The 72,089-nt window shown below is 37.5% G+C and overlaps 1 protein-coding gene across 1 annotated transcript; it reads right to left on the minus strand.

Annotated features, from left to right (window-relative positions):
* Nucleotides 1–12,626: 12,626 nt before the first annotated feature.
* On the minus strand, nucleotides 12,627–55,005 carry si:ch211-216b21.2 (heparan sulfate glucosamine 3-O-sulfotransferase 3A1). Its single transcript, XM_067429435.1, has 2 exons — nucleotides 54,062–55,005; nucleotides 12,627–13,824 (listed from the first exon to the last, which is right to left on the minus strand). The coding sequence occupies exons 1-2, from the start codon at nucleotides 54,646–54,648 to the stop codon at nucleotides 13,203–13,205; spliced, it is 1,209 nt and encodes a 402-aa protein (XP_067285536.1). The 5' UTR covers nucleotides 54,649–55,005; the 3' UTR covers nucleotides 12,627–13,202.
* Between the last annotated feature and the right edge of the window lie 17,084 nt (nucleotides 55,006–72,089).

Raw genomic sequence — 72,089 nt, forward strand, 5'->3', positions numbered from 1 at the left:
CTCGTTTTGCCTGGTTAGTCCTCAAAGGGAAGTCTAGAGATTTTAACGGCTTGCTGCTGCTGCTTTTTTTTTTTGGCCCGAAATTTGATTTCCATGGTGTCCTGGAGAGGACACCATTTGAAACCAGGAAATAAAGATCTTTTAATATGGGCCATATAACCTGCTCTGGCATGAAGAGATATAACCGTGATTGAAGCGGCTGAAATAATCATAGTTTCAGACATCCCACAGGCTCCACAAGAAACAAGGAAGGTCCATTTTTTTTCCGTTTTTGTCCAACTGACATTGCTGGCTTAACATTTTTAGCAAATTAAGAAATGTGTTGATGCATTGCCTGTTCTTTACCATTATTCATCTTTAAAATCTACTCAAACAACGTGCTGAGTGACTTAACACAACCCTGTTTCTCTTATCAATGTCTTGTTTGGCCTTCATCCTGGATTGCCGTTCCCCAGACAGCCCTGGGACGAAGTCAAACTCCTATTCTGAACCACTGCCTGAGAAAGTCCAGAGAGAGGGCTTCATCAAAACACAAACTTGACCTCTCACCTCTGTTTCTTCTGTGAGAACCTGTGCGTCTGTCTGGTGACCTAATGCCAAGAGTAAGTCACCCTGGACTACTGTATCCTTGTGATGATAGGTGAGCTCACCTTACCTCTAAATCTCAAGAGGGGCCTCATTTGTACTTTGTTGGCATTTGTTTCTGCTCCAGTGACTCATTTGTCACGGTGGTCCCGTGTGCTGTGGTGTACAGTATTGGGGGCAGGATTTGGGATGTAAGTGCGGTCAGAATGCTAAACTTGGAAGATGGAGAGCCAAAGGCCCAGCGGGCGTGTCAGACTTCCGCTGTTGAAAGAAGCCATGGTGTGTTGCTCATTATGAGAAGCCGTATTTCAGTAATGTGGGCTAGAGAGAGGCTTAAACAAATACAGGCTTTCTGTAACCTGGAGGTTAGAAGTGACGGCGTGCCTGCTCCGTGCTAAACGTCAAAGTAATTGATTCAAAACATTTCTCTAAATGAGAAATAACACATCCAGTCAACATTGCTGACTGCCTTTATTTGCATTTCCATAAAAGTATAATACAGTAACTTTCCATATGTTGATCATATTTATTTACATATATATTTTGTATATGTGTATATTTATTTATTTATTTATTTGGAAGTGGATATTGATTACATAGACATATTTTAAGGTTGTTCTCACCAGGTTCCTAATTTAAAAATACATGTTAAATGTGTTTAATTGAAAAATTTATATTTAAAAATAAGAAATGGTGTATATATATATATATATAATACCATTCTTAATCAGTAGGGTTTAATATGGAGTTGGCCCACCCTTTGCAGCTATAACAGCTTCAGCTATTCTGGGAAGGCTTTCCACAAGGTTTAGGAGTGTGTTTATTGTAGTTTTTGACCATTCTTCTAGAAGTGCATTTGTGAGGTCAGGAACTGATGTTGGACGAGGAGGCCTGGGTCACAGTCTCCGCTCTAATTCATCCCAAAGGTGTTCTATCGGGTTGAGGTCAGGACTCCACAGATCCTCCACACCAAACTCACTCATCCATGGGCCTGTACCATGAAGCTGGTTTAGCTGGCTAGCCTGATTTGTTTAAGCTTAGTTTGTGCCAATCCTGGGTTTTAGGTACCATTAAAGTGGTTTGGCTTTTAGCTGTGTTCATCGCCATAGTAACTTATGCTCTACGGCTAACCTGCTCCAGGGCAGGTTATGTTCTGGATTAGAGATCTCAAACTGAAATTGGGCCAATCAGCTGTGAGAAAAGTGACACACCTCTGATGCAGTAAAGCCACTCCCCCTGTTTCTGCTCCAAATTAAAGGTCATTACATAGCAAATGGTTTTAAAGACTAAAGCGTCTTGCTTTTAACAATGCTTATTTATAATAATATTAATTTTGAATGATTTACTTATAATTTATGTAATTATTATACCTTAAATCAATTACACATTTATCATTTTAGTTAATCAATCATTAATAGGCACTTTGTTAAAATTAATACATAAGTCATATAAATAACATCACCTGCATAAAGTCATATGGACAAAGTTTTAAAATCAATAAATAAAAATAGCCTATAAAAAAAAGATGCTCACTGAGCTTAAATGTTTTATTTTCTCTATATCAACTAAACTAACTTCATAACTTTTACTTGCATTGACGTATACAATTTTTTCTTAAAGTTGTCCTCTTTCATAAACAGCTTTTCTTCTTGCTGTGTATTTTTTTTATTTTTTATTCTTAATATTTTTCAATCATGCAATATTCTGCAGAAGAGAGAAATTAATCTCACTGATTGTCTCGCGAGAAGTGAATCTCAGTTCCACAGCGTGTGATTGGCTGTTCACTGCTGATGTCACAGCTAAACTCCTGAAGTCAGGATCAAAGCCTGAGTTGACAAAGAAAGCTGATGATCAGCATCATGGGACCAACAAAGCCTTAATACAATGGTTTGGTTTTGTCAACTCGAAACTAATCCTTTAACCCTGAGTTTGTTAAACTACCATCATGGTACAGGCCCCATGTCTTTATGGATCTTGCTTTGTGCACTGGTGTGTGTTCATGTTGGAACAGGAAGGGGCCATCCCCAAACTATATGGAATTGTCTAAAATTCCCAACCCCTGGAAAACAAACCCACACCATAATCCCCCCCCCCCTTCCACCAAACTTTACACTTGGCACAATAAAGTCAGTCAAGTACCGTTCTCCTGGCAACAACTAAACTTTGAGTTGTCCATTGGATTGTCAGACAGAAAAGCGTGATTGGTCATTCAAGAGAACATATCTCCGCTCTAGAGTCCAGTGGCAGCGTGCTTTACTCCACTGCATCCAATGCTTTGCATCGCTCTTGCTGATGTAAGGCTTGGATGCAGCTGCTCAGCCATGGAAACCCATTCAGTGAAGCTCTTTACACACTGTTCTTGAGCTAATCTTAAGGCCCCACAAAGTTTGCAAAGTCTGTAGCTACTGACTGCAGAAAGTTGCAGACTTCTGCGCGTTGTGCGCCTCAGTATGCGCTGAACTCACTCTGTGATTTCATGTGTTGTTGTTCCAAATTGCTTCCACTTTGTTATAATACCACTAACAGTTGATTGTGGAATACTTAGTAATGAGGAAAATTCATGAATGGACTTATTTGGCAAACCTATCACGGTACAACGCTTGAATTCACTGAGCTCCTGAGAGCAACTCATTCTTTCACAAATGTTTGTAGAAGCGTCTGCATGCCTAGGTGCTTCATCTTATGTGACCATGGAAGTGATTGGAACATCTGAATTCAATGATTTGGAGGTGTGTCCCAATACTTTTGGCACTATAGTGTATGTAGAGTTATGCCTCCTTAACATTTTCGCTTTTTTCAGTTTTGTGATGTCTGTTGAAAAGAAGCAACCTGAGAAAAAAAAATATTACTACTATTTTTATTAATATTAATGATAATATAAATAATAATAATAATAACTTGGAACAATGTGCACAGGTAAGTTATAGACAATGTACATTTAATTAAATACGGTCAGTTTTGATTTCATGTTGACTGTAGAAATGGATACTGGTGGCTCGATTCCAAATTCTCAAATGGTATCAGCTGATAAAACGTGAAGCACAGAGCAATTACTGTACAGCCTGTGCTAGTGATGCTTGTCATTCATCAGCTCCTCTCGGCCGAATCCCAGCATTGCTGCTAATTAAAAGGGCTTCATTGTGTTGATCCGATCCCCCTTTTCACCTCACCTTAGATCAGGTGACACCAACAAGGGAGAAAGGGAATAAGAGATTAGCAATGCAAAACAAAGCTCTCTAGCATGTCCTCAGGGTGCTCCTGGTTTGCCACCTGGACTCTGTTATCTGACCCTAGTACACACACATAGATGCCAACACACTTACCTGGATCATATTGCATATCACCCTCAACCAAAGAAGGATGACAGTAAATGTTTGTTTTGTTTGATTTCGTGTGCACATAATTAACCATGCAGTGCTGTGTGCAAAGTTCTCAGATGAAGCAGACCTATAAAAATTAGCTTAACATGCTATTTTATATACAGTGCATTAGTTAAGTGCTACAACAACATAGACTTTGTTTACCAAGAGGTCAGTCACCTGAGCAAATACAGCCATGTAATTGATGTCTTTTTTGGATTTTTCAAATTGCCAGCCAGTTTGTCTGTATTTAGGGTTTCCTAATAAATTCCATAAATAAGTACAGTATGTCATTTAACTCATGTATATGTCTCAGGAGAATGTGCTTAAAGCAAAACAATGGCACATTTCATGTCATACTAAAGCCACACATGGAATGTCTGTGTGAACTTGTCTGGCTCAACCATTGGCTCAGACGTAATATAACCTGTTTACACTGTCGTCACGGTTTAAGATGCATTAATCATACAGCGAGACCTTGAGAAAACCCACTCCTGTGGAGAAATAACAAACTTTCATATTTCTAAGGCTGTAACTGGGTCTTATAGACTTGCAGTTCATAGCAGCACATTTGTCACGGCTGGAGAAACAAAAAATAAATGAGGAAGTTATTGCATGGCACATTAAAAAGAAAAAGCGAGATTGCTTAGGAGACTCTCAATAATTTAGGGGCATTCAGACGACACCGCTTTCAACTACAAATGCAAAGCGTTTTTGCCCATTCATTTGCATGAAAACTGAAAATGCTAACTTTTCAAAGTGCACATTTTGTAAAAAATGATACTGTTATCGTCTTTGTGTAAACTGCAAAAAAGGCTAATTTGTGAAATCGATGTGCATCTTATTTGTTTCTCACCACTCTAGAAAAACGCGTGCGCAGGCGTGCAGTGTTTCTTTTTAAAGTGACATCGCCAACTACTGGCCTGGCGTGCATAATACAGCATTTTAGTCATTTTCCAGTGTGAACGGGAATCGTTTTGACAACGTTGTCGTCTGTATGTTAAACTTTTCAAGTACATTTCTTTTTTTAGTACATTATTGTAAATTGTAGCCTAAGTATCAGTTTTGTGTTTCTTCTTAAATTCCTTTAAATATATACTGAAACAAATAAGATTGTTGAAAGTATAAATCTAAAAATTAATTTCAGTAGCATAGCTCAGATAATTTCGGCTTTATAATATTTGATGAGAAATTGAGTTCATATTAAGATATGTGGCCATTATTAATAATAATAATAATAATAATAATATATATATATATATATATATATATATATATATATATATATATATATATATATATATATATATATGTATATATATATATATATATATATATATATATATATATATATATATATATATATATATATATATATATATATATATATATTATATAAACATTACTCCAATTGACATTTTTCTAGTGACTGATATATATATATATATATACTGCATTATGATATAAAAATTGTATATAAAACCCTCATGTCCTATACATCATGCTAACGTTACAACGCATATTGAAGAATTCAGAACAGCTTGGCTACATATTATTTCTGTTGTTTCTTCCTATTGTTTAAAATGAGGTCATTGTGTTTTGTGCTGCTATGATCATTTGAAAGGTCTCATTTGTGCCTTATCTTTTCTGTAGGATGTAATGGGAGTAGGAAACTCATGCTGTGATGGAGTAGGGTGGCAAGTAAATATAAATAGTTGGATGTCCTGATTCCCATTGGGCTTAATAGACATTGTTCTCTTTCTTTCCTACTCTATTTCATTCACTCTGACACTCTCAGAAATTTTCCAATGGTCTCTTTCACCTTCTCTTAGGAGGTTAATTGCTGCCCTTTGGCTTTTTCGTGCCCCAGTAGAATTTATGTACTCTCCACGATTTCCATTTTAACCACATGCAACCTTCCTGTGCACAGCTTGATTTATCCAGCAGCACCCTGGCAGAATGTCTCGACACACCAGCACACAGAACCCAATAAATCCAGAGTAGACTTCATTTCCAGACCGTTCTTCAGCTCTTCAATGAGTGTGGTCCTTTGTGATGTTGACTGGGATGGCAAACAAGCACACTATTTAGGTGGCACCCTGTCCATCACCGCCGTCACCTCTTGATCCAGCGGCCCGTGTGGTGTGCTGGGGCCATGAATAATTCCCGCTCAAGCCGCTGACTTTGCCCCCCGTCTGTTTGCATGTCATCTCTTAGCATGGCACTTTGGCACTCGGATGGCGTTAATTATTTATAATCTTCATCATCGCATGCCTTGCTTGACTGAGCTGTGTTGTTCAAGTGTGTGTGAGTGTGCATTTCTAAGTGTGCGCGTGTGTTTTCATGTGCGGTTTCATCTGTGAGCGTGTGTGTGTGTGCGTGTGTTTGAATACAATGTGCTCTATGTGTTTTTTATGTGTTGTTTTTAGGTTCTGCCCTTCATAATGAGGATGGGGTAAACACTGAGCTTTTCATTAATTTATAAGCATACTGAATGGACAAACTTGTTTATTACTTATTCAGAGGCGTTTATTGCGGGCCACCAAAAAACAAGACGGTCCCACTCGTCTCACGCTGCGCTTCCTTACTGTCCCTATCACAAGGACAAGCCATTTATCAGCATGTATATTTGATGGAGTATCTGCCTGAGTGTTATGTGTGCGACAGTTTCAATAGGCTGATACGGTTTCATCATGTTCACATGTGTAAGACCTCCCGCTACATGTGATAAAAGTTGATTATTGCAATACATCAGTGTCACAGTTTTCACTAGAAATTGGTTTTAAAAGTGCACGTGGTCACCTTTTTGATAACATTTCTTGCATGATTTATTGTAAATCCAGCAAAAGTGATTTTTCTTTAACTTAATAACTTAACATCAAGTAAAAATGAAGTGAAAATTTGCCCATAAAACAAAAACAAAATTGTGAACAATTTTTAAGTGTTATTATTAAGAAAGTAAAATATATATATATATATATATATATATATATATATATATATATATATATATATATATATATATATATATATATATATATATATATATATATATATATATATATATATATATATATATATATATATATATATATATATATATATTTTATAATTTATAAATATATAAAACTATATATATAATACTATATACACTGTGTATATATATATATATATATATATATATATATATATATATATATATATATATATATATACACTGTATATGTATATATATATATATATATATATATATATATATATATATACACTGTATATGTATGTATGCGTGTAAATGTGGGTGTGGGTGTGTTGTGTGTGTGTGTGTGTTGTAAACGCCAAACCCTAAATCACATCGTGCATAGAGTCGGTGGGCGGGGCTTAACATAGTGACGGCAGAGTTGTGCTTGCGTGCCATTGACAGTAAAAGAAATGGACAGAGTGTTCCCATAGACTTCAACGGCGAAAAGTGAAGTCAATTAGAAGCACTCACTTCCTGATGGCTGAGTGAACTGCGCAGGCTCAGACTAAGCTTGACGACGTAGATGTGACGTAAGCTACCTGTCTGACAGTTGTAGGTCTTCTAGTAGTTGTGGAAAGTGAAATCTGAATCACGTTGTTTAAATGTTTTGTCCCGTTGCTTTTGGCTAACTATGGGCTTCTCCCCATTCTTCTCCCTTGACTTTATCAGACTTTGTCTCCACGTCCCCCCGACTGTCTCAAAGACAGTAAAAGATTGCTTCTGAGCGTCTCCTCCTGTCTATACGTTAATCTCTCTACTGTGCGATAGAGTCGCGAACAGCTTCTACGGGGCGATAGTGTAAGATACAAGGTAAGGGAGCCTTTTATGCATTGTCGTGTTTCTTTATAAATAAAAAATGTACAAATGGAGTCTTTAAACGCCTCAGATGTAAAGTTATTCATTGTCAAAGTGACGCAAAAATGAATGGGAGCCCTATGGGTGGAACGCTTTCCGAGTGCTAGATTATCCCCTTGTTGCGTGCGACTAGTAAACACAGAAGCTGGCGAACGGCGGTCTTTTGAAATTCGAATCAGCTTTGACCACGAACCTGGAAGTCTTCGAGTTAAGCTTTTCTCTGAGAAAAGAACAAACAGCACTGGAGTCGTGTTGGGTTTAGTCTGTGTTAAGAGTTTAGAAAAAGTGTCTGAAGTAAGGATAAGCGCTTGTTAGCGACTGAAACATAATAATAATAAAAAATTTGCACTTTCATTCCATATATTATATATATACACTATATATCCATATATTCAGAGTTTTATTTAATTCCATATTCAGTTTCATTTCATATATTCAAGTTTTAATCCATATTTCAGAGTTTCATTCTATATATTCAAACTCTTATATCATATATTCAAGTTCCATTACATATATTCCGAGTTTCATTCCATATAATCAAATTTCATATTATAAATACAATATTTTCCTGAATGGCATGCCCTAATAAATCTGATTATGGAAATAAAATTAGATTGATGGACCTACGGAGCAAATAAGAACCTCTGTAAGCCAGAAGCAGCTCTTCAGACGCCTTTGAAAGATTTTCTCCAACTCCCTGTCGCTCTTGGAGACTGTTACCTTGTTTTTCTGGGCATTTGGTGGAAATCTTTATTAATATTTTTCCAAAGAAAAAAGAAAAGAAAAAAAAAGCGGCTAATTTCTTTGAGAGTTAAGATCAATATTACGTTTTTTTAAAGAGGTGCTTCTGTTTTCCTTCAGAACAGATGTGTTAATCTTTAAAGTGTTATAACGGGACAGTCGCCTGCTTTCAAATTGGCCAATGTTGTCCATTTTCTTTCCAGACTGGCACTTGAAAAGAAATCGCTCTGTAAACAACATATTTCCAGTCAGAGTGACAGCTGTTCATAAAGTACCCCTTAATCAGATCTTAAAAGAAACGGTCTGTTTCATGACAGGGACAAATGAGTCTATTAAATGCAGATTTTGATATGTTTACCCAGGGCGTTTGGCCTTGAGCTCTGCCTCATTTGAAAATCACTTGCTCTTTGTCTGTACTGTACATTCACACGAAGATGAAACAAAACCGTTTAAAAGCCCATCCGAGAAGCGCCGCTGAAAAGCTCTTTTATTAATACAGGCTTTAGGCTGTGCTTTTGAATCATGTTTGCTCAGATGATTATGAAGATTAAGCGTCGTTTTCTGAGATCCAGCGAAAACAAAGTGCAGATCCCCCTGATGGCCAACCGCATGGCCAACTCCCTGTGTGTGTGTGTGCAATATAATTTAGAAAAGTTGCATGTGTGAGTTGTAGAGACCACCATCACTTTACAGGATCAAAAGTGACCACTGATCCCCTCCACATTCTCATTTACATCGCATGACCTTTTTAATGAACCGTGCACGCAACATCTGTACTGGACGCCTTTAGCGGTCTCAAATACCTCTTTCTTATTTTCCTATCCTAAACCTTGTGCTCTTTTTAAATGTGGAGCTTTTTGATGAAAATAAAACTAAATGCAGCTCTGATATACAGTACATGAACATGAGAAACAACTGCAAAACTTGAAAAATAAATGATATATCAAGATTTACGGTGACGTTACACAGTATGGAGCACATCATGTAAAATGCATTATCATTCAAACACTATTTAGAATTTGTTTCTTTATCAGTACTTAGTTTTTATTTTTTATTTTAGTTGAAGTTTTAGTAATTTTCTTGTGTTGTGATTTTAATTTTTTTTTAAATTTTGTTTTAGCTTTAGTTTTTTTTATTAAACTATGAAAATGAGAAATATTTTCTTGATGTGTGTGTGTGTGTGTGTGTACGTACACACATAATATATATATATATGTGTGTGTGTATATATATATATATATATATATATATATATATATATATATATATATATATATATATATATATATATATATATATATATATATATATATATATATATATGTATATATATGTGTGTGTGTATGTGTGTGTAATATATATTGTTTGAACAGTTTTAATACTGCTATCTATCCCATCTTATTGCAGAACATATCGTCTTGTTAAGGCAGGATGAGTGTGTTATCAGGACTAACAAGAGATTGAAAGGGGGTAATTGTGACACACAGGTGTCTTCACCCTCCCAGTGTTGAGTTGGCACAGGCCCTCGCTGACAGCTGGGGACAGGTATAGTCTTGTGTGTGTGTGTGTGTGTGTGTGTGTGTGTGTGTGTGTGTGTGTGTGTGTGTGTGTGTGTGTGTGTGTGTGTGTGTGTGTGTGAGTGTGTGTGCGTGTCTGTGGCCTTCATAGAGCCTCAGTGTTCCACTGTCTTTTGTAAAGCAGTTTCGATGGTGAAATAGATCAGTTCCTGTGTCATGACCAGCTTTAAGTAGAAGATTTTCAAATGCAGAATTTAAAAAACTGAACTAAGCCTGAAATGATCTACAAAAAAGTGTGATTAGAAGTCTGTGATTGGGAATTGTTTTGACCTGATTACAGAAATGTTGACTTATGAAAAATCAGTAAGTGACTATTTTGAGAGTATTTTGAGAAACTTTTACATCATGCAAAGCCTTGTAGATTTACAGTGATATATGATTATTTTGACATATGGATTATTGCATGTGTTTAAGCACTTGTGGGCTCATTAGTAAGTTCTCAATCCTGAAATTCGACAGCTTTATATAGATGTCCTTGATTAGGATTGTGATGTGGTTGAGCTGAACAGCTGGAACAGAGTCTGTAAGAAACCCAACCTGTGGAATTTAATTTTGATGCGAGTCAGGTTAACACACTGCTTAAGTTCATAATGAACACTGTCAGATTCCAGCCTGGCTGCAGAGTCTCTTTTTAAACAAACGCATGGAGTGGATCGACGGGACTCTGGGGAGCACGGAGGCCAGCAATGAAAACGAAAACAAATGAAAGCCAAGGAATGAGGGATTGGTGGAGAGCTGGTGGCTGTCAAGAGCCTTAAAGCAGAGATACATTTGCAAGTGATAAACTGAGAGAGCGAGCAAAAGATAAAGGTTGGGTTCAAATCCCAATTCCTCCTCAAGAGGTTTATGTGGTTGCCAGTGCAAGTGGACCATCCAAATATCCATTTTGTCCATGTCTTGCCGTCTCCGTTTACAGTGGTGCTCGACAAACGGTCGTTAACCAGCCAAATTAGAAAAGCAAACTCCCGAAAGGCTTATGCACAATCCAGAAAATAATAAATCCACAATGAGGAACATCTTCTGGGGGCTTCGAAGCATCCTGCAACTGCCTGGCGTGGACAGAGATAAGCTAAGACAATGAGGCTGGATGGAGCAGGACAGATAGGACTGCAGCCAGTGGAGGATGAGGGCTGCTCTCTGCTGCCATGGTCTTGAGCCTTTCTGGAGCCACAAAACACTCTGCATTTTGATTAGTTTTTTTGTAATTACATTTATGCATTAACTAAGAACTGAGTGTCATAATTGTAGGCTTACACCTGTATTTAGGTACTTATTGATGTAAGATAGCAAATCACAAATGCCATTTAAAAAAATGTTTTTATTAAAAGTGTGCTTTATAAAATTCATTATTCAAATTAAATAAACATAACTATAAATGCATAATATCACTGATAATATTGCAAAGGGAAAAAAATGTATTCACTCCCCCTGTGAAAGGTGTAATTTCTGCACCGCTAAAATAAAAAAATGCAAAAAATAAGGACACCAACCCCAAACCTTTTGAGGAATCCAACCTATGAATGGCTTTTTTTTAAAGGTGGTGTTTTAAAGCATTTTAACATTGAAAAATTACACAACTCTCCTTTAAATTGAGTATCATCCTAATCACCCTCATGACCCTTTTCCAACTGGTCAGCCCTGGAGGATCTTAGAGCTTAGTCCTAAGTCGATTCAGATGACCAGTTGGAAAAGGGCCATTGAGCTCCAGGGCCTTAACGGCTGATGCCTAAGCCCACTTGGGGTCACTCTGGTCGGTCAGAGGTTTAAATATGACTGGGATGAGTCACTGGAACTGAGGCATTGAAACACTATTGAGTGTCTTAGAGGCACGGCTGCTTTGTAACAGTGTATTTCTCTCACACATATGCCACACACATGACATCTAGTCAAATCACAGTTTGGACAAACATTTGTTTGTGGAGCGAAAAAAAAAAAAAAAAAAACTGGGGGAAATGCCATTGTTTACCACATTGGCAGGCCTATTATTGTCTTTGATCCATTGACACAATAAATATTTTTGAGATAAAAATGTTTCATAACTCAAATATTTTTCAGTGTATATATATATATATATATATATATATATATATATATATATATATATATATATATATATATATATATATATATATATATATATATATATATATATATATATATATATATATATATATATATATATATATATATATATATATAAATAAAAAAAGCAATCTCAACAAACTGGATGGTAAACATTTAAAAGTGCACAGACCACATCAAAAGTTTTAGAATAGGCATTGTGTTATATGGTTCAAAATACAAAATAAATATCCCACCCTCCACATGCAAAAAAAAAAAGAAAAGAAAAAAGAAAAGAAATGAAAAAAGGAGGTGTTTAGTGAAGATTATTTAAAAATATTTAAACTATATATATATATATATATATATATATATATATAAATGTAAAAAAAAATACACAATTTTTTTTTTAATACTTTCTTCCAAATAATTGCAAAGGTATATACGCAGCTATTGTTTTTCTACATTAAATATGGCAGAAGGACTAATCTGATCTCCAACTCCAGACACAGTGGATAATTCACAGTTCAACGTCCAAAATGCATAGTTCTAGATGGATCTCTTCAGCTTTCAGCTGTCACTTACTCTTTTGGTACAGTATGTGGTTATTGAAATGACAAATATGGCAAAAACCTGATGGTTAATAAATAGATAAATAAATGTCCACACTATTTATCAACAAAGGCAATGTTTAACCCTCTTTTTTGTATGTAAGGATGTAAGGGGTCAAAATGTCACATTTGAATCTGGAATCCGAAATTGAATAGAATCTGGAACAGCAATAGTAGTGTGAGGACATTTACTCTTGTTTTTTACATTTGTGTTCAACTTGAGTTGGATGTGGACTTTTCTCCATACTTTTGCTCCAAGTTCTCCACAGTTAGATTGGACTAATTTTGGGCTATTTTAAATTATTCTGAGAGAAGAACTGTTATCATAGTTCTGCTGCTGGTGAGGTCACAGTAAGATTCTTCCAACATTCACTGTCTATCTGATGGTCTACTGTTAGTCATCCCATCCAAATTTCCTGCCAGTCATCTGGTAGAACTTCATGTTGAACGGCCTGTAGAAGTCTCGAAGTCTCTGCACGACCTCAGGGTCAATGTTTGGGTGAGTCCGCCCTTTGGTTTTACCCAGGCAATGTGGCTTGCTGCTGCCCTCCGCCTTTTTTAGACAAGGGAAACCCTTGGTCTGGTTGAAGTAGAAGTGTTTGTCTGTGATGATCCTCTTGAGCCCCAAGAAGTCCTGCACGCGCCCCAACTCTCCGGCCGGGTCGCTGATCAGCCGCTCTCCGCTCACGAACAGGATCTGGCTCATGGGGAAGAACTGCAGCCAGTTGTCCAGGTGTTTGGCGTAGATGCCGATCTGAATGGCGCTCCACGAGGTGTCGATCAACCCTGTAGTCCTGTTTTTGAATGTCAGGCTCTCAAAAGTAGGAATGTCTGGCTTCTTGGACAGTGTCTGTGTGTAGTCAGAGATGGCTCGTGTGACGGGGTCCCGGACCACCACGATCAGCTTGGTGCCGCGAGACATGGAGTAGATCCGGGCCGGAGCCTCGTGGGTCACGAAGTAGCTTGGAGTTTTCTCCATGGTGATCTGGCCCTCCAGGGTCTTCGGCATCAGGTCTCTGTAAAGAAACAGAGATAAATTGATGTAACTTGAGTAACAGTTTTGCTTAAAACTAGGGGTGTGACGAGATCTCTTGGTGAGGTGAAAAGCTGTCTCGCGTCATATTGTCATGATGGAGTGTGGGGGTGAAGTTAGGCTTCATCTTAGGATAGGCTGCATAGTTAACCATATCTTAGCTCAGTATTATGCTTGAAGAAAAATCCGGTCTCTTTGCACTTTGAAAATTGAGATAGTACTTTGATTATGGTTGCACTTATGGTTTGCAATTGATCTATGATCAGTTAGGAGTTTAGTTAGGAGGTCAAGAGTTGTAGAAACTCATAAATCATGTGCAGTTCTAAAGTCTGAAGAGACAGTCATACAGGAGAGAAGCCAGTCAGTTGAGTTTGTGCTTGAGTTTTGTTGTCTTTAACTGCATATGATAATTCTTATTCAGAGAGTAGAACTGAAACGACATTCATTCAAGTCGATTAGTTAAAACATTTCAAAATGCATCTGCAGACAATTTTTCTCGTCATGCATTGAGGATTTCTTAAAAATACTATGTAAAAATCTTGTCTCATCTTGTGAACCCAATCTCGTGTCTCGTCTTGTGAGTGTGTCATCACACACCTAACAACCAATATATACACTACTGGTCAAAACATAGCAGTGTATACATATTTATATATTGTCATGATTTATGACCATTTCACAACTTTTGTCAGTTGTTCAAGTGGTAAACTGTATCTAAATCTTTGTTCTCTCCTTTCCAAACAGCATTTAACACTCAGAGTTGATCTCAAAGTTGACCTCTGCTAATTTCTGAGAGAATAACTGCTTTTCTCAGAGGCTCTTAGTGCTAGACCATCAGGCACTGACCTGAACATCACATGATCCTATAGACCCTGTTTTCTATCATATTGGTTTCTTTTCCTTTGTAGCACATTTACTGACAAGCCGAATAATTGGCCAAAACTGCAAGACAGCTTATCTGACAAAAAATGTTTCTGCTCATGCTGGCTTTTAAGATAGTCCACTCTTAAGAAAAATGACAATTTATTTTGTTTTCATTACAAGCCAGCAGAGGCATGTGATTTTCTCGTGTGCTATGCATTCTAGCCCTTTCGGAACTTGAAGAGGAAGAAAAGAGTCTAATCTGTTTGTCCATGCCGCTCTCACTCTCTCTTCCCCACGGCTCTCTAGTGCCTTCAGGACACTGACCTGAACCAAAGAGGATAAAAGCAGTGGATTAATGATTTACAGCACTTCACTCTGCCATTTAGAGCCTCATAAGGCCCGTTCGCTTCAAATTCAGCCCAAGTGCAGAATGCCGCCCTCAATTATTTATCTCCCTTCACTAGGGGCTTTAGGCCCTGACAAAATGGCCTCCCTCAACCCCGATGGCAGTTTATGTGCTGTAATGGCATTAGTGGACCGGGGGTCAGCGGCTTTAGATAGCCCTTTAGGTCGCTCTGAAAAAGGCCCTTATTTTTCAGTGGCAATTGTATTTCTTGTCACATGCCACCACAAATTCAAACCTCCTGATAAAAACAAGAGCCTAGCGACTTTCCAGCATGTGGCAGCGAGTGTTTATGTGCTGTGCAGCTGGGCCGTTTCGCTCAAGTGAACACCGTAGGTTGCTGATTGAGTCGGGTGTGCAGCACTCCCACAGACGGAAGTTGTTACTGGGGCACAAATTAAAGTGGTGATGTAACACGCTGCAAAACTTTTAGCACATTAATAACTTGTTTTTCCATTTAGCCAATGTTTTAAGTGACTTTCAGTATGCTTATAACAGAGTTAGTATCCCAAAAATAACCTAGGATAAAGTGTTTTGCTCATGAGCATAACGATATTTCATGGAACGCATCTAATGAGGTTCAAACTTGTAGTGGTAGTCAGCTAGGAGTTTTAAAGTAATCGTTCACCCAAAAAATATTAATATTTTACTCATCTTCACAACGCACCCCCTATACAAAAATCCCAGGCTGTTATTTTCATTTACATTTTTTTTATTATTAATTTATATGTAACAGAGGACAGCTAGTAGTCCAGAGACGCTCTAGCGACTGACGCTAGAGGTTGCAGGCTTTAGCCTCCTTGTTTGACCGTCCGTTTCCCATGCCGGTGGACCAGGGTTTGAGTCCTGCTTGGAGTGGGCGATTCAAACAGGAGGGGTTACATTGGTGCCGTGACCCGGATGGGAGTGAGGTTTAGGGGACTGAGTGTAACAGAGGCCACCTAGTAGTTGCTGAGCGAGTAAACCTCACTCCTCTGACCTCAAGAGACGGTCTAGCGACTGACGCAAGAGGTTGCAGCCTTTAGCCTCCCTCATGCCGGCGGACACGGGTTCGAGTCCCGCTTGGAGTGTGTGATTCAAACAGGAGGGGTTGCATTGGTGCCGTGACCCGGATGGGAGTGAGGTTTAGGGGACTGAGTGTAACAGAGGCCAGCTAGTAGTAGTTGCTGTGCGAGTAAACCTCACTCCTCTGACCTCAAGAGACGCACTAGCGACAAACGCTAGCGGCTGCAGCCTTTAGCCTCTTTGTTAGAGCGTAGAGATTCTCATGCCGGCGGACCAGGGTCTGAGTTACGCTTAGAGCAGGCGGTATATACATATAGAGTGTATTATAATGTGCATCCTTTATTACTGTTGAGTTATGTGTAAAACCTAAAAAGTGTGATGTAATGTAAAGGTATTGAAATGTAAATGTATATTCTCTCATCATATTGTTTTGCATTTAAATGTGACAAATTTGTTTGTTTGATCCTTACTAGCATGCTTGTACATATTCAGTGTGACAGGTTGACTGAACTTCATAAATTCACCACTAAAGGTTTCTAAATATGCCACAAAGTCTCAGTACATTATGAAACCAAAAAGACAAATGTGCATATATAATTTATGGTGTTTAAAAAGAATTCAACACAATATAAACAAGCTGTGTGAGCTCCACCTGTCAGTTTGTGACGGGTAGATACCCAATGGCCAGGTGGGCACAGCTTGCTGATGTGGCATCATATCCTGCAGGTTCTGGGGCCATCAGGGACAAACTCTTTTATGAAAAAGACATGAGCTTGGTCCAAAGATGGCATTTATATTTAATAAGCTGCATTCTTCTTGTTGTCAAGGCAAAATAGTTATGCTGAAAGTAAGTCCAGGTACCACTATCCCACAAATGAATTTAAAATCGTGGGTTTGGAAACTCTACAGGTGTCATTTTTCGTTATACTACAAGTCAAAAGTTTGGGGTTGCTAAGATTTTTTTATAGGTTTTTGAAATAAGCCTTGTATGCTCACCATGGCTACAAACTTTGGCTAAAAAACTATTATGATTACAATGCTGGTTTCTGTTTTAAAAATATAATGTATCCCTGTGATGGCAAAGCTGAATTGCTTCATTTTTATTCTTTCACTTTAGGCAAGACAAGGCAAGGCAAGTTTATATAGCACATTCCATACAACATGGCAATTCAAAGTGATTTACATATAGAAAATGATTTAAAATGGTGATAATGCACATGAGAAATAAGAATACCATGTGTAAGAATTAAAAATAAAAACAAGGGTAATTAAAACAGTTGTAAAGAGAATTACAAAAATAAAAATAAAATGGTGATAAATAGATCTGCCTGATTCTCAAAATTTGGTGTCCGCTTGAAAACTTGTCTTCAAGCGGACACACTTCTTTGCACTGTCTGCTACCATTTTACTATTAACAAGAATGAACGAACCACACTGCTCTCCTTTTCCAATAAAGGGACAGTACTAACCAAAAATAATAATCAGCAGATGCATTTTACATAAAAAAACACCTGAGACTGCTAACCTTCTCCTTATCTGTTCCAAGCAAGAATGGAAATCATAGGTTTGGGAAATATTCCTTTTAGAGTGCCCTAGCCGTTAGAAATGCAAGTACAAGAAGCCTGGAATCATCTTTTGGGATGCGATTGTTTGAACTAGACCAGCAGTCAGGATGAATCTTCTTTCTGTCACAGCACAAGGCCATTTCTCAGACATTAGAGCCCGTGGAGAGTTTAAAAGTTAAACAAACTCTTGTGTGCTTGTAAGTACCAAATGATATAAGCAAGAGAGAGAGGGATAAGGGAGACCAGGGAAGACAGAGTGAAAGAGAAAAGATGGACAGCTTTCAGAGCTTTACCGTTCCCCGAGGGGCCGTATAAAAGGGAGGGTGCAAGTAAAAGAATATTTTCCTCCATTCCCTGGCTAGGGAAAGTGAGGCTTTTTCTAACAGATGTTTATTGGCGGCGCAAATGATGTAACACTTGAAGTAGCTTTGCCTCCGAGCACAAATGATTTACAGTCCTTTCAGAGCAGTGTTTGATGTCTTCTTCACGCTGTAAGAATATGACTCCCTGTACACACATTCAACCATTTAATACAGGCAGAAAGCCTCAGCCATTAAACACATCCGGTTCATTGCAGGGTCTGACACGTAGCGATCCAACTGAAGAATATCGGCCAAATGCTTTGTCTCATATACAGAAAATGAGCTTTAAAGGGACAGTTTCACCCAAAAATAAAAATTTTCTAAATTTACTCATGTACAAACCTGCATGACTTTCTACAGTGAAACACAAAATCAAATTTTAAATGCTGTCCTTCTAGGAGGTCTGATATTTGATTCATGTTTTATTTATTCTTTTGAGTCAGATCTTTTCAAAGAATCATTTGCTTCTTGAGTTCAAATCAGAGAATTTGGTAATATTACTTTTTTTTTGTTGGGGAAGGTTAACTGTGAATAAATTAAATGTTGGTTTGTTTCCCATCTAGAGCTATAGTGTAATAGTTGTGTAATATAGTGAATGATTCATTTGGAATGTTGTATGGTGAGTTTTGTGTCCTTTTTGAAGCTTGTAAAGCAAAATAAAACATCTCTACTTTTGTGCTCCACAGAAGAAAAAAAAAGAAATGTGTACCAGTTTGGACTACGTGGGGGTGAGTAAATGATCACAAAATGTTCACTTTTGAGTGAACGTTCTCTTTAAGCAAAGCCAGTTATGTATTTTCTATTATTATATATTGGATCTGAAATGCATTCATTTTCATGAGCATATATTAAAATCTGCATGAAAAACAAACAAACATAGTTTTTGTTTTTTATTATTGAAAAGGCACTATGGAATATTAAACAAATTCATTCAAAAGGCACTATGGCATATTACATAAATTCATTCAACCTTTTCTTAAAGCATTCTGCTCCATTTGTGTTTAATGCAAATGAACTGCTGCCAAGCATCTCTCTTCATATCAGACCAGATTTACGTCTTCCTGCTAGTGCAAGTGTGGTGTATAGGAACAAACGGGGGCAAACGGCCGGTAATCACAAAGGGTACAGGGGCCACACCGCTGTAGATTCATGTCTCCCCATAGAGAGGTAAAGCACCCATAAATATCTTCCACAACTCCACGCTGGCAACCAGGGCAGATAATTGTCATCTAATTGGCTCAATATTTCTAGCCTTTGGCCAGAGAGTCTCTTTCTCTCATTCTTTCTCTTTTTCTCACCGCTGAACTCCAGTGGAGGTCAATGGAGTGTGTCTGTGATTTACAACGACCGCCACAGTCTGTGCGTGTATGAGTCTGTGTGTTTTGAAATAACACGAATTAACTGCGACTGTCTGACTTTGTGACCCTGTCAGCCAGTACTTTATGTAGCTGCGATGGTTCACCTGTCCTGAAGCGGCCCGGAGGTTGCGAGTATATGCGAGAGCTAATCGCCGCTAACGGACAGCAGAGCAGGTGAGTGCTGGAAATGATATGTGTTTCCACTCCGAGATCACTCAACCATCAAGAAGGCTCTGGCTGTTGTGAAAGCCAAAAGCATTGCAAGCTATTATTGTGTGACATGTCTGCGAGCTTTTGTTATTTGACACCCGCGCAGTTTAGTGGCATAGAATTGTAGATTGTCGCATGTCATTTATTGTAGTGTTTTTTTTTTTTCACCTCACTTTTCAGCAAATGTCTCGCAGTTGCAAAGAGTGGCATCTGTGTGTGACATTATTTTGCTTAAAGGGATAGTTCACCCAAAAGTGATCCCATAATTTACTCACCCTCAAGCCATCATAGGTTCTTTCAGACAAATACAGTCAGAGTTATATTAAAAAATGTCCTGGCTAATCCAAGCTTTATAATGGCAGTGAATGACAGGCCAAAATGTGAAGCCCAGCTCGGCTCCGGGCGGTAAATAAAGGCCTTCTGAAGTGAACCCATGGGTTTGTGTAAGAAAAATATCCATATTTAAAACTTCATAAAAAAAAAAATATCTAGCTTCCTCCAGACTGCCTTTCGTATTCAACTTGAGAAGAAAGTGTAAAGCCTCTCGCAGTTCAAAACGCTTATGCTACATCCGACGCCATCGTCACACAAGTTATGCATTTATCGTAGGTTGAATATGGAAGGTTGTCTGCCGGAAGCTATTTTATTTTAGAAAGTTTTAAATATGGATATTTTTAAATATATAATTAGGAAATAACACAGAATGACCGAACATGACCATCCAAAAATAAGGCAATTCAATCTGAATTTAGGAAAGTGCAAAATTAGCACAAAAAAACTAAAAAAGCTACACTGTAAAAAAAAAAAGAAAAAAAAAGTGACCTGTTTGCCATACAATTTTGAGTTAATTGAAATTAAAGCTGCTGTCCGTAACTTTTTTTTGTGTTCAAGATTTACAAAAATTATATAATGAGAATTTCCAACATGAATCCATTTTCCAAACCGTGTTTTTGTCTTACCCTGAATCATTATGGTACACTTATAATAATTATTTACATTGGGACTATTTCAGGCCAGACTGGTAGGTACCGCTGCGGAGGAGCACAGTCCCTGCGTGATCCGCCATAAACATAAACAGAGAGAAGTAGCTCCGGCTGCAATGCTCTTCCACAAGATGCATGCAGTTCTGTTTATTAACCACTAGAGCGCAAAAAGTTACGGACTGCAGCTTTAAAAAATGTTGTTAATACAATTAACATTTTTGAGAATCAACAACCTTTATTCAAATATTATTCAAATATTTTGCATATTGGGTACTTCTGTATGTTGTATTTGTGATAATGCAGTGAAACGTCAAATTGTGCTTTTTTTCATGATTTATCAAAAACAAATGTATGTGGTTCATATACAATAATATTTTGAGTTACAATTTATTAAACCAATTTCCTTCATTGTATCAACTAAAATTTATGATTTCAATAAACTAAAAATTTTAAGGCAATCAGGTTAATTACTTTTTTTAAAGTTAAACCAACAATATATATTTTTTTTTTACAGTGTAAAAAGCTCTGGAATTCAAGCTCTTGGATTTATAGCTGCAGGTTATGCAGGGAAATCTGCAGAAAGGTTTACTATATTTCATTTCATAACACGAATAAGCTGGATAGAACTGTATAGGGACATATTTCTCAAGGAGACTAAATATGGGAGATTAAATTTTAAACAAACGGCTCATTTCATGACATATTCAGAATGTGTACGTACACACACACACACACACACACACACACACACACACACACACACACACACACACACACACACACACACAGATTTTCACTGTTACCTTATGGTATTAATTCAGTCTATGATTTAAACTCCTGTCATAATCCAATAAAATCTAATTTAAGCATTCAAGCAAAGTTTCCAGACCTGACACAAATACACACACACACGCACACACAGACACACACGCACGCATGCACAGACGCACTCATGCACGCACACACACACGCACACTGTACTTTATTTAAAGCACAGTCAAAATGGGCCAGAACAGGGGAAAATACACTGAATGAAAGTTTTTCGTTTTCGTTTTTTTTTTTTTACTCTAAAAAGCCGCTCTACTTTTCCTGCAACAGAAATGATGGGGAAGCCGGAAATTCGCTATATGTCTATAAAACCTATATTGAATGCTATTTATTCAACCTTATTTTTGGACAAATAAAGCTTTGCACCAGACGGTGGTAGAGTACTGCAGGTGTTTTTGTTCCCTTTCTATACGAACTACCTTTGCACAATTTAGTAAAATATTTACAGAGCTAGCTTTACATTCTGTTCTTATAAATATATCAGCAGCATTTTAAGCACAGTGTGGCTTTCCCTGTTGCTCTCTCAGTCTACGTCTCTCTGTGCCTTGAGTGAGTCCCAAGTTTATTGTGTAAGAGAGGAAAAATAAGCAGGATCTCTGTGGCAACCTTCTTGTGAATAATTCACCCTCTCTAACTGTAGAGAATGATGGGCTGGAATGAAAGACCATGAGAAACCACACTCTGTGCCATCAGAGGATGAACATGCTTTTACGTTCCACCGGTTAAAATCCACACACACACACACACACACACACACACACACACACACACACACACACACACACACACACACACACACACACACACACACACACAGACCTCGTCTTCTCCTTACGGCCTTCCGTTACAAGATGGGAAACTTTAATGTTGCATTTGCTTTGAGGGAAAACCCTGACCGCTCCTCTGATCCTCTTGGCAGCTAAACTGGGCTGTGGATTGAAAAGTGAATGCTTAGAATGAGCTGAGTGTAGCTTAAGACATTTGTGGATTTTTAGTACTGATCCCCCACCCCGCTGCCGTCGCAGAAAACAGCACAGGTTACTAGAGAGGCAGTTCACGCATTATTGTTAATGTGTGCAACTGAAAAATTGTTGAAGTGTGCATAGTTATGTGCGGGATAACATACTGTAGTGTGGTGTGTAGACTCCATGCATAGAATACCCTTAATTTCCCAAAAATAGTTACAGCTAGTTTACTGATTTGAATACTGTATACCACAATACAATGGGCTTGACTTGACATTTCATTTTCAGAATGATCAAAGAAATTACTGCTGAGGTTTTTAGCATATCTTTAAGGGTGTGTTCACACTTGTTGTTCGGTTGGTCCGGACCCCATTTTTTTTTTTCTTCTGATTTTCATCTGATTGGCTAGATTTAATGACATAGCCTATATTTTGAGACAGAACTTTCTGAAAATCCAAAACAATGTTGTGGAGAACCGGAGGGCCAGGACTGAGCCTGGTTTCTCCCTGGGTTTTTTTCTCCATTCCGTCACATGGAGTTTTGCTTCCTTGTCATTTTCACCTTTGGCTTTTGGCTTGCTTAGTTGGGGACACTAAGGGCGCTATCTTGCACCCAGCGCAAATTACTTTGTACACCGACGCATGTGTCATTCCTATTTTGAAATCTCGCAAAGCGCGCTTTTCCCTCCACAGAAGCACGTCGCTAAACTAGTGAATGAACTTGCGCTCCGCGTTCAGCGCAAAAAAGGAGGCGTGTTCCGGCGCAAACAATCCCTGGTGCTATTTTGCTGTTCCATTAAACAATTGCGCCACTGACCAGAAAAAACCTAGTCAGTGGCGCGTTACGCGTTGTTCATTATGCTATTTTAAGGGCGCATGCTTGACCATAATGTATAGCGTGCACAACACGCATACACTTTGCTCATGTAATCTACACAGATGCAACAGTTATTTTTGCAAATCATAAATTGTTACACTAAAAAAATATTAACACATGAGATGACGGAAATCATTGTGGTGTGCTGGCGTCAGATCCTGAGTAGAGGCAGATCCACCTCCCGTTACACGGCGTGCCCGATTGATGCTGGCAAGCTTGGACTTTCCCCGTCTTCTGATATTATTGTAGCGCTTGCGGCACTGGTGCGACATCCTGGGGATGCCAGCTGATGAAACAATTGTGGCTATTTCTTTCCACGCCTGTTTAACCGACACTATTTTGGGTGGGTTTATCCCATCCCCATACAACACAACTTCTCTGTCTTTCACTGCTCTTACAAGAACATCAGTCTCGTCGGCTGTGAACCGCTCCTGGCGTGCGCCTGGTAAATACGCCATAATAATAGCAATCCATAATGGAACTTGCGCACCTGCTTTTAAAGGGAATGTTGGATGACGCTCTGATTGGTTTATTCACGTTACGCCCAAACCACACCTATGAATAATGAAGCTACTTCAGACCAGCCCATTTTAGATTTGCGCCTAGCAACAGCTCCGAGACCCGCCCACAAAGTTACTTGCGCTTCGCGCTTTGACACTTGCGTTTCAGATCGTTGAAATAGGGCCCAAAATATTTAACAATGTTGCTGATCTGCCTGCATTGACACTGTTGTAGTTGACACAATTGAACTGAGCTGGACATTGGCATCACAGAGTGGCTGTACAGCCGAAACAAATTGTGTTGCATTGCATCCTGTTATCATTGTAAAGCTGCTTTGAAACTATCTGTATTGTAAAATGTGCTATATAAATATAGGTGACTTGACTCGACTTGGGCTAAATGTGCTTGCTGTATGTGCTTAGCCTACATATGATGGTATTTTGACCAGCTGAGAACTTGTGAAGAGATTATAAAGTGTGTAAAGGAGTCAAATCAGTGGCAGGAACCTCTCCATCACACACACAAACAAAGATCTACTGCGAGGAGATGCTGTCTAATGCCGGTACCGATCTGTGATGGGCAACATCGCAACTATGATAAGAAAAAACAGGTATGCGTGAGCATTCTGTCCTTTTTAGGGTCACCTCTTTACGATTTTGGTTCGTTTACATGTCTTTGGTCTGTGTTGCGTTCATGTATCATTTAAACTGCACCAGAGTTTGCTTGGATGTGGACAGAGACCAATCTTTTCAGTGATCTCAGTCCACTTGTTTGGTGACTATAATCGAGATGCAAAATAAATCTTTGCATATGTGTTTCCAAGTGTGGCTGGGTGTGTGCATATATGTGTGCGTTTGTGTGGTAGGCTCAAGCTTTAGGCTTTGGTGCAAGTTTGAAACTACATTTCAACATGGCATCTGCATTACTTTTTAATGTCTTTCTGACCCACTTGTTTCTGAGTTGCAGAGTAGCAGTCATAGAGGAGTTACAGACACCATGTGGTGTACAGCGTACAGACGTTACAGCTTGTTTCTTTCTATTTTCATTTTCTCTCCTTGTTGTACACACTTTTCAGCATATTCAAGAGGATATCAAGTACTTGACAGTGATAAGACACTTAAACTTAATGCCAAGTTGCCTCATTTTTGAGGTTTTGTATTCCCTGAAGATCAGCTAAGTGGTGCTGGTTCCTAACTCGTCCATGAAGAAGCATGATTGGAACATTTTCAGTAAATCTGCATCTGTGAGGTACTGAAATTCCTGTCAAATGATTGGTCAAGTCAAAGTGTTTAACTTAATCTCAGTTTCACTAGCGTGCAGGATGCCATGTTTATTAAGAGTCAGCACTGAATGTAAAAAAAAATAATAATAGCTGTGTGTTCAATTGCTGAGCTGTGCAGAGATTAGTTAACTTTAAAACGGCCTATTCTTTAGTATATCCTCTTCCATTTAAGCTCTCCGTTAAGAGGCAATGATTTTCTGCCAGGTTCAGTCTTTCTGCCAGGCGTGGATACGATCCCTCAAGAGGAAGCTGGGGACGATTAGACGTCTGTTGCACCAGACCTATTAAAAATCCCCCAGTAAGAACCACATAAGGAAAAAAATAACAAAGAAACTTAACCTCTGCAAAACAACAATCACTCCATCCCCAGTTATAGACTGCTTTACTTCATAGTATTTTTAAGTAATATCTTGTATCCTTAACGCCTTAATTTTATTAATAAGGTCCAGGTATACAGAGCAATGTACTGTAGCTATTTTTAAATAGTTACTGAACAGTGAAAATATCTGTCTTATTTTAAAAAAGTATATTTTTGCTTAGTGACTGACTTTTATACTGCTAGTTCCAGACACTTTTTGAAGATACTAGTTGCATATTTGAGCAGAATTTGACTAAATATGCTGTAATACGTCAGCCTTCGTAAAATGTATAAAGATTGTACATTCGGGCTCAGAACAGAAGGCCTTACGTTCACTGCTTCGATTGAGTGATTGTTTTGTACGTGCAGCTCAATAACTGTAAAGTGTGCTCTGTAATCGGCTGGGTTTTTATAAGCTTGAAATATTTTTTTTTTTTTTTTTTCATTTTACCCTTTCAGTGTAGCGTCCCTTATGAAAGGTAAATATATTTACCAATATATTACTTCAAAATATATTATAATATATTGTAAATACATGGAATAATATATTGATGGTATTATACAATATATTATATATTCCTGTAATATACTGCAAAATATACAAATGATTGCCGCTTTCATATATTGCAATATATTGGTGAATATAAATATTAAATCCCATATATGTGAATATATTGCCTAATATATTACATGATATTTTCCAATATACTGCAATATATTTTTGTTTCGTTAGGTATTTTTTTATTTTCACTATCATACACCCAGCACAAGAGTTTTTTGCTTTAGTTTCAGCCCGACACAGTTATCATTATCACATCCAGCATCACGTTGTTTAAATAGCAAATGGACTCGCGCCTTTATCCCTGCCTAAAGGCGAGTGCTCAATGTGCATGCACTTTGCTACACACACTGGGCAGCAGCACACAAACATTTTCAGCCTTTCTGCTTGCAAATTCTGCCATGTAAATAGCAAATCCGCCATGGCGCAAGCGCAACTGGCTTTTAAAGGAATGGGAGATAAGACTGATTGGTTTAGTGGACGTTATGACACACCCTAAAACACACCCATGACTCATTAGGAGACTAGGTACAACCCTTTTGGACAATGAGCCTGGCATGCCGACAGTTTTTTTTCGTTCCGACACGCCCTTAGTGCACCAACGCCATATGCTTAGATCGTTAAAATAGGGCCCTTAAATTGTTAACGTTTAGTTTTTTTTTGTTCAATGCTAAAAATAATACAGTGCATTTTTATTTTCAGTGTTTTATAGTTTTAGTTTTTATTTTATTTTAGTATTTGTGTGCTATCAAAGTTATTGTTAAATGATATAATTGAAATAGCATCTGTAAATGTCTCAGCTTTAGGTAAGATATCTTGTGGCAATTTCATGTTAAACCTTTATTGAAACCTTTATTTTGGCCACTTTTAGTTTTTGGACGCATGGAAATAAACCCTGACTTAATTAGCAAAAAATATTTTCACAAATACACACTTTTTTTATACTTGCACCGAAACCATGCTGAACCAGAAACACACATGCTGTGACCACATTATGTTTTCTACAGCTGAGGTGATCAAACCCTACACATATGGCAGTCATGCTGTGGTGATGCTCACAGTATCATTAGTCTGGCACTCCTACAGTGAAATCTGCAGGTACTTGCTTCTTCTAAATGACTTTCAGACCTCTAGCACGCCTGCATATGGTCTCTATTATAAGAGAGACTCGGAGGATTCGCTCCACATGTCAGAGTTCTTCCTGTAGGTTGTGACGCTGTGGGTGAGAGACCTGCACTGACTGCTAGTTCAAGTTGTGCTCTAGGCACTACTGTGATGTTTTGCTTGGTATTTTACCCCTTCTGTGTTCTCTATGAGGGCTCTAATATCATTGCCGGTGGGTTTTGACCCCTCTGTCTGCAGATACAAAATGCAAAGTAAAGAACCAGATTCTTCCTTTCTTTTCAGTGGACTTTTTGCCCATTTAATTCTTGATGTTTTGGATATAAAACAGGTACCCTGAAGCAGACATTTTATGGGAAGAGCTTGAATATTTAATTGAATATTGTGAAACCATACAATAGCTTTCTGTGAAGTAAAGACACAGACCTATATTTATGTCATTATTCACTGATAATATTCACTTTCAGTAAGCTGTTAACCACTCTGATCAAAACATTGTGTCAGTGAGTTTAACTTGAAAACTGGATCAGTCATTTAGTCATTCATTAATAGATCATTCAGGCTGTACTTAGGCTGTTTTATTTATTCCTCAATAATGGGGTTAAACGACACTAAAAGTAGTTCTTTCGAAAGTTAAGAACCTCTAAAGGGTCTTGAATGGTTCTTTGTACAACAATGGTGCTATATAGCACCTTTACCACCCCAAAGAACCACTGAAAAACTGCTGAAGAACCATACAGGGGCTTAATAGGTTCTGTATATGGTAACGGTGCTATAGCACCTCAGTCATCACAAAGAACTGCTGAAGAACCACTGAATCGCTGAGATTTGGTGCTATACAGCACTTAAAGTGGTTCCCCTATGATTACAAGCCAAAAAAAACCTTTTAGTACTGTATAGCCCCGTTTGTTTTTAGAGTGTGTTTGTGAACAGAATCAACTGCTTCATTGGAAAGAGATGACTCAAAAGTCAAGAGATGACTCAAAAGAATGGTTTGGTCATGAATTTCACATTGTTACTTTTTTTTTCTTATAGCTTTGGCTTGTTCCTCATGAAAATGTATGGAGTCTAAAGACGTCTAACATATATTTAGCATGAGTCATATAGACTGCTTACAAAAATGTCTATGAAAGTTTTATGGTGCTTTTGAATCCTTTTTGAAGCCTGAAAGCTTTTGACCCCATTGTAATTGGGAAAAACTAAATTCCTCATTATATTCCTCAGAAGAAAGTAAGTAATTAATATGTGTGACATTAGCTTGAGTAAATAATTACAGAATTGTTATTTTAGTTTGAACTATTCCTTTAATCTAGTCGACAATTAAAGAAAAAAGTAGTCATGTAGAGAATTGGTGTCAGAGCAAAGACCATCCTAACAAAAGGCTCTTGCTTCAGGGAGCCTCATTTCTATAGCGAACATCATGAACGAAACCTGCAAAAAGGTTATTTTGTCATAGAAGAGATGGTGCAGCAAGAGAGAAAATCATCAGAGCCACTATAAATCAAACTGGGTGAAGATGACATGAACAAGCTGCTCTGTGCTCAAACGCTCCTCTTTTGTGTGTGGCTCTGGTAACAGTGCTATAAATTAGACACTGTGCTCTCATTGCTTGTCTAATATGGACCAGCAGTACTGAAACCAATGCCCTATGGCTGTTAAATCAGTCCATGAGGCTCGTTCATCATCTGGATTTTTTAATCCGTCGAAATATCGAGACTGATGTCACCATTTGCTTTTGAGTTCACTCCTGGATCACTCCATGTTTGCTGCTTCAGTGAAACTGAAGTAATAAAAGCTGATGTAAGTATTTGACTTAATAACTAATAATGTGGTGTATGGTTGTGCAAATGCAAGTAGGGCAAGCAAATGGCACATGGTTACACACTCGCACATCACCAATGCCATAAAGAAGGGAATTCCCAATTCGATTCCGGGCACCTGGTCCTGTACAACAGCAGCTGTATAAAGGCAGCCATTGTTCGGCTCTAAAGGCACCAGAACCTTAGCCTAGAAATCTAGACGCACCCTAGCGGCAGCAAATCTAATCTGCCGCGAGTATTGTCTAGCAACTCTCAATACCCTTCTGAGCTGTATTCGCCTAACTCTTGCCGGGCCAATCATATCGTGTATAGAGTCGGTGGGCGGGGTTTATCATAATAACGGCCGAGTTGCGCTTGGCCGCTTGAGTGCTACTAGTAAACACAGAAGCTGGCGAACGGCTGTCTTTCAGATCAGCTTTGACCGCGACTCTGGAAGACTTGGAGTTAAGCTTTTCTCTAAGAAAAGAACAAAAAAGGGCACTGAAGTCATTCTTAAGAAGGGAAGATGTGTTCGGGGTTTTGCCGACTGGATACGGCAAATGTTTAATCTATCAACAAGCTCCGCTTCACCTTCGTTGCTCTGGTTGGTTGTAGCGCTATCCTATCGCGTGCAGAGGGAGTTTGAAAGACAACTGTTTATCCTGCCCCTTGGATTGTGCCCTGCCAATGGCGATTTTCCAGACCAAATGTCTTGCTGTGTTGAAATCAGGATAGGGACAATGGTTGGTCAAAAGTTTGGGGACAGTAAGAATTTTTGCTCACCAAGGCTGCATGAGCAAACATACAGTACAAAAGTAATATTGTAATAAAGTATTATTATTTTATATTAATAAAGTAATACAATTTAAAATAACTGTTCTTTACTTAAATATTTTTAAAATGAAATTTATTTCTGTGATGCAAAGCTGAATTTTCAGCAGCCATTACTCCCATCCTCAGTGTCACATGATCCTTCAGAAATCATAATTATGATGATTTGGTGCTCAAGAAACATTTATGGCATGATTTGAACATTTGAACGGTACTATAATAATTATAGCACGTGCATACTGCACTGATTATAAAGTGTTTTAAAAGTGTGCTTTTTAATGTGATATACAGTAGTATGATATATGGGAATGATATATAGAAATCATAATAGTAAACTACTGTTTGTGTACTTTTTAATGTACTGATGTGCATGTGCTCACCTTTGAAAATTAGGAAACTGTGAACTGACACAGTACATTTGCTGCATGTATGCATGTTTGTAGATAGTCTGGACAGTCTGGACATATCTTCCAAGTTCATGTTTTGACATGAATACTCCTCTCCAACAGCCTAGTGTTCATTATGGTAAAGCATTGTAAGTGATATGATAAGTCAGTCATCATATTCCAGGGTATTCTCACAAAAATGCGTATAAATAGTACGAGTGTGCAATGTCGTGGAATGTATACGCCAAAACTCATTTTGGCGTGTCTATGGCACGCTGTTTTTCGCGTGCATATGATACGCATTTTATGGCGTATTATACATACGAACCCCCCACCCCACCACCCTAAACCTACCCAAGAGCGTGTCATATATACGCCATAAAGTGCGTATCATATGCACGCGAAAAACAGCGTATCATATGCACACCAAAATTAGTTTTGGCGTATACATTCCACGACATTGCACACTCGTACTATTTATACGCATTTATGTGTGATCGGGTTGCATATTCTCACCCTCCTGCTCCTGTCTGATATTTGCACCAAACTAAAACAATAATTAAAGTAATATTTGCTAAAACTTAAAATAAAATAAAAACACCAGAAAGAGCCCAACAGCTTTTAATACTATTTTCAACATGAGGTGATTTGAAATGTTTAATCCATAAGCTTGCATATTAGATAGATAGTATGCAAATTGGGATGTCTGGCCTTAGTCTGAACATAATATGTTCGTCTAGCCCATTTTGGACATAAAAATAATACTGACAAAACCTGTTTAAATAATCTAAAGCTGTGCCGGGTCAACCTGGTTATGGAATTTCTAAGAGCCAGAGGTTTAATTCCTTTTTATATTATAATACAGACATTTTGGTGTCTGCACCACTTTTATTGACCTATTTAGGCCAAAAACTATGGGATAGAAGGAGGCAGAGGCCGAATAGTGCGGTTTGGGAAGGGATGAAAGTAGGGAAAAGAGAAGATGATAAAGCAAAAAAAGAAGGCTTAGGGTTGAACCATCAAGCACTTTATGGAAGAGTGAGGAGCAAAGCTGATTACACCGAGTCTGCTCTCTCTCTCTCTCTCTAAGTCTCTCTCTGGTTGTCTTAAACTTTTCTTCTCTTACTGTAAGCTATAATCTTTATTTCTTCCTTGTTTAATTTCTGCTCTTTCATCAGCCTCACTTGCACTTCACTGTCACTCTCTCTTCTCTTCCTATGCTTTTTTCCATGTGATTATACTTGAGTCTGCTCTTCACTCAGTCTCTGTTCCTCATCAGTTCTCTCTCTCTTTCCATAAGACTCTTACACTTTGAGCTCTGCTAACACAAAAGACTCCCATCCTGCTCTGCCTGTCACGGTGCCAGTCCACTCACAACTCTTTCCTGCGCCGCTACAGCCTGCCATCATACAGACTTCACTGCTCAGATTAGCATGTTTAAAAATGCCATTTCATCCCATGCTTCATATAAACTCATTACAGTGCTTGCAAGGCAGCTCTAGATTAATATTGCTTAAACATTCTGGTTAGGGGTTTGTTTTAAGCCCTAACTTCTGAAATTAAAGCAGCCCGAACTGATTAACATAAAGACTTGACTTTGTAGATACTGCAAAGATATTTTGCAGAGGTTTAGATAAGCTGTCAGGTTATTTTGTAAACTTTATTTTTACATAAAAGGGACATTTGTATTATTATTTAATCACCCTTATGTATTTTAAATGCTGTTATTTTTAGTTTAAGTTTTGAGTTAAATATTTATTTATTTAAATGCAAAACAAAAGGACGACAATGACTTTAATTGGTTAACAACGTCATTAGTTCTTAAAGGGCTAGTTGACCCAAAAATTAAAATTAAAAAATTTCAGTCATTAATTACTCACCCTCATGTCGTTCCAAACCCGTAAGACCTTCGTGCATCTTCAGAACACAAATTAAGAAATTAAGAAAATGTTTTGGGTGAACTAACCCTTTAAGTGCATTGTAACTAAATGTCATAATGTTGAAACTGCACCATAGGAAATATTTGTATTCTGAAGCACAATTAGTCTTCTTTCTTGTATATTTATTATTTAAAGCAACAGACTTCTAACCGACATTGTTACAGGCAATGCACACTGCAGTTTTTTTGTTTCTGAACATGCTAGAACTGAGCAAGAAATATTGTCGAAGGAAGAGAGAGTATATGTATGTGATTTTCTGTCTGCTGCACACAAGAATCAATGTAGAAAGAAACATTAAATTGTTATTTTATCTCTTACACTAATTTTCATCTATACAGAGTTGCACTGCATTATTATAAATGTTTACCATCGTAACAATACATTATTCGTTTGGGGTATAAGGGGGTCGTTTGGTGGTATGACGGCCACCAACGACACCCTTTCTCTTTTTTCCACTCCAACTCCCTCTCTCTCTCTTTGTGATGCTGACTTGTGGTGCGGCAGAGACAATAATGTATTGTTACAATGGTAAACATTTATAATAACTTTGTATAAATGAAAATTAGTGTAAGGGATAAAATAACAATACATGTAAATAAATATATACAATGTTTCTTCAAAGGATTTCTTGCTCAGTACTAGCATGTTCAGAAACAAAAAAAACAGCAGTGTGCATTGCCTGTCACAAGGTCGGTTAGAAGTCTGTTGCTTTAAATATTTGATGGGATTTTGTCCCCCTTTCCTCTTACATATTGGGCGAAACAAGTAATGTGCCTCGTAATAATGTGTTAGCACTGTAATTTATCCGAATGAGGAGTGTGAAGAAAGGCAGGAGGGCTAGAAAATGGGAAAAAAGGGGGTGGGTTAATGTGCCATTTCCATTTTGGAAGCCTTTTTTTGCATTAGCCATTAAGTAAATAGCTCAAGGAAAAAATGGGGCTCGTTCACATCCTGCAGGGGTTGAATCATGCGGTACAGGTGACCGTGACGGTAAAATGAAAGAACGGAGCTATCTGCGGTAGTTGAATTAGTATGTTTAATATGCAGGAAGATTGAAATAGAGGGGAAGAGATGTGGAGGGCGATGAAGAAAGCCTTTGTGGTTTGTAACGTGTCTGAACTGAGCGGCGGTCAGACTGGGCTCCAACCCAGATTCAACAGAACCAAAAAATATGCGGTGAACCCTGATAAAAAGAAATATCTGTCCTGGGAGAATAGAAACACGTAGAAATACCTCTTCCTTTTTCCTACAGTTAAGGAAAATCCATAACGCTGAGTAGAAATGGTGATTTTGCTGATAGGAGGTGTGACGGAGGGTGTTGTGAAAAGCTGTCAACAATAGTTAGGTTTCCGACGGGAGTGTTATTTAAATGAAGAGGAGAAGATGAGGAATGGATTACAGAAGGATGCTGCTTTGAGACTTTAACAAAAGACCTTTAGAGAACTCTTGGAACAAACTCTCGTCTTGGACCAAATAGAAAGATTGTTTTTTTTGACTGTTTGGAAAATAAGCCACTTTTACAAACAAGAACAACAATGGAAGAATAAAAAATTTGAATGTTGGCAAGCTTAAGGGTCATGGAGCCTGTCCTGGAACAAAGGACTCGTAATTTTAACACAAACTGAAAAAAAGCATCTGACATCTTATGTGAGCAATGATGATTCTTTCGGTGGTGTATTTATACACAATCAAAGTTATCTGTCTTATAACTAATGTGCTTATTTTAAAAAATAACTCTTGCTAAACACACTTACATTCAACCCTGTAAGCTACACTCTTCATGGCAGTGATTATAAATGAACAGTTGTCTGTGTCGGCCATAATGGCATATAGGGGTGGGCCGTCCCGATATGATAACTCGACTAATCAATCAGGGAGATTTTACTATTTTTTTATACTGATGCAATCGCTCCTCAAAATGCATTAGCATAATGGGAGAGTGCTGAAGGAAGATAATGTGTGAATTTTTGGGGAATCAAGAGAGAGAGAGATGGAGCGAGGAGGCCATGCTTGAAAGACAAATGCCCTGCACATACCAAACAAAGTCTATGAATAAAAACGGGGCGTGAAAAGAACGATTAGAGATCGAAATGGATTATAATGAGGACTGGATCACTGTACGAGCATCGCTTTATAATAAAACATTTGCCAAAATATAGAGAATAAAATGCATATTAGCTGCATTCATAATCTTGGTGATTTAACATCTGATATATAATGGCATCTGATTTGCATATACATTAGCTATCACGAGCAGTACGATGTATGAAAATTGCAGAGGAGGCAGTTGGTCATTTACGCGCAGTTTGAGCAGAAGCGAGTATTAAAAACAAGTGTGTGTTGGAGGTTTTTTTTTTTTTGCAATTATGTGGAAATCAACATTCTGCCAGCTCTAAATCCTTCAGTGCAGTAGTTTAAAAAAGCTCCGCATCAGTATTTGTGTCAGTGTGTTAAAGTGATGACAGGTAAATGAGCGCCCAAAAATGACATTGACATCTACACATCCTCCGCATCATTAACACATTTCCACATATTTAAATCTGTTATGTCAAAGCTGGTGTAGAGCGCAGCCTAAATTTATGAGAAAGCAAGAAGCTGTAGGATTTGAGATATTCATTTGTATAGCAAAAACAATGTGGGACAAGTTGTGTCGGGGTCAGAGGTTTTCTAGCCGGATAGGAAGACACAATAACTAGGCAGGAGTGCGTTTTCCGTACAACGACGTAACTCACTGCTTAACTACCATAAAATGCATCGCTGAAGAAATCAACTATAGCTAGTCACAAATGTTTCCAAATTTGTCGTTCAACCACATTGGTTAATGATGTCACACGGGTGGTAAAAGAGAAATAGCTTCTTTTAATGAATCCGCTTGAGATTTTTTGCTATAAATTATGGACATGCCGAAGCAATTCTCATTTTGCTTTATTTCCAGATTCAATCATAGCCTTGTTCTTAAAGGGATAGTTCACCCAAAAATGAAATTTACCCAATAATGATTAACTCAAGCCATCCTCAAGCTATCCTAGGTGCATACAACATTTTTCTTTCAGGTGAATACAACTGGAGTTATAATAAAAAATGTCCTGGCTCTTCCCAGCTTTATTATGGCTTGTATATCTTATGGCTTATATAAATTTGAAGCCCAGAAAAAAGTGCTGTAACACTTTATTTTAATAGTCCACTTTAGAACTATTAGTAACTTTGCAACTACATGTCAACTAACTGTCATTAGAGTGTTTGTAGACTGTCTGATTAATATTTACAAAAACTTTATTTTGTTGGTCCCCCAACAGACATTCTTCTGACTATAAGTAACTTGGCTACTACAATTCAACTTATTCTACTAACCCGAACCTTAAAACCTAACCATAACCTACCAGTCTACTAACAGTCTACAAATACTCTAATGAGAGTTAGTTGACATGTAGTTGCAAAGTTACTTATAGCTAGTAGAATGTTTAAAGTGGACTATCGAAAAAAAAGTGCATCCATCCATTTTTAAAGTAACCAACACGGCTCATGGGGGTTAAATAAGGCCTTCTGAAGCGAAGTGATGCATTTTTGTAAGAATATTATCCATATTTAAAGCTTTATAATGTATTCAACTTAAGAAGAAAGAGTAACACCTCTAGCAGATCAAAATAGTTACACTTTTTCCGTGAGTATCAGTACTACTCACATGCACACTTTACAGTGCTTTAAATCTCTTGACAAACTAAAAGATGTGAATGACATTTGTATATAGTTGAATTAAAAGATATAGATTGTACTGAATGTCAGCTTGCTTATTTTGCTCAAGATAAGGGTTTATTAAACCCACATCATAGAACCTTTGCGATGTAGTTTTGCAAATGTTCGTTATAACTATCGTTTCAGGAAACACTGGTTTCGGGAAATGCACCTCTGGACATCTGAGTCTCCGTTCTCTGTGCAGAGGAAGTGATTAAGGACCTCATGGTCTGATCTGTCTGGATGTTGGAACATTGATGTGTGGGATTGTTGTGTGCTTAGAGTGAGATGTGGTGGGAGGGTCGGATGCCTCATTTGTGTTAATAAAATGTCTCAGAATGGTTCGTGTAATGGAATTATGGTTGTAGCGGAAACTCTGAGGGACCTCAATTAAGGTGATAAGCAAATGAAAATGAATCACCCACAATGGTCCGCCTGTGTACAGTAAACACCGGGAGGAAACAGGAAGTGATCTGGGAGTGAGATTTTTAAAAGAGGACATACATCTCTGTATTGCAGCACTTTTTCCAAGCTTTTTTCCCAAAGTTCTTTTGCTACAAACAAAAGGAGGATTTCAAATTTCCTCATCAGAGATAAAATGAGGAGGAGTAATGTATACTCCCAGAAGAATGGCTAAATATAACTTGAGTTATGCGAGTTTGATAAACTAATGCGGATAAGAAAAGGCCAGTTCCTCTTGAGTTGATCGCTCTAAGCACTGCAATGGAGATTTACAACAAGTGGCTACCAGATTCTCACTTTTGATTTCTCACTCTTTTTATCAAACAAAATATCAAAGAAAGTGGCATCTAAAAACAAATAAAGCTCAAGCTTTTCTCACAACTAACATCTTTTCCCTCTTTGGTTATAGTAAAGTAATCACAGATGTAGTTTTATCGCATTAAAGGGTAAGTTTACCAAAAAAGTATCTCATAATTTTCTCACCCTCAAGCCATCCTATATGAATTTCTTCTTTCAGCCAAAAACAATCTAAGTTACATAAAAAGCACATCCATCCATCCATCCATCCATCCATCCATCCATCCATCCATCCATCCATCCATCCATCCATCCATCTCGGAGCCGTATGGATTACTTTTAGATACATGCATGTTTTTTGGGCTTCAAAATCTAGGGTACCATTCACTCCCATTATAAAGCTTGAAAGAGCCAAGACATTGTTTAAATAAAACTCAGGTTTTAAAAATAGGATCATTTTACATTTTGAGTGTTACATTTCTGACAAGAAGGTACAACATAAATATTGTTAAATTTTATTTATTTTTTGTTTGTTTTGATTTAAAACATAAGATGATCCTTTTTTTCTTTTTAATAAATTGGTTTGATATCTTCTCAATCACATAAATTAAAATTTTAAGCGGCTAAAGTGTCCAAATACTTTCTACTATATACAGTGAATGGTAGTCAACAGTCAAAAAATCTACAAACAAAACAAAAAAGTAATAACTACTTGTATTCAAGCAGAGACAGCGGAAATGTCAGTTCTTGAGACAGTAGCTGAAGGGTGTGTCTCTCAAGAGGATGAAGGAATGAGAAATTTGAAGGACCTCAGAGGCATCACAGTTCTCAGGGGCATCGCAGTTCTCATGGTGTTCTGTTTCAGGAGGATGTCATTAAAAACACTCTTTTCCTGTCTCATCTATCCAAGCTCTTTAAATATGCTGTCACACTTACTCTAAAAAGAATGACATAGATACTGTACTAGTGTTATTAAATGTTCAAGGCTTGTAGGCCAGGTGGTGAAGAGGTCATACAAGCTAGTGGTTACATTTAATTTTTGTTTGACTCCATTGGATAAATTAGCAACTAGATAAAAATTATGATTACATTGATCTAATACAGTTGTGTGTAGATGCAAGTTTACTTTATAACTACACAACCGTTCAAGTAAATGAAAGTGAAATGCAGGAAAACTTCATTGTCTCACATTGCTTACAAACAGCTAATCCTGACCCACGTTGTGTTGTGCAAAGTTGGGATACTAAAAGAAAACATTGCAATTTTGTTTTGTGTTGCAGAAATTACACACTTGGGGCCAGATTTACTAAAAAGGGCAAATTAGTATGAGAGTGTAATTCCAAAAAAAGCGTTGATGGGAGTGGACAGCTGTGCGTTTGATCTACTGACAATGTGCACATTAAACACAGACGCAACCAGATAATTTCCATAAGACCAGCGCATCTGCCAAGAGCAGCTCAAAATAGCATCTGATTTAAAACATGTTTTTTGAGGGGGCGGTAAATAATGGCACAAATACCAGTAAATTGACTAGTGGAAACCTTAGTAAATCAGCTTGCGTGATTCATTTAAATACTATCCTCCCATAAATTTTGAGTCTGAAAGGGAAACTCCTACAAATGCATATGCCACAAAAATAACTCTGTTCAGCGCTAATTTATCACTTAGTGTTTTTAGTAAATCCTGTCAGTAGTTTTTATACACCAAAAGATTGTTTGCGCTGGCACAAGCTGTTAGTAAATCTGGCCATCGGTCCTGAAAAACTATATGCTTTTTTTTTTGAAAATGTGACTGGAAAAGTTATTAATAAATTAAAGAAATCATAAGAGGTTATGGAAAAGTATGTATATATATATATATATATATATATATATATATATATATATATATATATATATATATATAATTAATTTTTTTAAGCTCTAGAAATTACTCTTTGTGAGTGCGATAATCTATAAGTTAATTTTTAAAAAAGCTGTTACAAACGAACAAAAAAGAAATACTGGAAAAGTCATGAAAATATATGTAGTCTATATTCACTTTTTGGGAATATGCGGGTATGAAAAGAAATAATTGACTAAGAAATGACTGGAAAAGTCATGGAAATTCATTAGTCTTAGTGTTTAATCCTCCCTTTGGTATTTTTTTCCTTTCTCTTTTTTAAACCAACACTGCACCTTTTTTTACTTGATCTCAAGTATAATCAATGTCCCATAAATGCTTCATTTTTCACAAACAAGAAAGCAAAACAAGCAAAGAAGCGCTTCTCCTCCATCATTTAGACACATTGTTCTGTCAAAGTTCCTCCAGACTATTTAATTGCAAGTCAAGGCTGGTTCCATTAGCAATTAGAAGTGTTCAGTTCGGGACTCATTAAATTACTGGACCTCGTCTCAGGAGTCTGTGGTAACAGTATTCATCACAGGCCTACAGTCTATCTTTATGCAAAAGAGCCAAGCTCTGCCAGCGGTCTTCATTCGTCAGTGCTCCGGTGCCAGAGCGGGTCACTCTCTCCTGATGACTGATCTGTCTGCTAGCCATACCGACTAGTATAGGGTGAGCTTACGTCTGGCTGAACGCATATTCATAAAGAGGATGAATGAATTCAACAAACATAAACTATGCACGTACACTTTTCATGTTATATGTCTAGATTGTGATTTATATGCAACAATAACTATTGGATCCTGAAACGAGTCCAGTAAATAGTAAAAATGTCTCTTCTGGCAATTATGAGACACTTTAAATCTCAACAGAGATCATCTTTTGAAAAGCATGCAGAATATGTAAGAACAAAGGAAAGAATGTTGGAACATCTCAACCTGCTAATTATGCATCATAAATCCATGTATACTGCGGTAGGGATTATAAGATATTCAGACTAACACCTTAAAAACCTAAACATGGTTTATTGCACCTTCTGCAGACTTTAACATCCATACAGTGCTTGTATGTTTAGAGAGATGGTGGCCACCTGAGAGATTTAACCACAAGAATAAGGATGAATACAGCATTCATAGATGAGTTATATGATGTCTTTCTTTACCACAGACGTCTCTCTTTCTTTCTGTTTTGTGTGTTTGTGTGGGAGATCAGCCCAGTTGTGCTGAGACTGCCAACCCTCAAGTATCTGTTACTGGAGCTGTGGTGTGCACGAGGCTTCTTGCATGTTTCTGTAACACTGGATTAGACTGCAACTGCCATGGTACATTTCCTAAATTCATTTCTAAAGTCAAAACAATATGCCTTGAACACGAACACATCAATGGCTAAAAATAAAAGCAATATGTGCACATATTGTGGATTATGTTGCCCGATTGGGAAATACAGCGGAATTATGACAAGGATGACATCCATGTGTTATTCGATACCACTGGCTAGGCTACTGCTGAATGTATAGTGAGTTAAAGAGTTATCGTAATTATGAGAACTTGAGGATTGCCTTCAGAATGGTTAGTTTTCAGAAATTTGAAAATAAATAAATATTTAATACATTTCCTAGCTTTCTAAATAAAATGACAGTGTATATATTATGAATATTATTGGCTCTGTGATTAACTGCTTATGTTCCTCTTTAAGTTGCTTTGGATAAAAGCATCTGCTAAATGCATGTATGTGAATAAGTGAATTTATTAAACATATTTTACTGCTAAATATTGAACTAAAAAAGCACATTAGATAACATCAGCTGTCATTTTGTATAAGGATATGTATTAATAGTGTCTTCATCTTTTGAAGCTGCTGCAAATTTAAATATTTTGTACAGACTTGCCAAATAGAACAAGACTTTCATAAAATTAATGTCATTTTGAGGCAAAGGAATGTCAAACCAGTAGCAGTCAGTACCAGTACCAGTCAGTAATAAAAAAAAGTTGACCAGCATTTCTGCTGTACCAGTATACAGAGAAGTACCGTTAGACAGTCTTTTTAATTTTTAAAAGCACTTTAATGCTTTTTACATGCATTGAGCAATGCAGACAATCATAATCATATCTGTTGAGCATGTGAACCCAATGAGCTATCAGAGTGCCAGTAAATTATACTTTACACCGCTAAAAAAGCTTGAGTGTCAATACAATGTAAAAAAAAACAGTAATTTTTTACATTTAAATGTTTTTATTATAACAACAGTTTTCCAGAGACTGCATAATTCAGTGAGGTTGCGCTGTAGAGATTTACAGCCTTAGTGATTATAAAAGGAGGGTCTTCTCTGGCTTTCTGCTCATCGCCATTCACAATCTGAATACAAGTTTAGTGTTTCATTCTAAGTATACTGCAGTTTCTGGATTGACATCCATATTTGAAATGCTTGTTTGAATCGGAAACTGTGTTGATTGACAATGAAACCCATCGTTTTCAGTTCAGTTTCAGTTTTGTAATATATGTAATTTATAATACTTGCTCCAGTACCGAAATTTGTAAAGAGAACCTAGAAATTTTACTGGTATTGGTACCATCTACTGAAATTTTGGTACCGTGACACCCTAGTTTGGAAAGTCATCGAGTAATTATGATATTACTTGTCTGGCTTTAACCAGAACAAGCTCAATCTTTTAAGATTGAACTTTGGTCTGGGGAGTCTGCTGTGTATGTTCTAATGCACAAGAGGCACGATCGACGAGCATAATTCAAATGACTTAACCAATCAGACCACAAGAGGCGTGATCAACGGGCATCGATCCATCGCTTCTCTCTGTCATTGTGTTAAGCTCACCAATAGCACTGGGTTTACCCAGTCTATGATATTATGAACGCACCACAAAGTCCCAGCCAAAGAAAGTTAATTCGTGGCCATATTTGCAAATCCTCCGAGCAGCTATTTTGCGCATTCAAGATCATGCAAGTCCTATCTAGAAATCCAGAAATCTCAAAAACTGCTTGACGAACTCACAATTAAACTGATTATTTAAAATCAGCAACAAAATCTGACATGAACTCACCTATAAAGGTTGTTTCTTATGCTCAATAATGTTAAAAAAGCTTTTTTTAGGCCAGACCAGACAATGCATGCTTGCAGTCCTAAACGCAAGTCTCAAGTTTCTATAAGAATCAGAGATTCTAACAGCAATGATGCAATGACTTTACCAATCAGTGTTTGGCTTTTTCTTTAGAAGGTGGGACATATTCTGCCATATTGTGCATATTATCCGACATATTCTTCCATTCATAAGTAATAAGAGTGAACCGTCTTTCATTATCTATAGTCTGGTGCACCATCAATCTCTTAAAAATTGGCAAGTTGTCACTAGATTTGTTCTAAATGTGTTTATTTGGTTGTTCTTTCAGAGCTTGCCTTGCAGGCAGAAGTGCACAAGGCAAGAAAATGGGTTAATCTGGGCTGACCCACACACAATTACATTTTTCACTTGGCATTTCTCTGCAATCCTCCCTCTCTGTCTTGTTTTCTCTCTGATTCATAGTGGCATAGGAACACCACAGTACTGGCATGGTTTGTACTACTGGCACAGGTCACATGGAAAGATAACACACACATTGCACAGAGCAGTTCTCAGGACACCCACCGCGTTAAACACCTAACAATAGGAACCACATCAACACTAGTACAAACTAATAATTTAAAACAGCTCTTATATTTCAAATGTGGCCGAGGAACACAGTAATGCCAAAAATGCAAGAAAAAACACTACTTATGCATTTTACAGAGGCATTTGTGCTGCATTCATGAATGGAAATGGTTATAACAGTTTATTTTCACCAGATGGATAGGATATTAAATGTCACTAATTAATATAATCTTACAGGAAAAGTGCTTATTTTATGAATTTTAACCATTATTGCAATTTAACAATTATTTCAGGATTGAATACTGATCTATTTTCTGGTTTTCCGAGTGTTGTCTTTTTCTCATGTCTGTCTTAGGGTGGAAAATTGCTCTCTCTTTCTCTCTCTCTCTCTTTCTCTCCCTCTCTCTCTCTCCTGTGATAAAGCTGTTGCCTGTGCATTGGGAAAGTGAAATCCATCATGCGACGGAAAGGGCTTATTCCACCATTCCGCCCCATTGAGGCTCGTAACACGTATGTGCTCTTACCATGCATCATTTACCCACAACACCCCTCTCTCTCTCTCTCTCTCTCTCTCTCTCTCTCTCTCTCTCTCTCTCTCTCTCTCTCTCTGAGTCTGGTCTTGGTACCTTCTTTTGGCTCGCTATAGCGACGGCTTTGCTCACATGCAGTCTTTTGCAGGATTGATCTATTGTAGTTGTTGTTTTTTTGTGGGTAGTTTTGTTCAGCGCTGTTGGGTCTAGTTCACAGACATCCGCGGCTCCTTTGTATTGTCAAGATTCCCTTTGCATTGTTCCTGCAGGCTCTGCACGACCATAAACCCACATGCACTTCTACTGCCAAGTGCTGGGTGTACTATTTCAACTTCTTTATGACAGGATAACACTTTGCTACCACTTTCGAGGTTTTTCTAAGGAGAGAGAGAGGAGAATCTGCAGAGGAAGGTGAAATGATACTAAATTGCTGCAAGTGCTGAAGTCTGAGCTGCTTTGGTTGATACATTGAGATACGCCCTAGGATAGTTTGCTTTAAAATATACAAAAACATCAACCAGTGTAGCTTGACAATGCTCAAAGCGAATAAACAAAAATTTACATTCACAGACATGTCCTTAAGAGCTTGTTGAATAAATTGCTCTGTATATCTGTGAAGGTTTCACAATTTTGTGCAGTTAAACGCCTCCACTTAGATTAAAATATTCATCATTGGCAAAACAAGTTAACAAAATGCAGCTGTTTTTTAATGTATGCTACCAAGACCTGTTGCTTTCTGTAGCTTTGTGTGGCTATGCAGTAATTCATGTGTTAAAGAATCACTAAAGGTGTATTTGCACTGGCAGAGATTAGATGGAAGTCAACATGTTGCAGTATAACACTACTGCAGTTGCTAGTTGGCTACAGATTTCTTCTTGAATATGCAAATGTTGAAGGTGGATCACACAAGTACCTGTTGCTGATGTCACCTAAAATCACCAACGCTGCATCCTAAATCGATACTATATCTGTATATGTAACAACAAACACAACAAACGCTGGTATGTCACATGATAATGACAACATGGCGAATGTAGCACATCCAGATTACATTCATACTACATGCATTCATACCATATATAACATAAATTTTTAACGATCGCAAAGTAAGTTCAAATTCAAATGTAGTACCTACCCGGACAGTATCGATTTCGGGCGCAATCAACATTTTAATTGAAAAACAGTCTCTTTGTCACTTTGATTTGCTGCAAATGTAAAAACCACTTAAAGGGATTTGCTCACCCTCATGTTGTTCCAAACCGGTTTGTCTTTCAGAGAATAATGACTTTTATTATACGACTTCAGAAGACTTGGAATATAGCACTTTTAACCATTGTATTAGGTTGTAGGTCAGTTTGACCCTTTTTCTTTTTGATGAGTTGACTGAAATACTGGGCAATCTATGACTTTCAACAATCTTTCATTTTCGTGCGTACAGCCAATCCGTATATTTTGTGAAACGAATGTCATCACACTACGTCTGGCACGGTTAAAGACTAAAGGGATACAACTACAGGCACTGGGCATGTGCACATCAATATTGCTTCATTTAATTACCGTATCTGCATTATTGTAAATGTACGTTTAGGGTTTGGGGTAGGGGTAGGCGTTAATAAAACACATCTGTTAAGTAGCAAATGTATTTGTTATTTTATCGTGATATTTTGCCTCACCTCCTACCACTGCTATACCCCCTTCTAGCCACGACTCCGTTTTTAGTGTATTTAGTGTATAGCAGAATTACAGCGCCACACACTGGCCTGGCATGTACACTACATCCTTTTGAGTCGTTTTAATTGCTCTCGTGTGGACGCAAATATTTCTTGAAACGAGGAGAAAAAAAAGATTGGATTTAGAAAGCTCTGGCTTCGTGTGGACGGAGCATTAGTTTCTCAAATACACTCTAAAGGTATTTACATTAATATTTATGCATTTGGCAGATGCTTTTATCTAAAGAAACTTAAACTGCATTGGAAGGCATACTTTTTTAAATCAGTTCATTCATATTCAGTTTGTTGGAAATCAAACTCGTGGTTTTGGTTGTGCTCAATGTTTGAGCTTCAGGAAAACATGCATAAGAAGTGTTATATATATATATATATATATATATATATATATATATATATATATATATATATATATATATACACACACAAAAATATACTTTTTAGCTTTTTAGATGTATCTTATATACTTTTTACATCTTTATATATATATATATACACACATATATATATATACATATATATATATGTATATATATATGTGTATATATATATGTGTGTATATTTATATATATATATATATATATATATATATATATATATATACAAATTTAATATGAAAAATGAATAATTTCTTGCAAGCTTGTTTTGAGATGTAAAGTGGAAATAGCTTTTGTATGCATAAGCATCTTTCTGCTCTTTGATGATGTGCCATACATTATAAAAAGTTGCCTACACCATCTCTGTAGTTAAAAATAGCCCTAACAGTTTTCTCATGATCAAAGCCTGCACAAATCGAACAACATAAACAAGTGTGACACCCGACTTGAGAGTAACTGATCCCTTGCATTCCCATCTGTGTCTGCATGAGGGTCACACTCATTGGAGACTTCTCCAGCCTTTTAGAGTTGTTACCTGTAATCTTTAAATCCCTTTTCCCACTCATCATAAAAACCTGCTTGCTGTCATCTTAGTGGCAAAAATTGGACATTTGTGTCCTGCTAAGCCATGATCAGATTGTGATGTAGCTGTGGCAGATAATGGCATCAGGTGGGTATGTGAGTGTGTTTGTGTATGGAGGTGTCTGTGGAGTCTACACCTGCTTTCTCTCTTCAGTGCCCACTGGGGGCTGGATTCCCAGAATGCCTTTCAGGCAGCTGCTGACAGCCAGCACTGTACCCTGGCCCCCCAAACGGCTCTGGGGATCAGCTGCTTAAGAGGCGTTTTTGTGTGTGTGTGTGTGTGTGTGTTCTGCTGAGAAAGTCATAAGACACTTGTTTTATGTGTGCGTGCGTGTGTGCGTGCATGAGAGTGTGTGTGTGTGCACGCGCGTGTGTGTGTGCTGCAAGTGTGTTCTTGAATATGTCATGAAATGAGCCGTTTGTTTGAAATTTCATATCCAATATACTCCAAGTATGTACGTATGTAGATTGGGTGGGATACGCTTCAAAAAATGTTGTTTGTTTAACTTAAAAAAAGTAAGTAACCTGGTTGCTTTAAAATTTTGAGTTTATTAAAATAAAAAAAATTGTTGATATAATAAAGGAAATTGGTTTAATAATATAGTAACTCAAAATTGTATCTAAACGACATAAAAAAGATCATGAAAATAGCACAATTCGGTTTCACTACGTCATCACAAATAAAACACACACAATTACCCAATATGCTTACCAAATTTTTTAATACTATTTGAATAAAGGTTGTTGATTCTCAAAAATGGTAATTGTATTAACTTTCGTTCATCTTCAGAACACAAATTAAGATATTTTTGTTGAAAGCTGATGGCTGAGAAAGGCTTCAGATAGGCCTCCATTGGCATTCAGTACATTCCCACTCACTAGACTCATAAAGGAACTAAAAACATCGATACAAAGTCCAGCTCACTACAGTGGCTGTACAATAATTTTACAATGCGACGGAAATAGTTATTGTGCGCACAAAAATCATAAAAATAAAATAAAAAATAAAAAACATAAATAACGACTTTATCCACCTAGTTATTGACGTGAACTCGACGCATGCCCGAGAATATGACACAGATCCGCCGTTCATATACATGACCCAGAAGCGAAGAGAAGAGGAGTGCCGCTATCGCGTGAGCTCCCGTCCGAGACCTACACGGAAGACAATAACTTGGCGGATAAAGTCATTATTTAGATTTTTTTTTTGCGCACAAAAACTATTCTCGTCGCTTCGTAAAATGATTGTACAGCCACTGTAGTGAGATGGACTTTGTAACGACGTCTTTAGTGCCTTTATGGGTCTTGTGAGTGGGAATGTACTGAATGCCAATGGAGGCCTATCTGAACCTTTCTCAGCCATCAGCTTTCAACAAAAATATCTTCATTTGTGTTCTGAAGATGAACAAAGGCCTTACGGGTGTCCAACGACATGACGGTGAGTAATTCATTAAATAATTTTCTTTTTTGGGTGAACTAACCCTTTAAATGAATATAAAAGCCTGTCATCTAAATAAGCACTCATTTTGAAAATGGCATACATTTGAAAAAAATGAAAAACGTTGTGGGAGACTTTCTCCTGCTAGGCACAGTTTTAATCATGATCCAATTATGACGTGATGCATCGTGGCACCTGTATCGCAATGTCCATTGTATTGTGAGGTAGTTGGCACATACGCAGCCATATAATGTGTATGTGTATCAGATTGCATGCGTACACATTCTCTGAACAAGAGTTGAGAGACCTCTTGAGTTCCCTCTCACAGTTGTACCCCTGACATTAATTGTCACCCTCCTGAAGCCAAGTCAAAGTCCTTCCCTTCACAGATCCAGTTACTGACCCCTCTCACCTCCAAACTTGACCTACATAAAAGTTATGCACCTTCCTGTGACCCATGTCCATACACACACACACATACAAACAAGCACATTTATATACTCTCAGCTTCTCGTTGTAAATCACAAGGTTTTTACATGCCTTGAGGTTTAGTTGCTGGCATCTTGCTTTACAAAGTCAACTTTTAATCAATTTTATTCAAGGGGTGTGTTTACATGTGCAATGTTACCTGAGGAAAAAAAAAATGCTTTGAGCAAAATGCGAAGTGTTTGGACATTTTTTAATTATGTAGTCTAACTATTTAACTGTCTACTGAACTTCATAAGAAATGCACAGAGATGAGAGTATTTCTCTGTATATTTGCAGTAACTTGAGCGAACGTCACAGTGGTGCCCCTAGCCAAACCAGATCAAACGCCTCCACACACACACAGGGGTCTCTTTGTTCAGTGTGATCTCATGTCCCAGCTGGCTTATGTCATCCTAGCACTACAACATTACAGTACAACCTGCCCCAAGGCCAGCTCAGGTAGAAAACACTATAATAAACTAATAAAGCACATGCAGGTGTGTGTGCGAGCAGGTGAACGAGGCACCTCTGTAAGAGTGTGTAGCTTAGTGTATGAGATGTATAAATGTTTTCATTGTTTTGTTTCTTTTTTTCTTGCACTTTGAGTTCAGCAAAAACATTTTTAATCTCATTAGTATTTTGAAAAGTGTAGTGGTTATAGGGACACAATGACATTTTTTTGTTCCCCATGAGTAAAACCACTTACAAATCTTACAGAATGATGCTTTTTGAAATGTAAAACTGCATAAGGTTTTCTGTAATGAGTAGGTTTACTGTATAGGGTTCATAAAACATGGAAAACCAACAATTGTAGGTACTTTTTCATACTTGTTGAGCTTTTGTGATAATTAAATTCCTCCAAACAAAGACTGCAAATTATGAATCTTGATTTTATTTATAAATTCATTTGTAGGGATGCATTGCATATTGATAAATTGATATCTGTTATTGGCTGATATTGGAGAATTGTATTGCTATTATTATTACTAAATATTCTTAAATAGCATTTAATACCATCAAAAACAATTCAAGTAAAGGTTACAAAAGGAGGTTTTCACCATAACACCGAAAGAAGAACAAGTTTGGTTTCCCCAAAAGAACCTTTATGAATGTGGAGAACATTTTAATAATCGGAAGAACCATTTTCCACTATATAGCCATTTGTGATAGTAAAGTTAAAGGTTCTTAATGGAATCATACATGGCAATAACCTCTGTTTTTAAGAGTTTACATACCGATATATGAATACATTTGAGATCAGGCTGGGTTAGCTTACTTCCTCCTCCAGTATTATGAATGTTTAATGGGTGTGTTGAGTAAAGACACAAAATTAGAATTGTTTGTGTGTTATCAGCTTAACCACATTGTGTGTGTCTATTGTTGTGACAGGATCAGATCACATTTTATATTTTTAATTTAATTTGCAAATTTACTGCAGAAAACCAGTTCATTCCAATGGGTTCAAATACTTTTTCTTGCCACTGACTGTATCTATGAATACAACTGAGATCATGCTGGGATGGACAACTCCATCAGGCCGAGTGTGAAATAGTGTGTTGAATGCGCATGCATATTACTGACAGGACATTTTTACTGTACTCATGTGAATCTGTCCAAATTTCCATTACCACAGGGGTTTTATTTTCCTAGGAACTTTGCCACAGCACAGTAAACCAGTTACCAAAGGCTGTGTCTGTCAGTGTGAACTGAACACCATTATCTGTAAAAAGAACTCGGTCTGTGCCATGCATCACTCAAGAACATTCCCCCTATTCCAGTGAAGTTCACACTATCTTCTGCCAACTGGCCAACAGACCTCTCCACAGGTTTTCCAAAAACTTCTCTACCTGTGATGAGAGATGCATCCACCAGCTCCAGACAGAGCCCTGTTTAAAGAGCTACTTACTTAATCACAACTAATTTTACAAGTCAAATCCTGTTGCTGAGAATACTATTAATGTCCACAGACATTTGGAGCCAACAGAGCTTGTGATTGTGCTGGCTAGTTTATTTGCACAATGCAAATTTCAGCTTACGATAGTTTAAGGAAAAAAAATGTCCTAAGTTTCTACAGACATGTGGCCTAGGATTTTTTTTCCACATTTTCTAGCCTGGATTTTTAAAGAGGTTTTAATGTAGTTTGAATGGCTATGCTTTGATATGCGTTCCTTGAATCCACTTGAGAGAAGCCCTCACCGCAGGGGCTACCAAGGGGGAAGAGTGCAAAGAAACAAAAGTGCACAAGCTCTCCAGATGTGTAATTACTTAATTTCCTCACATATAAAACAGTGCTATAATTAAAAGGAAGTATGCAATTTACCACAAGTATAGTGGCCCAAATAATTCATGAACAAATTCAGTGCGTGACTATTAGTACAATACCAAAAACACTAAAAAAATATGTTTTCGTGTTCTTTCCTCTGCAATTTATTTGGCTGTTGCTATTCATCTGTTCCTCAGATGGCATGTTTCTGTGTAGTGACACCAAATGTGCTGAAGTTATTCATATGGCTAATTAGGACCTGCATTAGTTGCCAATACAATGTGAAACTTCAAAAGGGATACCTCACCCAAAAAAATGGCAGTTCTTTCATCATTTACTCCCCCTTATGTTGTTACAAACCTATATGAGTTTCTTCTCGAGAAGATATTTTGAAGAATGTTGGTAGCCAAACAGTCGACGGTAGTCATTGATTATCATAGTATGGAAGTAAATGGCTACATTCAACACTCTGGTTACAAAAGGGTAAGAGAATGATGACAGAATTTACATTTTTGGGTGAACTATCCTTTTAAATCCTTTTAAAATTTGTGAAATACAATTTGGGGTCAGCAGGATTTTTTTTTAATGATGGATGGTGCAAGCACTAGTAAATCGACTAGCGCAAACCTTAGTAAATCAATATACATGATTCATTTAAATACTTTTCTCCCATAAATTTTGTGTCTAAGGAGACGGATCTCACGAAAATGCGTATAAATAGTACGAGTTTGCAATCTCGTGGAATGTATACGCCAAAATGAGTTTTGGCGTGCTTATGGTACGCGGTTTTTCGCGTGCATATGATATGCACTTTATGGCGTATTATACATACGAACCCCCCACAGCACCTCCCTAAACCTACCCAAGAGTGTGTCATATGCACGCCATAAAGTGCGTATCATATGCACGCGAAAAACCGCGTACCATACGCACGCCAAAACTCATTTTGGCGTATACATTCCACGAGATTGCAAACTCGTACTATTTATACGCATGAACATGAGATCGTGTTGGTCTAAGAGGGAAATAAATCCATATGCAATAAGGTCAGCCACAAAAATAACTGTCCACGCTTTTTATAAAATTTTCACTGCCTGTCTTTAGTAAATCCTGACAGTATATTATGCCAAAAGAGGGTTTGCGCTGATGCAAGCTGTAGGCCGCAAGAACAATAACTATAAAGATAACTATATTAGTGTCCACAACCCACTCCAACAAATCTTTAAGCCTGCTGCAGTTTTGCCATCTGCTGCTTTAAATGCTTGAGATTTTAATGCAAGATGGATTCTCACTGTCTGTCAACATTTTTATCATTCATCAGCTGAAAAAAAAACATCTCAAGTTCTCAAAGTAATTCCAACTATTCAGTTTCTCTTGGCAATTATCGTTAGATGGGGTGTGGACTCTTCTTGTGGATTATTTTATATTTAGAATGATTTTTAGAACTACATCTTTATCGTTAGTTATAAGTTATTTTTTATAGTTATAAGTTATCGTCCTTGGTATGAATGGGCCTCAATACTAAGGTAACAAGTGACTTGAAATTTTACTATATTTAATTCATCACTTTTTAAAATGTCTGTATGGAATACAATACACAACACAACTAACACAACTAGCCATTTAATTGTTAAAATACACCCCTGGACACAACAGGGTTCTGGAAGGTTGATTTCAGAAGATTTGATTGAAACAGACTTTCATTTAAGCAAAGACCACTCATTACATCAAGTCTTTCAGATGATCTCTTTTTGCACTCAAAGAACAGATTTACACAATAAAAGCCTCTGGGTTTAAGTGGGATTGTCTCAGCACAAGACAGAGAATGTTTTGTGTAGAGCTTGTGTAAACTCTGTCAAAATTGTAGCCAATGAACTCTTTCAATTATTAAAAAGGGTTTCATTGGTAGCCCAAATAAATAGCCTGCCTTTCACAATATATAATACAATATTCAATGTTTTACCTCTCACATATGTTCTGGCTGTGTTTCTGAGTTCACTATTCCCAGATGGGTGAGTAATGTTTTGACAAGCAACCACAACACTGATATTTGTAGTAGCACAGATGCAGCCTGGCAACACTGCAATCACTTTTTTGTTAGGTATTTTTTGTTACAAACTTCTGAAAACTGTATAGCAAGAACGCTGAATCGAAGACGTTGAGAGTTTTTGCTCCGCCAATGGGACCAACCGAACGCGAGCAACTTAATTGACAAAACACACACACACGTCTCACATTCCCACAGAAAAGCTAAGTTGTGTGATTCCTTCACAGTGTCCGTATCAGCCATTACGACATACAAAGGACCTTCATCCCTGCAGATGGAAGTTTCTGTGTTTAAACATTCACAGCCTAGCCTGAAAAGAGTCACATAATTCCAGCAAATTGGACACAGTGATTAGTGCAGGGAGAGAAAAAAAAACAGAGCCCATTCATAACTTCAGCAGTTGGGAGAAACGCAATTATTCCCAGAGGGTTTGACAAAGGGTGAGAATTTATGCCGCAAAAGTAATTTTATGTATGTTTTCTTTATTTGCAAGACATTTGCACAGATCCATCAAACTGTCCTGCCTTGTGCATTCATTTAGGAAATGTCTTTCAACTCATTTGAAAAAAAAGAAAGTGAAAAAAAAACATTGGCCATTTCGTTTATTTCTTTATTTTTTCCCGTCTTCTAGAAAGTTGACACCCATCCCAGAGTGTTTTAGCTCAAGTAATGTCGCTGCCACAATTCTTAGTGTTTTCTTTTAGCCTAGTTATCCAATCCAACTCACTTTTTGTTCATTTTAAATGACGGACTTCCCAACAAACTTATTTAAACACACTTGTTGTTCATACTGTAAATGGATAAGTAATCTGGCACATGCTGTTATTTCAATAGCAGAGCATTTTGATGTTGCAGTTTTTGATTTCTTGTTTTATTTTCCCTTTCTAAAGGATGGCTAGGTTTTACAACTACCAGGCCTGCTTTTTTTTGTTGTTGTTGTTTTTTCAGAACCGTGTGTTGCGTTCCTAAGAATCCTAGCAACTCTTTTGGATGGATGGTATCATTGTGGATATAAAGCACAAATGATGAATAGAAGTGTATAGAGAGTGAGTGTTTTTGAACTATTTATTTTGTGTGTATCTGCTTTCGACAGAAAGTACTAGAAGGCATGATCCATTGGAGGAGAAAGAGAGTATTCGGGCAAGTTTGTCTTTGCAATTTTGCATGACCTGGTATGTTAACTAAATCTGGTGGTGAAATATACCTTGCGGAGACAGACAGGTAACCTTTCATTACGATCATAATCCTTCTTAATAACAGAGCTGTGATGTCTGATATGCCCCATTACACAGAACGGCAAAAGACAAGCTGCTGTTAAACTCTAACAGCAGCCTGAAGATATGGGAATGAACTGCACACACACACACACACACACACACACACACACACACACACACACACACACACACACACACACACACACACACACACACACACACACACACACACACTATATAAATGCTGAAAACATACACATACTTATAAAAAGCACAAAGCAATTTTTTCTTTTTTTCTTTATGCTTTAGTATATGTCATTAAAATATGACACAATTCAGACACTTTTCATTAAGTGACTCACACTAGACTTTCATCATGTAATCTTAATTCTTAGTTAAAAGGTTTAGTGAGAAACCATGGCCAATAAATAATTACATAAAACATTTTATATAGCAAAATAGTTTGATGGAAATACAGTTTTTTTAAGAGATTTGTTTTCTTGAGAATTACATTTTATATTTAATTAGAAACAAATATTGACCTCAAATAGTGTTGCATTATGTATGTCGCGAGAATGCTTTTAGCTTATGCTTTCCCTTTAATTTGATGAAATTTGATTATGTTCAAAATACCCTATAGCAAGTTAGTTCCTATAATGCCACTGAGGAGTTGATTATCATGGATTAGAAAATGAGCAAATCAAAGAGCTGGGCTGTTTGTACTATATTTCATGTGATCTACCAATTTTGGCTAGCAGTGTGGATTAGTGTGAAGCATTTGTATTGTTAATGAACTGTTAATACATAAGTATTCAATCACAAGAGATGGTATTAATTGCACATTATTTGCATTATAACTCACAAATACTTTTTATTTTTAGCTATACCAAAATTAATGTAGGATATTTTTAATTGTATCAATTATATTTAGTTATAGGCTAGTGTTTTTATTATTATTATTTTTTTAAGATTTGGCTTGTGTGTGTGTGTGTGTGGGTGTGTGTGTGTGTGTGTGTGGGGGGGGGGGGGTAGATACTCGTTGACCATCCACAACCACTGACAAAGCCAAATAGGCCTACAGCGCTACAACAAAATGTAATTAATTATTAATAATAAATAAATAATCATATTACTACTAGCTAATACGAAGTTATATGATTATGATTACATCTAATAATATACAATAATAGCCTACATTATTACATTTAACTCAATTAGGTTAAAAAGATAATTATTATGATAATGTTAATGTTTCTTCTAGTCATTGGGGGGAAACTTTATTATTATACATATCTAACAATGATAATAACGTGTATATTTGTCATCATATGACCATCACTGATCATAAGTTATCTTACCTGTACCAGTCCAGTCCGTTGTCATAGTTACGGTCGAAGAAGTGCGGCTCTGCTCCGACCGCGCGAATATCTGGATGCACGCGCAGAAACTCTAGCAGCGCGCGCGTCCCGCCTTTTTTCACGCCGATGATGATCGCCTGAGGCAGCTTCTTACTCCCCTCACCTAAGGAACTCAGTTTACCTGTATCAAAATACGAACCCCTCGTCTCCAAATCTACGTCCAAAGAGTCTGACAGCTGTACGTTTGACTGAAAAATGTGTTTCTCTGCCTCAATTTCAGGTAAATCCTCTTCACTGACACTTTCGAGCCGGTGGATTAATCTGCTGTGCCTCATCAGCTGAGGTCTCGTGGAGGTCCATTTCTGAAAAAGTCTCTTTCTCCCGAGCGACCCAAAATCTTTAAGTTTCGATGCGTAAAATTCCTCCGCCGGACCCGTATCTCTCCTCTCCGTGGGTATACAGGTCCCGCATCGATCCGTGAGACAGTGGAGGAAGTACAGAGATGCGAGTATAGAGAGCAACATGACCGCGAAGGTCTTACAGATGCTCTTGGACGGAGGGTCCGAGAAGACGCGGCTAAATGCCATGTCGGTCCGCGGGTGGCATGAGTTGGAGAGACAGCCATGCTAGACTGGCATTATTCGGTCTTGCCATCAAAAAATAAAGCAGTGTTTGGAGCTCGAGAGCATCAAAGGTGGTTTAGAGTTCGCACGCGCCGCTCTCCAAAAACCCTCGCGCATATGTAAAGCTCGTTATCGTTATACTGTTATTATTCTGAGAATTAGATTAGTGAGATTATTTGAATTAGCCACTATATGTTATAAGCGTGAATCATAAATAGTTCGTTTTAATCCAAAAGAACCGCAGAGTCAAACGTGTGAAAATAATAATAATAAAAAACGGATTTTTTTTATTTTAAAACCCATCCTTCTTCAAATGATTTGGGAAATTCTGATAAACTTTCATAGCACTAGTAGCCCACACGTGTGTGCCTTGTATCTAACTTCAGCATGACGTCACCTGAAGTGACAGACATACCGCGGCCCAATCAGGTTCCGCAAACCTTTCCCAAGCGCGTGTAATTTGCATTGCAGTAACCAATAGGATGCAGGAAGAGCAGGTCAGACCCCGCCCACCTGTCAGTCCTGTCGAGGAACGGTCACGCTCGTGTTCAAAGCAAATGTCACTTTCAGCGCCTGTGGACAAAGCCAAACAAATGTAGGTTTGTAGTTTACGCAGGGTGGTTGTGAAGAATTCAGGAGAGATGGTTTGTGAATAATATAACACCATGCACATATCATTCACTCAAATAAATTAATAGATACATTTAACAGTAACTGCAGTGCTAAGACTTAATAAATCGTAGGCTATAACATTAAGATAAATTCCTTACTAAATCTAATTAGAAATAAGGCCAAAATGCTTGGAAATATTATATAGAATTTGAACTAGAACATTTGATAAGCCATTGGATTGTATGAAACTGATACCTTGTTTGAGCTCTTGTGCAAATGTGTGTTTAAACAGTCATGGTAATGGTTTAATAAGATTATTTCAGACATGCATTACTGCATGGCTAAACCTTTAAACATTATCTCCAAATCTTCATGTTTTGTGGACTTGTGTGGATGGATAAGAGAGAGAAAAAATATATTTTCATTCTATCACAGTTTTCACCCCTATTTATCTCATTTCTTTACAGACAGCCTATGTCACTGACAGATTTCGTAAACATTTGGCTCTTTTTTTCCTTTTCCTTAATCCGTCATTCTTACACTTAGTCCACTTCAGGCCACCAAGGACGATTGTGATTTTTTTTTCCTGTTGTTACCGTATTCTCTTTCTTTTTTTAATAAGGAGAAGAACACAGCATGGTGAAATGAAAATAAAAGCAGCGCATTATTTCTTTACAAGTGAACAAGAACAGAACCAAATGTTTCACATCTGCTCCTGTAGTTTGCTGCATTACCATGAGAAAGCCAAAGGAGTGTTTCAATGCAGTACAGCCCACTGCTTCAGAATGGAGATGGAGACCTCAGTCAAAACACCGGCTTGCTTGTGCCAGATGTCCCCGTGATGAGGACACAATGAAGGGGCTGACTCGCATTTAACAAATCACACCCTGGTCTTTTCGGGCCATCCGCGGGAGAAAGAAGAGGCAACAACCATAGTCAGGCCGCCCTCCTGTGATGCCCCCTGGGTCAAATGTTTTTGCACCACCATTATTTTCATGATAAAGGAATGTGCAGAGACGCTGTTTCTGAGTGGACAGGCCAGTCCACTGAAATTCAAAACACAGGCTAAGATAACTTTTTCATTGCACAATATCATGCCAATGTTTATGTATTTTTGGGTTCTGTCTTTCTCTAAGTGCAGTTTTGTCACTGCAACTTTTGCACAAGTATGTGCCTTTTCCGTTTCTTGAGTAAAACGAGGAAATCTCAGCATAATTTTACAGTGGATTTGGTTTGAATTAAAAAATGTAAGAGCATATAAAAATAATAGATAAATCCCTTTTATCTCTGTTATATTTACCCTGGATACTTAAAATAGAGTGTATTGAATTGCAAAACAGACTCAAGGATTTACAACAAACAATTGCAAGTGTCTGTTGTCATTTGTTTAGAGAGTTCAGATATATCCATTTTGAAACGTAATACGTTTTTTTTTAAGTGAACAGCTGTTATATCTCTTCCTTGTTTTGTAAATAGGATCTACGATGTTTTTATGGTCAGCAGCAAGCATAACCTCAAGTAAACAAAAAGACTGCATGCATCAGAAATGTGAATCCTGGGCCCCCTGGCATGCTGCAGTTTTCTCTGGACAGCTTTATGTGTGGATTTGGGACGCCTCAGCATGAGAAAGACATCTTTACTGTCAGCGCTGTAGGAAGAATACAGGGCAGGTAATACAGCTCACTCATACAACAGCAGAAAAAACAAAAGGTCATGTGAGGTAACTGTTCAGTAAAGCTCTGATTGCTTATTTGAGGCAAGTCCTATTCCAGAAAGGCAGATGGGGGCTGTGATAGATAGATTAGTGTGCCTTATACAATATATGTGAACTTTTCCTGTAATATATGCTTGAGTTAGCAAATGGTTAGGAAATGTATGTACATAAACACATCTGTTGTTCAGACATGCAAGCAAAGTGTTTTTCCGGAAGGATTTTTATTCGGAACTACGGAAATGCAAATAAATCATGCTCTTAGTCAAATTACGATCAGATTTGAAATGCTGCTTAAAGCCTAGATCAAGATTGATTGCAACCGCCTGTGGCTTCTTTACATCAGATTTTATACCTTTTTGAGTGCCAACAATAGACCCTAATGGTAAAATAGATTTCAAAGTGTGACAGTGTTCATTAATAAGATTTGAAATTCCTAATTAAGTGCAAATGTGATTAACTGTGTATGTGCCAAATCTTTGTGATAAGTGTGTGACACATTCCAACCTCTAAGAGGCAGCAAGACTCAATCCAACTTGAGGAAGTTTTGATGGGCAGAATTGAGAGGGAGAGACAGGATGAGGGTCACCCAGAGAATGACTAGTGCATGTAAAACATGAATCATATTATTTGAAAAATATGAGAAGATTCTTAAATGCTTCAAATGGACTCATGGAAACATGATACATGACTTCCACATATCCAGTCCACAAAATAGAGATTCTAGCCGATATAAATTATATTGAAACTTGTTAGATTTCCTGTGTATATCACTCTAATACAATGCACTGGTCAGACTGTCTCTTTATCTCTCACTCCCTCTTTCACATTGATCACACTAATGGGCCTGGCTTTGGAGATGAGTCTTGCAACCTCCTGGTGTGACTCTCATCTGAGCTCTCCTCTACCAGAGGCCCTTTGAGAAGATGACTCAGTCATTAGATGGATTGATTTCTTACATAAACAAATGTCAGCCGTGTTCCCGACCGCTCTGATACTTTGCTGTGGGACCAGAATCATGTAATATCAGAAGTGTAGAGAACTAAACAAGAGCTCCCAGCTCATTAAAGGCCAGGCAGAGTGTAACTGTTCATTTTAAAAGCCATACTAATGTGTGATTTAATTTTGCCAATTAATTAAAAAAATGGATATAGTGTATATAAAATAGGACATTTAATTTGAGGTCAGAGACCCACCGATCAGAATCTCAGCTGACCCAGAAGCTACATTTTCAAAACACGATAACACAAATATATACACCGATCAGGTATAACAATATGACGTAATATTGTGTTGATCCCCCTTTTTCTGCCAAAACAGCCCTGACCCATCAAGACATGTACTCCACTAGACCTCTAAAGGTGTATGGTGGTATCTGGCACTAAGATGTTATCAGCAGATCCTTTAAGTCCTATAATTGGTGGGGCCTCCATTATATATATGGACATAATTCCAATATTATTTTTTGTCTTAAAAGATGATCTCTTTTATCAGTCTACATTTTAGATTGACTAACCAAGAAACATTGTTTTACACCATTCCAGCGCTTAGACTTAATGCATTCCTCCCTAAATGTTTTAAGCTGAGCCAGATCTCATTCTTTACTGCTAATGTGTTAGAATATAAATTAAAGTACAACAAATATAGGAGCACGCCATTCAAATATCTGCTGATTGACAGGTTCTCTGATTTCTCTCAAAGGGTCTGCATAGTTTGCAAGCTAAAGCAGAAGGGATCTCTTTACTCCTGCCTTGTCCACAAGAACTAAGAAAAGTCTGGAGGAAATGACGGAATGCTTTTGCAAAATGGTTGCAATGTGCATTTATACATGTTTCCAAGTATACAGAAGTTTATTAATGAGGTGGGGAGCACTGTGTGTGACACAGGTTTTTATTCATTTTTCTCTTTTACAGTATGACCATCCAAGTTTCCATCTGAGGTGCTCAAGGGATAGATGATAAAATTAGTTTTGGTTTTGCACCCTACTTATTCCATCATGTTAAGACCTCTGAGTTAGTGCTTAAACTGTTCTAGGGAATGCTGGCGTCCCAGTCAGCCACCTGAGTATACACTACCTGCATCAATTCCAGAACAGTTCATCTTTTTTAATTTGATAGAGTATGGAAACCCTGCCTTCTCATGAGCCTTTGACAGCTGAGACAGCTGCATGTAGAAATAACTGTTTTTTGGCACTCGTGTTGACTTGCTGATCCTCTCTCTTTGACATGTGGGGAAAGAAGGTGTACTATTTGTTGTATTTGCTATATTATTATTTGTAACAGTATCTCAAATAGTTGTCAGAAATGTCAGGAAGAGGGAAAGAAAAGTGTGGGAAGAATGAAAAACTGTCAGAGGAGCTTAGAATGCTCTCTAACCAAAGCTGAAATGCAGATTCCTAAAAATACAAAGTAATGCAGAGAGAGCAATGCTATTTTTTATTGTTTCCGATAGACAATCGACTGTCATTTGCAATCAGCATTTTTCATCCTTAAGTAAGAACTTCCTCCCCCACTGATACTTACATGCAGGAAGATCTGACCCGGTCACACGGAAAATATGTAATGAACACTATTTGTTAATGTCAGCTTCTAGCCTAATTCCATTAACCAGGACATAAGCAGAGCTCTCATTTATACAGTTAGCAGTTTTTACAAGACCCAAACTGTATAATTAAATTTCTACCATCCGTGACTTGTTAACATTTGCTAGAGCATGAAAGATACCTTGTTAGCCACACTGCGTAATCAAAGAGTGATGACAAATTGTACTGATTTTGCATCTTGGGAAAGGTTAAGCGAGTTGGCAGTAGGGGGCTTGCTGCTAGTCTTTTGGCTTCCTTGCCTTTCAACAGAACGCTCAATAGATCTTTAGGGCAACCAGACTGAATTGAAATGTTTAGATATGGTTGGCTGTATCATTAATTGTATTACAGTATTATATAATTTTTACAGCTGTCTACTTTATCTCATCTGGTTTTTTTTGTTTTTTTTTTAGCTAATTCAAATAATCTGAAACTAAAAAGACTGTAAAGTCATTCTAATTATACCCCTAAAGTAAAAAGGATAATTAGAGAAAAGTTCCCAACTGCAGAGAGATCGAATCCATTTAAGAATACTTTTGAGTGTGACATCAGACACCTCCAGCAAGTTTAAAGGTTTTTGCAAGTGCCTGAATAGCTCCACTTGTCTCTAAAGTGGTATGTTAAGGGAGGTGCTGATGGAGACAGGGTTTTCTGTTTTGTTTGCTTTAGTGCAGCAGTGTAATTGATACTCTGCAAAATTGTTCTGACCTGTTGGTCTCAGGAAGCATTGTTTTTAAGCAAAAAATTACAGTCTGGCGAAGACTCAAAGGCGACAGACTCTACTTAGTAACTCTGGGTGGGGTCCAGGGTGGTTGATAAAGCTTTTGAAGGTACAGGTTGCACAAGAACGTAGATAAATAGTTTGTGTGTTTGTATGAGTGTGGTCTAACTGATAAGATATGTGTGGTTAAAAATAGTAATTGGAGACAAATATTTTGTTACTTGTTCGCTATGTTCTCAACATCATTAAAGCTTTAAATCTTTTCCTTTAGTTCAGCTCAATTAAGTCTAGTCCTTTAAAAATAAAAAATAAAAATAAAAAAAATGTGAAAGTCTTTAGGTCAGTGGTTCTCAAACCTGTCCTGGAGGACCATCAGCCCTGCACATGTCTCCCTATCTGACACACCCATTTCAGGACTTGTAGTCTCTACTAATGAGCTCATGGGTTGAATCAGGTGTGTTTTAGATGACGGGCTGGTGGTCCTCCAGGACAGGTTTGAGAACCACTGCTTTAGGTAATAGTTATGCTTTTTGGCGTGTGTGTGTGTGTGTGTGTGTGTGTGTGTGTGTATGTGTGTGTCTTGGTAAACACTACATTATGGGGACCAAATGTCCCTACAAAGATGGCAATATCCAAATTGTTTTGGTCCAAATGAGAAAAAAACAGCTTACAAATGCAGATTTTTTTTTTTTTTTTGTGATGTAGGTTCTGGGGATAGAATAAACATTTCGTACAGTATACAAATTTTTATGGACTTTCTATGAAAAGTTCCCATGAAACATGGAAACCATGTCTGTGTGTGTGTGCGTAGACAAGTGGTTTGAATGCACCAGTTCCAATATACACCAAACCAACAGTTTATTTTTCTCCCTTTCATAGTCTTTCCTGTGTTACGCATATGTGAGCAGTCCAACGTGTCCAAATCAGTGGATCTGAAGACAAAATGAATTGCACATCTGAATATACAGTTAGGTATGATGCCTTTTCTCAGTCCCCCTTTACATCCAAAACCCCCTCCCTCCCACCTATCAGACACAAACATAAACATTATAATACATGGCATAGAGTCAAACCTCTCCCACACTCTCGCATATCTCTTTCTCTCACTCTCTTTCACTCTGACACACAAACATATACACACACCTCTATTTCCCTCCTGTCCTCCCTAAATATCCAAATGGTAAGCATTCCTTCCTCCCTCTGCTTCCGCTGAAAAAGCCTCCCTCATCTCTACAGAACCGGACTGTAACCTCACCGCTCATGTTACCACCCCTGGGACAAACAGGTGATAAAATAGGACTCTGGCCATCCAGCTCATCCTCCCGCATCTCTTTTAATGAGCACAAAAAGGGAGAGCTGGAACACAGAATGGACTCCTTCCCTTTGAACACACTAATTATCCAGGATGATTTACACATTTGTTTGCTTGGGAATTTGAAGGGAGGATGGTTCGGGCACCAATGTGAGCCTCTTGTTGAATACAGCGTTGTCTTTAGAGATTAGCAACTGTGAGCTCTTTTTCTGCTCGACCCCCCCCCCCCCCCCCCATTCCACATTGCTTTCACTGCCTTTTTTGACAGCACAGCAAACATTCACCATTCTACAAAGACAGAGAGAAAGAGAGAGAAAAAAACATGATTTAATGAGAAAAAACAGTAGCAATCGCTGAGCTGTGTTTTGAGTACCGTTTGACGCTGCCCTCGCTCCCCCCGTCGTCGCTGTGTCAGTGCCACCTCATTTTGATGGTGCGATAGGGGAGACGGGGCTGCCACCACAATTTGACACAACTAATTTAGACCCAGGCTTTTATGACACCCCAGAATGCATTACCTCGCATTGGCGTAATAATAATGGAGAAGCATCAATCAAATGGACCCTGTGCACACATTGTGCAATAAAGCTTATCTCTGACTGCCACAGTCTGTCTGATTCAACCCGGCTCCGTGACAATGAGTCTGTGTGCAGTTCTCTGGCATTAGCTTAGTTAACACAGCATAAATATGCAGTTTAAGGGTCAATGACATTTTAATAAGCTTTCGGTTGACAGATCGCACACTAATGTTTGGGGAAGTTTGGATATACAGGGTATATAGTTTTGGCACAGGGTATACAGGGTGGATTTGGGAAGAATTTGTTTTGATTATTTTAAAATGGCATGTAAATAACAATACAAATTTAGCATTTTTAGCATTAGCATTTATTTGGATTGTGTTTTTTATTTTTATTTTATTTCTTAAGCGCAGCAAGGCTACATTTATTTATCAAACATATAGTTAACACAAAAAGTAAATCTTTGATATATTATTGTCACAAATATCCACTGAAGGCGAGGTTGATGAACCCAAGTGCAGTCTTTATTTGACTTCAAACTTAAATCCAAAACATTAGACAAAAGGCTTGGCTTGGCATGAATCTAAACATAAACAAACTTAAACCTTAAACTTAAACCTTCACCAACAAGCGGGTAATACATTTAATAACAGACAAAGACACATGGCAAACATAAAGGCTTAAATACACAAAGACTGAGGGCTAGACAAGACACACCTGTGAACAATGATTTACCAATAAACCAATGACAACATGACATGGGAACACAAGACAAGGGTGCACATGGCAGGATCACACGACAAACCAGGAGGTGCATGACAACCCCTGCGTCCCAATTCGCATACTATCCATACTAAATAGTATTCGAAAATAGAATTAGTATGTCCCAAATTGCTGAAAAGAGTGGATGGTCTTCTATTTCCGGTCAGAATTCGAAGTACAGATCGACGTACACTCTAACGGCTGATATTGCCCACAACCCATTTCGAGTTGGACGAGGATTCGATTTGAACTAGAACTTAGAACTAGAGAACTAGTATAAGTAGGCGAATTGGGACACAGCAAGCAAATCCTGACTGTGAACATGATAAACTTAAAAACATGAAACATGAACCACCACCCAAACACCCTGTGACAATTATAGCAATTTAAAATAACTTGTCTGTGATAGATAGCCAAGCTGAATTTTCAGCATCATGATCCTTCAGAAATCATTCTAATGTGCTGACTAATCTCATTATCATCAATGTTGAAATCAGTTGGGCTGCATAATATTTTTGTATAAACTGATGCAGGGTTCTTTTATAAATTGAAAGTTCAAAAGAAAAGCATTTAAATGAAATCTAGATTTGACTTCTTCTTATACAGATAAAATTGCTACAATTATAAGTTAACATGCAACACTGCACTCCTCTTTGCCTGTATTTACAATTATTGATAACATTTTAGATTATGGGCTGGAAGGTACTGCGTAAGTAAAGTTAATTTACAGCATAACTGTAATTATAGTGTAACTATAAAGTAAGTATGTGTAGGTATAAGGGAACAATATGTAATATTCGGGGAATAAAGGGGTAGCTAGCAGGAAAATTAAAACATATATATTTATTCTGTAAATACAGTTTATGAGTATGAATCTAATGAGTATGAATGCAAATTTCCTGTTCCCCTCTTGTTTCATGTCGTTATAGGGTAATTACAATAAAAACACATACATAGTCTGATATCACTCGGAAACCTTTATTTAAAAAAATGTGTTTTTTAAAACAGATTTACAACTTTTATTTGTGTCTCTTGCTTGGCTTCATCCCCCTCTTGTTCCCCTTTTTCGTCCTTGCCACAGATGAATCTTATAAAAGAATCCCATGTCTCTAGCTAGTATTCTGTATTATGTAGGCTAACTGTTACACTGAAAATACAGTGTACACAGAAATGTCCTCAACGTTTACTTGTCTTTTACCCTCATGCTATCGGAGTTGTTTACGAATTTATTTCTTCATATGAACACAAAAAAAAAAAAAAAAAAATCTGATAATGATCATTTGGGTTCCTAAAAGAACAATCCCAATGGATGAAGCAATGTCGTCTGAAATGAAACGATAAGTGTTTGTAAGAAAAATGGCAATATTTTACATTTTTAAACTGTAGACTATCGCTTCCGACCAGCAGTCATCCATGTTTGCATGCAAGGGTTGATTTCACGCTTGACGTAACATGAAGCGCGACGTGAGCGCACCGAGAAACTGGTCATGTGGCTGTCGGATGCTGTCGTTTTTTTTTTTTTTAAATGCTCACAACAGTATACAAACAATAACACAATATATGATAATAGCAATGAGAAACAAACAAGACAAGAAGACAGAGACGGCGGTTCTCGCACGTGTTTCAGATGAAACTTGCGCGAGAGCGTCATGAAAGCTTAAAGCTTCTTCACTCATGCACGTGCTGGTAACAGTTGGTCTGATGTGAGAAGATTAACAAATTATGTACACTTTTCGTACTTACCCTGTTACTACATGAAACAAGAGGGGAACAACAACCACTTTAATTTGCCGCTCGTAGATTCATACTTACCCTGTAACTACACATAATTGCACCTTAATTAAAAATACTTAAAGTATAAATATTTTTTTAATTTTCCTTATACTATACTGGGTAAACCCAGCTTGATCTGCCGGTGATTTGATTTGCCTTGCAACTCAGTCTGGAAACCTAAACATTAATTTCTACTGCTTCTGTTATACTTTTGCAGGAACCAATCACAGACTGGCTTATCCACCTGGCGTGCTATTGGCGGGTTTAACATGATAATGGATAGAGAAGCCATGAGTTGTTGCCCATTAATCACGTCTCTTGTGATTTGATTGGTTGAAGGACTATCCAATTGCATATAGAGTCATTTGAATAATGCTCGTTTATCACGCCTCTTGAGCAGTTGAAAATACAAAGCAGACTCCCCAGACCAATGTCCAATCTTAAATTGAGCTTGTTCTTGTGATAGCCAGACAAGATTTTTAGCCATTTATTCCCCAGATATTACATATTGTTCCAACACATAGTTACACTATAATTACCAAAAGTGATGCTGTAAATTCTCTTTACGTATGCAGTACTGTTCTGGGCCGTAATCTAAAACAATGCCCAATTATTCACTCTTTGTCATGTTTTTTTGACAATGTTCTTTTTTCTTCCTTTTCTCTCCTTCCCCTCTCAAAGTTCTCTTTGTGCTGAGAACAGTGATGTCATGGGCGGTGAACACCTGGAAATCTCTGGAGCTCATGTCACAGTATGTTTAGATGAGACGTATGGAGGTGTGCTGGCTGAAAGCCCTCGGCATAGCAGGAGATGACCTATTTGTTCGAGCTGATTAATGTCCCTGCCTGCTGAACTCAGGGTTACATGCACTGGTTGGTATGGCTGCCTGCTGATAAGTACTGCTCTGCTGATTTTCAGACTACATCAAGCATGCCTTTTCATTGACAAATGTTATCAATTAGGTAAAAGGCATTTGTAATCTGCTTTAATGCCATTATTTTTGTTGAAGTTTTGCCAGTAGAGTCATCAAACATGGCTGCTTTTACCTTTTCAGTTTTGACAGTTTTGTCAAGCAGTTGTAGCACATTGAATGGGATTGTCTTTGAGAGTTCTCATGTCAGTCTGATTTAATTGTTGCCACGACAGGGTCAGAGACCCCCTGCCATGTGGAGGCAGTCAGGTTGGTCTATAAAGGCTCCAGTTGGGCTAAAACAACATTTAGCTTCATACAAGCAAACTTTCCGCCACGCACAGCTATGCCAAGTTCCAATGGTACATTCTTTCTCTAAGCAAAACTTGGCTATTGATCTAAACTGGCGATACACATTGTTAACATGAAGCTCCCTGACACTAGAAATGAATGCAACTAGTATCATTAGCTTAGAGACTTATCTGCTATAGTCATCTGTTCTCTCTTTAAACAACTAGCATCTAAAGCTGTAAATTTCACCCATTCAAACTGCAAAGAGTTTATAATCAGAGTTAAGTAGATGTACAGGGCAATAAGACAGAGTGACTCCAGTCATTATCACTAGGGATATTGAGTTTGGATCCCTTTACGTACAGACTGAGGTACATTGTCTCTGTGTAATTGATGTTGTTTGGCATTAGGTTGAGAGGTTTATCATTAGGCCTCATCCATATTGATCAGTTATGGCACCGACTTAACATTACACGAGTTGTTGGCTTATGATAAGATTGTGTTCGTGTCTGTTTTAACACCCTGTTTCTAAGTAAAATACCAGCTTACAGACAATGCAGTCAAGACAGAGAGCATTCCAGACATACCAGACATCACAAGCAACTTTTTATGTTACTGCGGGGTTAAATGTGGTTAGGCCAGCATAACCTAACATATGTCCGCAGTATGAACCCAATGATGTGTTAAAGAGAACATAGTTTTTCAACATACATTACCATTCAAAAGTTTGGATCAGTACTTAAAAAAAAAAAAAATAAATAAAAAAATAAAAATAATAATAATAATAATAATAATAATAATAATAATAATAATAATAATAATTTTATTCAGCAAGGATGCATAAACTTAATCAAAAGTTTTTTAACATTTATATTTAGCCAGTATTTTAGTTATAAAAAGTATCACAGTTCCCAAAAATAAATACATAAATTATATTTTACATAAAGGATTATGTTACATTGAAGACTGGACTAATGGCTGCTGGCAATTCAGAAATAAGTTAAAATGTGAAATTATATTAAAATACAAATCAGTTTTTATTTTTAATTTGTAATAAAATTTGTTACGATATTTATACAATATTATATACAATATTTGTTAATATAATGTTTGTTTAGACTGTATTTTTGATTAAATAATTGCAGCCTTATTTCAAAAACATATTTTTAAAATCTTACAGACCGCAACCTTAAAAACAGTAATGTACAAGGCGTACAAACTCTTTCAGACTATGTGTCAAAACTTTCCGACAACCATTCCAGCCATATTTAACAATGTCCTGGCCCAGCTAGCCTCCTGTAGCACACCCACATCCCAGCTGTCACAGGGCCTGAGCTTTATTTAATGCCTTGTCTGGAAGTATACGGGCAGCCATAATGCCTGGCTCTGAAATTGTGGAACAGAAGAGGTGTTATATTGGGGGTCTGGCCGGGGCGAGAGTGGCTTAGAGCCTGTCACCTGCAGTGTTCTTGACTTGTCCATAAAGTAAGTGATGATTAGATTGTGGATTGGCCGGAGTGGCTGCAGGGCAGCCTTTAAGGCCTGGGTATATCATATGCTTGGTTTTATGGCAATTTGAGTTTATGTTGGAATGCCTCATTCACACTTTGTTTGGGTTGCACTTTTCATGACACTCTACTTGCCGCCGGTTGTGTTGACCTGTGTAAACAGTACAAGGAGTAAAAGAACAGTTCACAAAAGCTTGATATGTAGTTCCCTGTGACAAGGCAGTAATTGTGTTTTTTAGTTTTCCTAATAAAACTTGTTTGTTCCGCAGCCAAACCCTTCTGGTTTGTAGAACCCTCCAGCGGCGCATGTTTCTGGCCTGATCTGCAGCACTACAGCACTTGTTTTTGGTATTATAACTCTTTAAAGAAACCTTTGGCAAATGTAAGAAACGTGGCATTTGAAATAATGAAAAGCAAAAACCATGCTGAATTGTGAATTTAACAGAGCATAAATCATGGTATGAAAGGAAATTTAAAGACCATACCTAACAATGCCAACTAAAGCACAAACAGTGACAGGGACACTTTGTTCTGTGGGTTTGGGAAAGTTACAATCGCCATGCATATTAAAGACATATGGGGTTACTGTAATGGCTTCTTACATTTTTTAAGCAGGCTGCAGAGAGAAAATTTTATATATACGTGGACCCTTTTGTGTCATTTCTACCAGGCTATGCATTATAAAAAAATAGAACATAAAATTTTTTGACAAAAAGTGTTGTTTGTGCTGATAGATAAGACGTCTTGACATTATGGTCCAGATTTACTAACAGCTTGAGTCAGCGCAAACCCTCTTTAGCCGTTAAAAAAAACTACAGTCAGAATCTATTAGAGACAAGCAATTAAAAATATTACAGGTGGCCTTATTGTACCTTTCCCTTGCAGATGCAGCATGTATGCGTGAGAGTATTTAAATTAATCATGCAAGGTGATTTACTAAGGTCTGCGCTCGTCAATTTACTGGTATTCGTGCCATTGCATTGTTCATTATGAAAATGATCCGGCTACGTCTGTGTGCTTTAATTTACGCATCGTCAGTAGATCACATGCAGAACTTTACAGTCCCATCTATGATTTTATGGGATTGTGCTTCTCACTCTATTTGCCCTGTTTAGTATATCTGGCCCTATATGTAGACTAGCATGCAAAAGTTCAGTATGATTTTTTTATTTAATTTTTTTTTAATTCAGCAAAGATCAAAGTTTCAGCATATCGATCAAAGATGACAGTAAAGACACTGACAATATTACAAATTTTTTCTATTTCAAATAAATAATTTTTTAGCATTTATGTTCATCAAAGAATCCTGAACAAAAGTATAATTTTTGCACTGGTGTCCACAAAAATATTATGCAACAACTGTTTTTAACATTTATAATAATAATGTTTATTGAGCTCCATTTCAGCATACTGGAATGATTTCTGAAGGATTGTGTGACACTGAATACTGGAGAAATGGCTCCTCATATTTATGTTTTAAAATATTAAAATATAGCTATTTATTTTAATAAGTAATAATATATTTTGATTAAATAAATGTAGCCTTGTTGAAAATAATACTTCCTTTAAAAACATAAAAAAGTCTTACTGATCATGCTGACCCCGTAATAAATTAAAATAGATGTATAGATTAGATAAAGACGTTATTACATTTTGACAAAAATTATTACACTATGCACATTTTATTGCATTAATAATATAATACCTATTACATTATGTGAAGTTAATACATTATGAGTTGCTACAAGTGTACATGATGTCCGTCACGTGAAAGATTTTTCTGACACCCTTGTTAATACAGTACACTCACACCAGTTCTGACATTTGCAATGTGTCTGTTGATATGAGGACATAGATTAATGCATTTGTGTATGAACTAAGTTTGTTTGTTCTCTCTTATCCCAAGGTTTGTAAGGAGGGCTGGGACATTGTATGTTTTAGATTTAGCCTCTTGCAAACTCTGTCGTATGGGTGTGTGCTCCTTATGTGGGTCAGGTTTTGTCTACATTTTGGAGGCCAAATGTTCCCAGAAAGATAGTAAAACCTGCAATCACCTACATTGTGTAAACCAGCAGATGGTTCTTAGGTAAATGCAATGTCTTAATGAAATCTTAAAATGCATAAATGTCTATGAGAGTTTTGAGTGGGGTTAGGGACTAGCAAATATTGTAGCTCTGTATAAAAGCAACATAAGTCAAAGGAAAGTCCTCACCATTGTGCTTGGATGTATTCTTTGGTAAAGTACTGTGAAGAACATAGTGCATTTTTGTGTCCATCTTATCTCCAGTCTCCCTGCAGAATCTTTATGCACAAAAAGCATTGCACTCAGCCAGCACATCTTGTGGCACAGAGATACTCAGAACATGTCAGTTCTCCCTAAACAATCGTAAAAGCTTTTCCATCAAAGCTGCTTTGTGTTAGGTCCAGCTTTCCCCTATCACTGTCAGTATTATCTGTCTTTAGAGACTGAGAGGAAGGTGTTATAAACTTGATTTATTGTCAGGATTATTGTTATTATATTTTTCATTTTGAAACTTCTGCAAGTTTGACCAAGGCCACAAGTAGAAGAACATGAGCTCATTAGCTCATTATCCCAAATTTGTTAAAAATTCATGCACATTTCTTACATGAATTGTATGCAATGTAGTTCATTTTTGTAATTTATGTAGTGCCACCTTTTATCCAAAAAGCATCGAATTGTACACTTTTTCAGACTAAGGGCCCTATCATATGGCACAATGTGGCGCCAGGCACGAGGCAAGTGTTTTTTTGTGTGCTAAGTTTCAGCCTGAAGCTGTTATTTTTTCATTTCCTGCGACACATTGTTTAAATAGTAAATGCATTTGTGCCCATTTGTGCGGCCGTTATCGAGCTGGTCTGAAAATAGGTGTGTTTAGGCACATTGTTGGCGCATTGCTATTTTGAGGCAACTGAAGACGACTGTTCAAAACCTGTAAAAAACCGACCTACAAAAACCTGGTCTAAAGTCAATAGTGCAGTATTAAAATAGTGCAGTGCTATTTAAAGGGTGCCAAATATTAAAGGTCCCATGGCATGGATTTTTAAATTATTTTATAATGTTTCCTGGGGTGTACTTATATTGATAGTATGGCTTTTACATAAAAAAGTCACAATTTAGCAATAAAAGGCATTTTTTCTATAATGATATTAGCCTTTTGGCTTGAATGCTGAATTTCAAGGGGCGTGTCTGCTGTGAGACTTCAGTGAAAACATCCACTGTTGTGATTGGCTGACATCTTTTCATTTTAAATGAGATTATGTGGAGGAGGGGGCGTGGTTTAGTCAGACGAGAGCAGCAGCAGCTGCAGCACTGCCAGTCCAGAGACGGAGAGCTGGGGAAAGATTATTGAGAAATTGTTATTGTACCGAGTTGTTGAGCCCAAGTTTATTTTGTTTGTCTAAGAGCTCAGAATAAACACGAGGGAACTTTGCAATGTTATTTCTCTCACAAAATGCTTTCACCATAAATAACAACAAGCACGACATCGACATGAATACAGTACGAGCTTCTGTTGTGCATCTTAACGGCAGTTTGGACAAGTGTGCAGTGTGCACTGCAGATATATGTGTGATTGACAGATCCGAACATTATAAAGTGTTCTTTGATCGTTCTCTGTAGTTTAATCGGTAACGCTTTAGATTGGGGCCCCGAAAAAAACTGCTTAATTTAAGTTAATTTACAGCATAACTTTCGGTAATTATAGTGTATCTATAAAGTAAGTACATGTAAGTATATGGTGTTCCCCTCTTGTTTCATGTAGTTACAGGGTAAGTACAATAAAAACACAAATACAATCTGATATCACTCAGCAGTCATCATGCAAGGGTTGATTTCACGCTTGACGTAACTTGAAGCGTGATGTGGGTGCCGAAAAACTTTGCTCATGCGGATGTCGGATGCTGTCGGTTTTTATTTTTTTAATGCTCACAACAGTATACAAAAAATAACATACAATTTATGATAATAGCAATTAGAAACAAACAAGACTAAAAGACAAGAGACACAAACAGACTTTAATTTACAGCCCGCACATTCATACTTACCCTGTATAAATTATTTGTTAAATTTTTCTGATAGCTACCCATTTATTCCCCAAATATTACATATTGTTCCCTTATTCCTACAAGTACGTACTTTATAGTTACACTATAATTACCGAAAGTTATGCTGTAAATTTGATTTAATTATGCATTACTTTCCAGACCGTAATCTAAAGTGTTACTGTTTAATCATTTAAATAACAAATTTGTTTCATGCTACTAACAGAAACGATGTGAAATTGATGGTTTTAGTCACTGGCTTGATTCACTGATGCATCAAGGCGGCCAGCAGCGGGACTGACAGTTTTAAACGATTTAGAAAGATAGTCTGTGAACTTGAATGATTAGCTACACATCATAAATCAATGATCCCAGATCAGGCATTAATGAACACTGTTACTCACTGTTTGTGGCGGTGTTGTCGAATCCATATGGTAAAGCCTGTGCTGACATCGCGACTGATAAATTGAATCCATTCTCTACTAATTCTCTGGGCGGGCAAAGCAGACGAAGGGGAGGAAACCTTTCCTGGTATGACGTCATAACAGGAGAATTCAAGATCAGCTTGTGTGGGCTGTCATTTTCTCAAAGGCAGAGAAAAACAGCCAGAACTTGGTTTACACTGATCAAAATGTATTTTAAAA

The sequence above is a fragment of the Pseudorasbora parva genome, chromosome 21 (assembly GCF_024679245.1).
Source record: "Pseudorasbora parva isolate DD20220531a chromosome 21, ASM2467924v1, whole genome shotgun sequence".
NCBI lineage: Eukaryota > Metazoa > Chordata > Actinopteri > Cypriniformes > Gobionidae > Pseudorasbora > Pseudorasbora parva.

Coding starts and splice junctions, on each gene's coding strand:
- si:ch211-216b21.2 (XM_067429435.1), bottom strand. CDS start 54,648: ATGGCATTTAGCCGCGTCTTCTCGGACCCTCCGTCCAAGAGCATCTGT. Junction 13,825..54,061: donor AACGGACTGGACTGGTACAG/GTAAGATAACTT, acceptor GTTTCTTTACAG/AGACCTGATGCCGAAGACCC.